The 72089-nt window shown below is 37.3% G+C and overlaps 1 protein-coding gene across 1 annotated transcript; it reads left to right on the top strand.

Annotated features, from left to right (window-relative positions):
- Window positions 1–3358: 3358 nt before the first annotated feature.
- CABCOCO1 (ciliary associated calcium binding coiled-coil 1) lies at window positions 3359–56476 on the top strand (the record flags this gene model as incomplete). Its single annotated transcript, XM_084290154.1, has 8 exons — window positions 3359–3415; window positions 10202–10314; window positions 13269–13438; window positions 16715–16859; window positions 22242–22314; window positions 52520–52642; window positions 53497–53637; window positions 56399–56476. 8 exons carry the CDS (start codon window positions 3359–3361, stop codon window positions 56474–56476), a joined length of 900 nt encoding a protein of 299 aa, XP_084146280.1.
- Window positions 56477–72089: the final 15613 nt, after the last annotated feature.

Raw genomic sequence — 72089 nt, forward strand, 5'->3', positions numbered from 1 at the left:
TGTTGCTGATACACCAAAGCAGGTATCCTCTCGTAGTTGCTACGGTAGTTACTTTAATTGGATATTGTCTGAGAAAGGGCAAAATTACCTTTTTGTTTTGGAAACAGGTTTCTCTGACAACCTAGGATTTATGTGCTTCTTTTTCTAGTATATAATCATGCCCTGGATTTTTTTTCTGAAGATATATGATATGTAAAACAGAAGAACATTACCTAGAGGGAATACTGTTCCCTGGATAGAATAACCGTGATGAATGTTATAAAGGAGTCGGGAGAGGATGATTAATTGCTATGCTAATGCACCTATGTACAATAATGCACAAGTTGTTATTAAGAGCCATGTAACACTAATGTACTGTTGCTTTCACAAATTATCCATTTGTTACTAAGGGAGTCAAACCCAAATACTGTGTGCAAGATCTTCATGCATGCCCATAGTTTTTTGATCCTTGTCTCACAGGGCAAGAAATCAAGCAATTTGTTGTCGTGAGGGTTGGCAGCAAGGGGAACTATATGTCCATCTGGTGTTGTTGTATCAAGCAAAGCTCCAATAGGAATTTCAATTTGCTTTTCATCCTGAATTTGCCTACATATAATTACCATGCTTGGTGATGCCTAACTAAAGGTGAATCAAAACCTGTTTGCAACTGAACATTTTCATAAGATCTCTATCAATAGGAGAACATGTGAATAGGCTTGGTAGTTTACAAGAACTTTGCATTTTAAAATAAGTCTACTGAAAATTCATTCCTGAATTCTGCTTAAACTACATCTTTTCCTGAAATCCAAGGACTTCTGCCAACATATAAAAAAAAAAAAAAGACAAACTGAATATCACCTTGGTTAATGAGAACTTTGGGGGACTTGGAATATTTTGGAGAGCTCTCTTGCAGTTGCTGTTTTTTTATTTTTATATTTATTTGTTTGCTTGTTTGTTTTTTCCCCAATCGCAGGTGGCCTACCACGGACAAGTCCCTGCAGCTGTGTGCAGTTGTGATCTCCTTTCCACTTCCTGTCATGGACTTCTCTGATGCATGCAAGTCTCCTCCCTCTCCAACAGAAGTGATAAAGCAAGGAAGAAAGTATTTCTAGGAAGACACCATGCTTCACAGCATCATTAGCCGTGACCTGATGAAAATTGGGAAGAGCAAACAGATCTTCATCGAGCCCCAGACAGGGTGAGTGTAAGTGGGCCACGTGGTTATCTTTAACAAGACAGAGGCTGTCCAGGTACTGCGAGCTGAAAAGGATTAGCCAAAAACAAAAGGAAGAGGAGGAAAACATACCCTCTGTGCTAAGTGATACTAGCCTTGGCAAAACAATCTCAGAAACCTGAACTCTGGTTCCTCCTCAGATCACTATAGAAGAGCACTTATTTTGTAATGCTTTATAAGACCAGACTTTCAAATATGGACTGTCTAAATTATACATGCTGGAACATTCTCAGAGACAGACCTTTTCACCTAACACAGCTACACAGAGAAGGCGATTTTCTTGTCTGACCTGGAGTATCTGTGACCATTAGCAATCAAAGTCACCCATGGTTGCCAATAGTAGGAAAGGACTAGACCAGACTTTTAAGACCACTACTTCTGTTGTACTTACAAGTCATGCTTTTGAAGGAAATGAAAATGAGCCTTCTTAAATACTCACATGTATATACAAATGTGGGTTTTGTAAACATGAAGGATCCAACAGAAATTAGAAGGAATGGTTTAATGGTGCTGTTGAATCTTTTTTGTGTCTTTTTTTTTTTTACCCCTCCCCCCCAATATTTTTGATATCTAACATTTGTGATACTATCTAAATATTTAAATTTTAAAGTAGGAAGTTTAGTAGCTCACTGCTGGAAATAATAGGGTGAGTTTCAAATCAGTTCTTAGCTTCAGTCAGCTTACTCAGTTCATGTTTTGCATAAGCAAGGATACAGTCCAGGGCTGGGTCTTTTAATACTAAATAAGAGAAACGGAGTGGGTTCCTCTTGAAGGCTTTGAGCCTTCATGTCTTTTACATGGAAAATGTTTATGGAAGTCAATAGGTATTTTCAGTACCAGAGGAATGCCGGGTTATGTCCAAAATCTACCTGTTACTGACTAGATTATCAGAATGAATGTATACAATGTTATATTGCATCCAAACATCACATTTAATTCCCCAGTTTTTACACCTTACTGCATGCAGTGCTTGCAGCTCTGAATAATGTTCTTATTTGGTTAGATTTATATACACAGTAAAAAGGGAAGTAACTGCAGCTGTACTGCTGTCAGCTACAGAGCACGGCACAAATTGTAGGAATTCACAGTGTGGGCTCCGCACAGAGCTAAGCAATTCTTTAAAATACCATGAATAATTCTAGAACACACTGCAGGATACAGCTCTCTGAACTGCATTCAAACAGATTTCTGACTCCTTTTGGAAGCGTGATTGGTGTACGTGTGTCAGCGTGGGTCAGGCTGTTTGAGAAGGAAGAGTTGCGTACACGTTGAATCTCAAACTGCATCAGAGTCACGGTGGGTAATGAATGGGCAGGTTCTAGTCTTGCATGACACAGGTACTGGGCTTGGTGTTTTACAGGGTGTGAGAAACCAATGATGACAACCTTCAGAAAGTGGCAAACTGCTCAGAAACAGTAGCAGACTTTGAAACAGCTGCAGAAATCCCATGAGGTCCTTTCTTTACGTGGGGCAGCGCAAAGAAATCGTTTTGTCATAGCAGCTCCCTCCGCACATCAATAAACTTTGCGAAGTAAGTTTGCTTTTTCTTTGTTCTTGTTACCGTTCACCCACCAAATGCTTGTGTTTTATTTGATCTTGCAGGTAAGTGCCATTACTCTGAATTGTTGCTGCTGCTATGAGTCTGCATGTCACGGCAAACCAACAGAGAAAATGCTTCAGCCTAGCTTTATTAGTCCTCCATGTCTAAAAAAGGAAAAACAATAGGACAAAGAGGAGAAATGAGGAAAATTTATGTATGCTAAGCATTTTTCCTCTGTAAATCCTAATGAAAAAAAAAAAATAGTTCAGTCCCTAAATAATTTCCTACTGTAGTCTGTAAATTATTCTGAAATAAGTCCAGATCCTTAGCTGGAGTAAATCTGCGTGCCTGCATCAGTCCAGCAGAGGCCCGCTGCTTTACACCTGACCCACAGCACCGCGTAGCGAGGTGTTCAGTTTGGACGCGGCACCTCCAGAGGCTGACCCGGTGTTAGGGCAGCCGCCAGGACAACACAACCCACCCCGCGCAGCGCCCGCGCCCCGCGGCGGGCCCTAAGATGGCGCCCGGCCGGGCGAGAGCAGGCGCTGGGGCCGCGCTGGGCCCGCCCCGTTCCCTGGGCGACGGCGACGCCGAGCCCGGGCACCATGGCGGAGGCGGCGGCGGAGGTAGAGGCGGCGGGGACAGGCAGCCCGCCCGGGCAGGTAGCACCCCGCCGCCCCGGGCCCTTCCCGTCGCCTTCCGTCAGCCCGCCGGGCAGCGTGCGAGGCGCTGAGGCGCTGAGGCGGGGCAGCTCCCGCCCGCCCTTTCCCTAGCGGTCCCCCCTCGCCTCGCCTCCTTCTCATTTCCTTCTCTGTTCTTGGCTCTTTTAATTGAAATTTATTTTTAAAGCCTTTATTAAGCTTCTGAGCGCTTAAAAAGAAAGGGTGGATGCTAAAAATCCTTTCTGAGGATCAAGGCAAAGCAGCGTGAGGGTTTATGCCTGCGTGACCTTTTCACAAAAGAGTGTGTAGAGAAAAGAAAGCCACAGGCCCAGTGGAGCAGCTTCCCTGCCAAAAACCCACATGGGGCTTTGAAAACCTACAGAGGGCTTCCAAAACTTGTGGGGGGCTTCAGAAATCCACAGATCTATCCTTCCTGGGGAAAGCCACCACCAGCCATCCCACATCCTCATCCTGGCCTAGCACAGCGGTGGCTCACCCCTCTTCTTCTGCAGCTTGTGTTGGGGTTTGTAATTGTTAAAAGGATGTGCTTTCATACCAACAGTGCATCCCAGTAGTTGCCCACTTGGCTTTTTCATGGTGTTAGAGATATCTGAATTTTTGGCTGTTAGTGCAAAGGGGCATGGTTTCCCTCCCATCTTGCTTCCAGCAACATCATAAGTTGTATTCCTCGCCCTTTGTTTCCTTATGTAGCCAGAGTGCTACCACAGATCCAAATCCACATCATTCTCCTCAATATTTGCTCCTTTTCATATCTTTGTCTGCATTATTATTATTTATTGTAGTTTTTGACTTTGTTGGTGGAGGTGTGATTTCTGACACAGGTACCTCACCTGGTATCAGGAGTCAAGAACACAAGCTATTCCTCCCAAGAACACAGGAGGTGTTGCTTCAGCTCAAAATTTCTCTCTCGAGTCTGTCTATAAAGCTGTAGTAACCTCGAGGTCATTTTCTCGAGGTGGAACTTCTATGTTGTCTCAGATGGCAGAGAAGTTACTGTGGCTGTTGCTGAAGTGATTAATTGCTTTCAGCCACTATAGGTTTGCATCTGTTGGCAAAAAACTACCATAACAATAACTGGTACAAAAAATAGGTTTACTTAAATAAATCCTCTTCTATGTAAAATGTATTAATACATGTTTTAATGCTTTATGAGATATATATATAAGCATTTTTCACAGTGTACTTCTTACTAGTGTTATTATTGGTAAATATTATGGTTGTTGGGAAGAGCATAACAAGGGGGTAATGCAGTCAGTCAGATCCTAGTGAAAGGCCACAAGGTGTGCTGTATGGGAAAGGACAGGCTGTCAGAATATATTGTACATCTACTTGAAATGTAGCACTGAAATTTTTGTCTTTATTACTTCATGGCTTTATAAAAGGATTCTTTATAGATTTTTTTTCATGTGTTTTCTGTTCCCTATATATTAAGTTTGTTTTATACATCATAGTTTACCTTAGTGATAATTCCTACTATCCCTTATGATTTAATTTTATTGCAAACCCTGTGGAATTGTGCTTTTTTAATTTTTTTTTTTTTAATATATATTTTTATTGTATAGTCTCCAGTTTTGGCTGAGGCTGGCATGTTCAATATATAAGCCACAGAGAACATGGTATTCTGCCACTATTTTTGTTTTATTGAGAAAATTCCTCTTGAATTAAAATACTTTTATAATGGCTCAGACTTGTAATTACTTTTAGCAGAAAGAATGTCACAAAACCTGAATCCTGTTCTTAGCAAGTCTTGCTGCTGCTTTATTTTTAAACTTTCTTTTTCTTTTTCTAAGTAGTATGCAGCAGTGAAAACGTGAGTAAAGTCTAAAGCCATTTGGTACATTTGGTCACCCATATGTCTTGACGCTTGGATTGTGTGTATTTTTTTAATAGATTTTGTTATTAAGAGGATACCATCAGCTTCTGTTGTTCATAATGGTCCTCTGAATGCTTTCCTCACATAAAGGTTTTATTTTTCTCATTTGGCATATCTGCATGTTTCGCTTTTGAATGTAATTGAAATTAGCGTGCTATTCTTGTGTATTTCCTTATGTGTTTAACAACAAAAGAAATACTGTGACTAAAAATAACAACTATTGATTTTAACTTCCTATTGTGGGAGCAGACAAGCGGGGCATTTTTTTTAATTTTTTTTTCCCGTTTCTGCCTTAACTATTTAGGTAGACAGCTTCAAGATTTTTTGCTTCTGCTGAAGTATTTGACAGCTTGATAACAAAATGCATATAATAATACAAATAACAGCCTGTGTTGCTATTTTTTTTCATTCCCATTTTGATTAAAGTTGTAACTGATATGCGACACTGTTTCAGGATACATCTGTACTGCTGTCAGCAGTATTGCTCAGAGCGAGGTAGCTGAGCCAGCTTTAAATGAACTAGTTCAGTACTGGAAACTATCTAGCTGTGGCAACAGAGTTTAGTCCAGTCTCATTTCCCTGATGGAGTGAGGAGGATCTCAGGTTCCTTACGCTTCAGGTATTTGCTATAATTTGAGAGAGCTGGCAACCCATTCCTTTGTGAATATACTTTTGAAAATCATGATTTTGCAAAAGCATGCTGTTGCATTTTCAAGCAAGTGCAAATAAGTGGCATCTTCAGTCGGAGCAGAGGCCTCAACCAAAAGGACAAGCTTATTTCCTTTCAGAAGCAGCAGTGCTAATTTCCATTTTTGTGTTTCAAGGTGTTGCCACTCTGGAAAGTCCCTCACTAAAACTGCAGATAGAGGGGCGTCTTTTCTAGTAATTTTTTGTTTGCTTTGTTTTGTTTTATAGTTCTTCCCCACCCCAAATGCAAAACTTTCTGCAGCTTGCTATTTATCACTCTTCTGTTATTATTTTCTGTTTCACAGTGATTTGTAAACATTGGCTGAAAGATTCAAGGAGAATCTTGTTCTTTTGTTTTAGAATATCTGATTTGGTATTTTGATTGAATGCTGTTGACAAGGGGTGCCCAAAGCATTTGGAGTGCCATACAGAACAGCCAGAAACATATTATGCATTCAGAACAGTTAAAAATTATTTGAAGGAAAATAAAACATAAAGGAACAAATAATTCCCTTGTAGTAGTCTGTTTTTAAATAGGTTAAGTCTATTGCTTTTCAGTGTATGTTGGTAGAGTGTTTTGTTTTTTTTCCCCACTGCACATGAGGATAGTATTACCAGAATTAAATCAATTTGGATTACCTCAGTCAGTTACAGTTGTTAACAGTAAGAGGAAAGATAAATTCTCTTACAGCAGTGAACATGCAAAAAACAACTTCCCTTTGATTTTTCAGTGGTGGTTAAAGACTACAATCGAAAGACAAAAGAGTATTTTACCAAAGGAATGATAAACTTTCAGTGGGGCTCTGCCCAAACAGAAATTTTCCACTAATGTGGGATCATGTAGGGGCCTCGTGGACTTTCAGTACCTTTCAAATTACAGAACCATTTATAATTTTAAAAATTAATGTTCCCAATTACGTGCTTTCTCTCCCATAGTTACTCATCAGTCATTTTGAACTGTATTCCTTGTTATCTAATACCTGCACTTACTGTGGACAGCAGTGCCACAAGTCTATCCTTATTAAAACAGTAAAAAAAAAATAAAATAAAAAATACTTGGGTGGAGGATGAACTTGCTGCTGGGAATAAAGTTACAGACAGGAGGTGATGAAATGCTGCTCTAAAGTAGGCTTTCACCTTGCCATGTAAGCTGTCGGATTTTGATGTGCAGATTATGGAGCTTTATCTGCAATACTGAATTGCAATAGCTTGAGTGTCTCGTAAGTTTAAACTTCAAACTTTAGTTGGTTGAAGAGTGTGTTTCTAATTCCACTGGATCTTTTAATGTGTTGAAAGAGATTATAGGAGACTGAGTGAAAAGCACATGGAGTTATTTTTAAATAAATTTTTATCTTACATAGCTTGTATATTGTTATAATACAACGCTATATACTAAGACCTCACCAATTTTTCCTAGAGGTCCTTCTTGCTATTTGTAATTCAGAGAATGAGATGAGCCTTAGCATCAGCATGCTAAGTGTGCTGGGCCTGGCAGTACTGGGTAGGTGAGGAAGCTTCGTGCTGTAGTAAGCCAGCTACATACTGTAGGCAGGAGATAATTACTTCATTGGTCAAGCTTTTTCTGACATGATGAATGCGGCCTAATACCTTTCAAGAAGTGGTGAGGAATTAGTTTGGATAGATTCTGGAAATGCAGGTATTTTTTTCCAGATTTTTCAACTTTTTGCCTACTAACTTGTTCCATAGAGCACAAGATGTAAGAAGCGGGAGGGGAGAAAAAAAAAAAAAAAAGGCTTTTGGTGCACCTGTACTTCTGCATGGGGCTCCCGCTGTGGTCTTGAATGGTGGAGTAGAGTGCAGGGATTGGGAAGGTTTTCCTCCTTGCTAAATCTTCCAGTCCCCTTGCCCCCTCTGTGCTACACCCGGCTTGTAACCACGGATGAGAAGCTGGAAGATAGCTTGATGAGAACAACAGTGCTACGCCTTGAACTTCCTTAAGGTTTTCTTTCTATATCAATGCCAATTTCTTCATCTGCTACTGATCAAGTCCATCAAGGTGATTCTTGGGAAATGTTCACATTGAGGCCAGTAAGGTGTTATCAAATGGCCAGTAATATGCCATTTATATAATGGTGCAAAAAGCCAGAGTAAAGTATCCCATGTATTGGATATTGTGAGAAAAAGGGATGAGTTGGTATTCGTTCAACTTCCAAAGCATCAATATCAGTTAAAGAATAACTGATACTATGAATTCAGCTCTCGCTACTTCTAAAAAATCAATTTTTTGATGTATTTGTAATACTGCTGGTCACTGCAGGAAAGCATTCCTATTTTTCCTAATTATTCAAGACTGTCTTTCACTAATTGTATAATGTTTCTTTGTTGAGCTACTCATTCATGTTTTCCTAGCTGGGGCATGCAGCTTCAATTATATCAATATTACTGACTGTAGGGGTATTGCTTCTTATGCTGCATGAAGTATTGCTAACGCAACCAAAAGCAGACTAATGACATGGTCCTAACTCTCTGAAGAAAGCCTTCAAGTGCTTCATTCCTGTTGCTCTGATAAGACAGCATATCTAAGGCTGACTTCTTCGCAGTTGAGAACAATAATTTTTAATACTAAAGTGCACGTGTGAAGGTACTCTGGCACTTAATTAGAGAGAGAAACTGGTCTGTCCACTAAATGTGATGTTTGTTGCTCTTATTCGTGTTTCATCAGTCTTCGATGCAATTCAGCTTGTCCCAGAGTTTTAAGTATATTTTGCAGTTTGGCAGCAGCAGGGGGAGTAGTGTAGCTTTATTTGGGGGCTCTCCTTGACCAGTGCTAGATTTAGTTGATGATTAATTAGCCCAGAACAATGCTGTTCAGTCTAAATTCATCTATGTTAGGAAATCTTCCTCCTTTTTCAAGCTGAGCTAGAAATGTTATTTCTAGCATTATTCTAGAAGTGAAGGCACTTCATCTTGTTGTGCCTCTATAAAACCCCATGAATGTAAAGATGTACTCGAAATGAGTGTTGGGTTTTACTCAGATTTCTAACCAACCTTCAGGTAGGGTACAAACCCTTACCTGCTCTTCTTTGAGCTTAATGATCCAGATAGATTTTCATTTGTGTAGCTGTCCACCTGTGTAGACTTCAGCAGCCCAGCTTGGGTACAAGGGTTTGGTGAAAATATATTTTACGTATCAGTTCCTTTTTAAAACTTTGTAAAATGCTTTTGGGTAGTTTCCCTTTTGTATAATATGCAGATCCCAGCAGCTCTCAGTTAAATTTGATAAAATGATGCTATACATAGTTTTGACCTTTGCTGGGATTGCGTCTGAACATAATTGGCTCATCTGAACTAACTACTGATAACCATTATCAGCGACACCTCATTTTGACAGCACAGAGATTGCCCAATAGATAGATGGCTAATGTAATTTTGAATAACTTTACAGATAATGATTTTATAATGTGCTTTGACACCTCAATTCATTGCCTAAATATTCTAAAGTAAACCAGTTATTTTTTCCAGTGTTATATATATTTCATAGGTTTTTCTTAATGGACACACTAAATAAAGTATCATCAAATGTTCTTACTTGTAAGATGATTGCATAGCTTTTCAAGCTCAGTTTGCTATTCCCCCATAACATGTACACCATTGCATTTCCTGAAAGGAACTGCCTTTTGTGTGTTATTGCAAATACACAGACCTTCCCTGAAACAGTCGTGTTGGATTCTTTTATATGTACCTTTGTGTTGCAGCAAACATGTTGAGCTTCCTTGGGTTAAGGGAGCAGTAAGTGGGGACAGTAAATTCCCAAAGGGCAGGGTGGAGATCAAATAGTGTGGTAGTGTGTATGTGTGCTCAGAATATCCTAAGCAGAAGCTGATTTAAAAATTTAGTTACTGTGCAATCTGGTATCATGTTAGTCAAATCTAGATTCATGGATTCTTTGCACCTTTATATTTCTATTGTTTTTACTTACAACTTGATTTAATCTTATCCTGCACACAATGTCACTATGTTCCCACGTGAATTTAAGATAGAAATACTATTTTCCATGTATCTGCCTAGTGAAAATGTGTTAGGGTATTGTGCTGCTGCCTGATAATTATAGCTGTGTTACATTTTGGCATTTGTTGAATTAATCTCTTGCCTGCTTCCTCAAAATCAAAATGTTATTTATATAAGTTACTGCCATAATTGAATCAACTTTTAAAAATTATATTCATATGTCTGTGTGTGTGTAGGAAGAAGACCAGGATCAGGATGCAGTAGGTGGACAGAAGATTATTAATCAGACGTTTCTTTCTCTTTCCCAAATTACTGCTTTGTCAGAACAAAATGTAGAAGGAGTTCAAAAGTGAGTAGCAGTGATAACAATGCTAGAACCAATATTATCATGAAATAAAGTTTATAGACAATTCAGTATTTTTTTTGTGATAGTTACCACATTAGACTTGAAATCATAAATGATTTAATTGAACAATTAATGTTTCATGAAAGTTCTGAAGAAAGCCATTGATCTCATATCTGCTTTATTTTAGTGTGTTGCCCATATCTTTTGATTTTTCTTCAACTCCTTCCCTCTCTCCCCTGGTAAATATTTCACAATGACGAGGTTTCTGGGTTTGCAGTCTTACTAAATATTCTGTAAATAAAATACTAAGATGTAAATAAGCACAGGCCAATGCTGAGCCTTTTCATAAGTCTCACTTGGTAACTCTTTTGCTCAAACATTTAGGACTCTTTACAGATCCATGAGTTACTGTAAAATCAGAAGGGTTTTAACAGTTCAGAAAGGGATGGAAAGCTTAAGAAGTAGATAGCTATTATGGTGCACTGGGGAAATAGGAGGCAGCCAAAGACTTCTGAAGTAAGCCCATGTTGTCTTCCCTTTAGCAGCACCCCCTCTCATTATTATTGCTTAGTAGGAGGTGAATTTAGGAGGCCAGGAGTTCAACCTGAAACTCTAGACTTATATTTTTAGAATGGGATTTTCAGAAGTGCCCAAATAATTTTGGAGCACTTTTCTCCACTGGTAGATTCTTAAAGAATTGAAAGTCAAAGGGCTGCTGTTCTTAACTGTTTTGGGGAGAGAGAAGAAGAAGAAAAAAAAAATAAGAAAAAAAAAGACGACAAAACTAACCCTCTTTCTGAATACGTAGAGTTTTTGAGAGATTAAAATATTATTCTTGAAATATTCTCTTCCTCTCATTTCTCTTTGTTTTGAGGAAAAAAAAACCTTCCTTACCTGATGGGATTTATTTTTCCTTTTTAAATTTGTTATTTAATGAAAACTGAAAAAAAAATATTTTTACCCTTTAAATAACAGTTTATATATTTTTTCATTTATTATTTTCTCGAGTGATAAGCCCCTTTCTTTAGAGAAGACTGAAGCATACAACCCAAAGGAGACTAAAATGTACTCGATGATGCAATTTATTGTGAAAATTTCTTGCTAAAATTAAAAAGGAAAGCATTGAAAGGTCATATGTTTTTTCTTAGTCTCAGCTGGTCACATGTATTTATATATATGTGCATATATATATACACACATACGCACGCACAAGTTAATCATAAAGTATATACTGCATCTGACTGAAGGGGATAGATGCAGGGTATTTTATATACTCCAAGCAGTTTACCACCAGCATTGAAATTTTGTTAGATTACCACAGAGCATCATTACTCTACACAAGAGCATTCTGAAGACCACAGCTCAGGATGGAAAATCAGAATAGATGATCTGGTTCAGTATGAAAATTTTGATGTCTCGCATTCCCATATATATTGGAGTTCTGTACTGCCATCCATCTCCTTAGGACTTGCGCACACCCCATAAAGGAAGAAATAGCAATCGATGTAACTAAGAAATCTAAATCACCCATAATTTCCTGATCATTTATAGATACTGTTGTCAGTGAGAAGTCTTGCAGAATATTGAAAAAATCGGTTCTGGCATTGTTAGTAGCATCACAGAAAATCTAAATCCCTGAGAAGCTCTGATTATGAAAACACAGAGTTGGCAGAAGCTTCAGAAAGAGAGGATATGGACTGTTTCAAACCTTGGAAAGTTCAGCTGGCCACATTCCACTTCTATTTCAGTACAGAGTTAAGTGTTTTTAACTGCCTTGCATGTGTACAGCCGTACAAATTTGTCATGCAGAACAAAGGAGTACATGTTTTAAACAAAACTGATTGGATTATATGCTTTACTTTGTTAGCTATTGAGGCTTTAATTAAAAAAAATGAAAAACAAAAAATTCATCTTACTTGGCAGTGTATCTCAACTGGCTTGATGAAAACCCTGAAAAACTAACAGTTGCCTCTGAGTAGGTCTGATATTAATGCTATTATTAGGAAGGAAAGAGAAACGGGAGGGGGGGAAAGGGGGGGAAGACTTCACTCTTGCAGGGGAGGAAAAACTGTGATCACAGCTGGCACCTGTGCAGTCAGGTATAGCTAAGAAACCAAGGATTGCTTTGATGTAAAACTTAACTACCTGAGACATGGTTAAGTTACACCTGAACTGCAAACTGAAGTCTTAGTCCTGATCCCCTATAAACTCTTCATGTGGAAAAATGCATACAATTATTATAAAAGACATAAATAATTCCATGTTTGGATAGAGTAGATGTAAATACGTCAGTAGCATCATAGTCTCCTGGAAGGAAATGTATTTTTCTATAATTATTACTTCTTCAAGTTAAAATAAGTGGAAAATTTTCCAGTGTGCCAGAAAAATAAGATGGGATTCTTCCTAGATGTTCTTACAATTATGAAAGGGGAATTTAAAATTCTAAATATGTTAGATATTTTTAGTAGTTTTATATTGTTTACCTGATTTTTCAGATGCAATTTTTCTTCAGAGTCTATGTGAAAAATAATCACTAATGGAAAGCAAGATCTTTTTTAATATTGTAAACATATCTCAAAAAAAATAGAGAGACTTGTCCCATTTCATCCAACAAACCCCTACCTGAACAAACACTTTGGGAATTTCTTTGGGAATTCTGCCTGCATTTCTCTTTGATTTTTGTAAATCTCTTTACTTCATTAATTATATCTTAACATTTAATTAGTGCCTGTTGAAACCTGTAGGTGCTTGCTTACTTTCCTCATTTGATTTTTTTCCTCTAACCATCAGTGTTCATATCTAGAAATTGATGTAGCTAAGTTTCTGGAATATGTGTACATATATAATATGTGTACACATGTATATGTGTAAAATACTAATACATGTACAATCACTAAATTAAACTTTGAAACCTCTATTTTTTAAATTTCACTATTTTACTCTGCTTTTTCTTTTAGAAAGCTGGAAGAATTTCTGAATTTTAAACAATTAAAGACATCTTTGAAGGAAGCTATTTTGCTAGATTATTATACTGCCGGATTTTGGTGGGCTAAAGAAAAGAACTTCAGTCTTGTGCAGCTCTCAGGATTCATGGATCTATTAAACTTTCTGTTGGAGAACCTCCGTGGTAAGTATAATTAAAAATTATAAAATAAAAATATCTGAAGTGGAAGGCAAGAATGCTTTCCAGTCATTTTAGTAAAGCGGTTTTTAATTGCAAGTGATTGTAAAATAATTTATTTTCCTCTTGAATGTTGTCATGCTATATCTTGTGCCTGATAATAATTCTCCCTGAAAGACGTTTGATTAGAGAGAACTGTAGTCTATTTAGGAGAATATCCCTCATTCTTTCTTTATACAGTATATGCTACAAAAGGACCAGGTCCTGAAAAGACCTCATCATTGGTATGGAAAAATAAATAATCATTACAGTAGAGCGAGAGCAAGGAACATCTAAATTCTGGTTTCAGCTCTCTGTGACTGAGTCACCATAGCCTTGGGCACATTTCTCTGATGTTTGAGATATTTGGTACATCCTGTAGAATTATACCAGGAGAATTACATTTATTTTGTCCTTGGAGGTTAGCTCTCAGGGAGCTTTCGCTATGGCAAATTCTGCATTTTGGGCACAAAATGTATTGGTTAATTAAAGACTGATGAGGGAAGTAAACTGGCATCGCTGCCAAAGTTGAAAAATAACAATGAAAGGACTTTAGCTGTGGTGGCTATGAGGAAATTTGCTAAAAAGCATGCATCTTGGGTCTGGCAGGAACAAAATAGCCAAAAAAAAAAATAATTGTAGCTGTATCCTCTCAAAACCCTCTTCAGAGATCACAATTCTTAACTTTACATTCACTTTGAAGGTGATTATGTTGAGAAGAGTCTATCCCAGAGGAAAAGTGAAAGGACACAGTTGTTCTATTCAAAGTAAAGATGAATATTTAAAATCAAATTCATAATAATTATTATACTCTTTCATTGTAGTTTAAATCAAGGTCCTTTCTGACTTGGAATTTTGACAGAATATGTACGTGCTTTATGGTCATTGGAATTCCAGTTGTCCTTCCTGTCTCCAATGAGAAAGTATCTTAACATATGCTAACTATATTAATATAACAATGGAGAAGAATGGAAACATGACACAAATTAGTTTTATGAGACTGTAATGCATGTGTACTAGACAGGCTGGTAGCACAACTGATTATTAAAGCTGACTGACATTTTTCAGGAATGTGATCTTAGTTGCATGAAGTCTGGCAAAGCTTTAACTCTTTCAGCTAAAATTTTCTGTGGCAGTGTCTGCCTTAGATTAATTTTAACATATAAAATTTCCAGTAGAACAGTTCAATGGACTTCAAGACAGAGGCTGTCAAAGAAATAAATGTTTTATTTTGAGCTTTTTTTTTTTTTTTTTAATAGCTCTAATACCCCTATGCTTTGAAGTAAAGACTTAAGGTTTGGCAACCAAGGGTTGTGAATTTGCTTTTTGCTGTCCTCTGAAAATTCATTCATATTTGGCTAAGACACATGGCTTCCAGGGAAAGAAAATGCAGTTTGTAATTGCAAGAGACTTCTTACATTTTTTTTCATTGCAAAGTTCCCCAAATAATCCATCTTACAAATTATGCTCTAGCCCAGGGCTAAGATTAATTTCCTTATAGTTACTTATATGAATTTCCTTATAGTTACTGTTCTCAGCTGATGCAAGTTCCAAGACCAAACATTTCAACTAACAATAAAATGTTAATGTCTTCTATATTAATGATCATTTCCTTTTCCTTCCCTACAATGTACCCAAGCAGCCTGGAGAAGCTGATTTGATCATAATAGCAACAATAGCATGGGACGGAAATAATGGATTTAGACAACGAGGGTAGTGGAAATTCATTTAAGGCTGGTAAAAGAGAGGAAAAGAGAGATTTAGAAACTCACGGCTTTTCTTGATTGGGTGGGTGAGGAGAAACAGTTTGAGAGCCAAGGGATCTTTGTTGCCTGTACAAATATTCCTTGCAGAAAAAGGGAAACGGGATAGGGACTGAAACCAGCTGAGGAGCCAGGGTGAACTACTTGTGTGATTTGGTCTACACTTTGAACATAAAGTGCTCCTTACCTCACAGATGCCGTGTGAGAGCCATTCTGAGACAGGCAGTTGAGCCTGAAACTCAGTTGTGCAAAGGAAAGAGAAAATTTGGACTAGCCAGAGAGAGGACCTGGGCCTGAATATTGTCACTTCTCGTGGTCTTGTTATCTTTACTTCCCCACTAACTGATATTTCTAGTTCTGTTATTCTTTCTCATTTCCCATGGCTTCTCTTCTATTTCCCCCCACGTTCTCTGTATTTCTTTATTTTTTTCCCATTATGGTTATTTATATTGTGCTGCCTCTGTTACTGAAAACTGAGGTGAAATTTTCTGGTTTTTGGTTGCTGTACAACTAAAGGGCAAAACTATAAAGACCAGAATCTTGGAAGTTTTTAAATTTGTTTTCTGTACAAAGAACCAAGAAGCAGATCAGTAGAGAATTAAAGCAATAAGAAAAATAAATCTATTTCAGCACTGGTGGATATTTCCCCATTTACTACTCTAGATTTTTAGACTTGAAAAGAACAAGCAAATTGTGTTGGTAACTTTTTTTTTTTTTTTTTTTTTTTTAACTCCACCGTGGTTTTAGTGATAGCACACAGTGTACACAAATCAGAAAGATGGATCCTTTCTTTTTAAATGCAATGTTTAGCAAGCATTGATATATTTTCAGATTTTTGTTAGGATTTTTTTAATCAAGTGTACAAAAGGAATTTAAATTTTAGTTCAAAACTGTGTTGGCATTTGGTTTTGCTTTCCAAGTTAAAACTGTAAAGTCATTATTTATTTTGGGGGTGTAAACGATTATGCAAGCAGAATATTAAACATATTCAAGTTTAATCAATTATGACTAAGTACTTTAAAATTGCTTGCCATTTTTAACATCTGTTCATGTATTTCTGATTTATATTGCAAGGGATATGGTCAGAAGAGCAGTCTACTTACAATACATAAGCAATAGTAAATTCATTTTAAGGATAATCATACTTTGCATCTAGCATTTACATGATATTCTGCCTGTGGTTATCTCTGCATACATAAAAGACCAACCTGTAGTGTCTTAAACATCCATTATTGTGGTCGTTGCATTACTTAGGGCTCATCAGTGATTTTATGATGGAATTTTAATGCGTGTTTTATTGATAAGAATAATGGCTACAGACAAAAGTGTTTGGCCACTGTTGCTTTTTCAGGTTCCATGTGACTCATAATATAACTGCTTAAGCTTCTAGAAGTCTTATAATTAAAATGCCCTAAAAAAGGGGGGGGAACCACCTCTATTATGTTTATATTTACTTTTTGTTCTTTGGAATTCATTGCAGACAAACATATGACCTTAGAAGAGAACATAAAGGAACTTGGAAAAGCAATGGCTGGAATAGGAGAAACTGATTCAGAAAGAAGTGGTGACATGGATGTCTTCAGCATTGAGCAAGCCAAAGAAATCGTTGATTACTTGAGTATAAGGTACTACCCTAGGATACATGATGTCTTATTCAAATAATTTAATGTGGTAGGAAATCTGCTGATAAAATAAGCTAAAATTATTTAATTGGGTATGTACTTACTATGCCAACATGCTACGTATACCAAACTTGAAAAAGTAAAAAGAAAAGAGAATACTCAAGCAGTGGTAAAGATCTGACCTCCAATGTCAAAGCCTGGAAAATTCAGAATTTAGATGGGAACTTTATCTTGACATAAGATTATTCTGAAAAGATTCTATCTGGGTTTTGGTTTGGGTGATTTAAAGGAAAGAGGAGAATGGTGTATACAGAATACTCTTGTTTTGCTTTTAAAGCTTTCTAATTCTATATTCAGTTGAACAAAATCCTAAGTCTCATTTGTAACTTTGAGTATTTGTGTGACCTTGTCAGCTGTAGTGGACTTCTTAAGTGGTTTAAAGTTCTGTACTTTACAGAATTAAGGCTATGGTAAATAAGTATGAGTAATAAAAATGTTGCATTTGTAAGTTAGCATAAGTTCAGCATCTGCATGACGAGGTTTCTTGACAGGTCTCAGCTTTTAAACAGACACGGAAAGATATAAACAGCAGTAATTCAGTTATGTATCTTGGAAAAAAAACGAAGTGTCAGTAGCTAATCACTCCTCTCCATATAAAGTCTTAGTAACATAATAGAGACCTTTCTTCATTGAAGTGCCATCGTTAGGACAGCAGCCTATACTCTTACACCGCTGCTTCCAGCACCTGATGGATGAATGATTCCTTAAGTTCTTGTATTGCCAGGATGAGCAAGATGGAAAATGGGAAAGGTGTGATTGTAATATATGTTTATGCGCTATACTATATCTTCAGCTATTGAGCCCATTTCATGACCTCAATGGTAGTGCTAGGGAGAGAGATTTTGTGGCAGATGGACATACAGATCAGTCATGGACTTACTATTTATGTAGAATTGTTGGGAATTTTCTGACTCTTCTTTTCCTAGCAGAATTTTAATGTGGCAAAGAGGTGTTTTTTTTATTATTATTATTATTATTATTAAAGAGCGTTTTTTGAACGCATTAAAGTTTTTATTGAAAAGAGACAAAAATACAAGGTTGGCTGACAGTCTCCTGGTTTAGGGCACTGATAGATTCTTAATGGGGGTTTAAGCCCATCACAGGTGATTTCTCTTACAGTTGAGTTATAAGATCTGGCTTTCTCCTGCTCTGTGTTTTGTTGTTGTTGATGATGACGATGTTGGTTCGGTTTGGTTCTGTTTCATGGAAAATAAAAAGAACTTCAGATTCTTCCCATATGAAATGAGAACATCTCTTTATATCTCAAATTTGTGTAGTCAATGCAAACCAGTGTCCTGCCAAGTACTCCCCTAAATTAAAAAGAAGCTTGGCATTTAAAATGTTTCATTCAACTTCTACTTCTCTTTTCCTGTCTGTGCCTTTTGTATATTTATTTGGAACAAATGTTTTTTTCGAAGTAGGATCTCTGTAGCTCTTGTGTGAACTATCCATTGAAAGAGATCTTGTCCATGAAGTAAGTCCTTCACAGTGTCAAGAATTTAATCCAAGAGATTAGATGCTCCATTCTATTACCACTGAAGTATTAACTCAGCAGGAACACAATCATGCCTCAGTACAGCAGTGGTATTCTGGCTGCCAGACGTGTAATTCTATTTTCATACCACTCAACTTACTAGAAGTACGTACTGTTACAAGGTCTTGGATATACACACGTACACATATATGCACATACGCTAAAATGTGCCATGTGTATCCACTTTATACAATGCATTATTTCATTCATGTGAATATTTTTTTTTCTAAATCAGAACTGAATCAGCACACTTTTTATATAGTTGTATTCCGAACTTTATGAACTCAGGAATAGGCTGACTGAGTTTTATTACAACTCAAATTTATGTATTAGTTCAACATTTTTTCTTGTTCTTCACCTTTTTTTTTTTTTGTTTAATTTTAAATGATAGACCTATAGCTTTATTTTTTTTTTCTATTCAAGATAGTATGACATGTTTTAGTTCAGATCACGTTTTTATAGGTGAGCTCTGAACCCATGGGATTCATAATGGAAATGGGGACAAATGCTCAACTACATTGGCACAAGCTGTATAACAACTATAATGATACCTTCAGGTCTGGTGGAAGGTGACAGTTATCGTCTTTTTATCCTGTCTCCTGCAGCAAACACATATCAACATATCTCTTGACATTTTCTTTCAGGAGGCAGTGGAGTTGGGAAAATATGTCATTGTTAATCACCTTTATATTTTCATATGACATCATAAGAGGTTTTATTCTGAAAAATCTTACTTGCATGAGGAAAATTATTTTTATGTAATTACTAAATACATTGGCACAGGCTCTTAATTGTTCACAACAAGCATTTTATATAATGCATGGTGAAAGAAAACTATACCAGTTTTAAAATAAGCACCGATGCTGTATAATCTACATGATTTGATTTAAAGAGCATTAAATGGAAGAATTCTTTCGTTGATATAGGATTAAGGGTGACAGGTCAAACAGAGTTCTGTTTGAAAAATAAAAATAAATTCAGAAATGCCATAAGTAATGACTTATATTTTTGGAAATACTGTAAATTATCTCTACATGGAACACGGTCTGTAAAGAATATCTTAACACATTTAGAAGGTCTAAGGGAAAGAACTAATTTTCAGCTTCTCTCAATCTGGCTCCTTTCCAAGGCATTGGAATAAAGAAAAGAAAGAAGTTTGAAATGTTAGGTTCTCTCAGTACAGTTTGAAAGATATGTATCTAATTCCTTGTAAGTTTGTGATGCTCATAAAATTTTTTTTTCAAATAATCCGTGTTAGAATATTACCAAAAATAGATCTGTGTGTGAGAGAGAGAGGACACATGTATTTTCATGAATTTGTCTGAGTCATCTCCACCTAAGTTCTGAAGTCTGTTTAAACATATTTCATAAACAAATTCCTATTTTTCCGCTGAAACATGGCAGGAATTCTTTGGTGAAACACTGCAGTAAATAGGTAATTAAGATGCTACAATATTTGCCATTTCATTTGTAGTACATATGTGCTTTGGGTGTGGGGGAAGGGAACTTACAGTTTATGGTAGCCAAATTTCTTATGCAAGTAATCAAATTTGTTTTTTAACAAATGGTAATTGGCTGAATTAAATGTAACTATAGAATAAAACTTTTATATGGCACTTACAGAGCCAAATGTTCAATATGGCTGCTATAATACTTCTCACAAAACTAGGAAATGCATCTGTACGTATGTGCAAAACTGTCTGCCGCCATTTGGGTACAAATGTATTTGGAAGAGTCACAGGTGTGTTTGACTAATCATGCTGCAAAATGTATTATTGTCATGTAAGAGAGGCTGGCAGTACTGCCTTTGTGTTCTCCTAATTCTCAGCTGCTCCCAAAGGTTAGAAGAATCTCTGCTGTATGTTAGCTGGCACTTCAGCACCACTTTCATGAGGACAAATTGTCCCTGGTCTGCAGTGTTTCGTGGAATCTCAGTGGTACTGCGGCAGTGGCCGGTGGTGCTGTGTAAGTGAAGGTGATTTGGAGAAGGATGTTCAGCTAAAATGGTGGGGACTGGACACAGACTCCCACTGTTGGTTTCCTCGTTAATTGTCATAGCCAAGATTGTATTTCAGACACCTACACCCCAGTGCATCGGCCTCTTGACCAGGATTCTGTGATAACTTTCTAAACTACTTGCATTATGATGAAAGTGCTGCAGAAGAGAAGTCTTACTCTAAAGTCCATATCTTTCTATTATGTACCATGCCTGTCATGATACTGACTTTGGTCTTCTTAAGGGAAAAAGAAAAATGGGAAAACTCAAAAATATTGTATATGAGCTCTGCTTGGGTTCCTAAGAAAGCATCATACTTGATATTCCAAGTAAAAACTTAAATTCATGTGTACTTCTGACCTAGCCAGGGTATTCCAGGCACTCTATTTAAGAGACACTTGGCAAAACAGGAAGAAGTTTCTCTAAAAGTAATCAAATAAAAACATAAGCTTAAAAATGTTGGCATACATCCTCTGACAGGGGACTGTCAGTGTCCATATGAGCTGTCTCCATACTGGCAGTTGCCTTACAGACCAAAGGATGTAGAAGCACACGTCTTAAGAGGTGGCTTTGAAGGCAACATGATTATTTTTTTAATCTCCTGGCTCAGTGGAAGGCTTAGATGTGTAAGTATAGCATTAGCATGACTTCCAGTACGTGGTAGCAGTGTCCGTAGCTTTAAGTAGGTAATTGCATACATTGTTCTAACAGTTACTTCCAGAGACCATAGAGAAATTCACGTTGGGAAGGATGTGTGGAGGCCATTTAGTCCAAACACTACTCAAAAGAGGCTTCGGTATTCTAGACGTAGTCGTTCAAATATTGAACAGAGAGGCACCACCATCCTTGTTCCTGGTTCTAGTAGTGTGGTGGGGGGAAAGGATAGGAACTGGTTACAGATGTTCCTTGCAAATATTGCCATATCTTTCATGGGTACGTCAGACAGGACTCTGATAAAGTTAGAATCATTCTTCGACCTGAACTTGCTATGAAATCACAGAACTGAGTTTTAAATCCTGTCAGAATGACATGACAGAAGCCAGAAGTTCTGTGTCATGATTTTAAGAGGAAAAAGTAATTGTAACAGATGAACTGTGACAAACCAAGCCTTTGATTAAACAAATATGATATCATTGATCATTAAGAAAGGAAACAATGAAAATTATTTAAAACATGAAATGGCAATCCACATATGTTTTAAGGGAAAATAAGTTTACTACTTTAAATTACTTTTGGTGTAATGCACAAAACTCCAGTGTGTCTATCTAGTTTTCTAGTTTTTCTTTAAGGAAATAGTGCGCTGATTTTGAAACATGACCTTGAGAGAATAAATGCTTCCATTCTTTATTGGTTTTGTGTTCCAACATCAAACTTGATCGCTGGAATAAGCAGCCCATCCCAAATCTGCTAGCTCATTTGGCTTTGTTTCCTTCTTGTCCACTACTGCTGATATTAAAGACATAAGTATCCTGGTGATACGCGTTTCAGGAATTACTTTTTTTCAGAGGAGAACTTAGTCTTCTTGGAGTTTGATTCCATAAGAACAAAGCAGTTTTATTCTTAATTATCATACTGGATTTTCTACAGCCATCTAATAGTACGTCCTGTAAATTAAATACTCCGTGTATCGTAGCTGAAGTTAAACAACCATCTGCTGAAGTTAAACAATCATTTCTCTCTAACATTCGGAGTATTACCCATCTGGAGAGTAACTCTCACTATAACAATTTTTTTTAAGTGTTACCTTTCTAGAGATCTACAGCTGTACTAGCGGTGTTTTTCTCTTATTTTTCAGCTTATTTAAACCCTATAAATTGTATGAACATCTCTTCCACAGTCCTAGAGAAAAACTGGTGATAAGTAATAAGGTAAGTCATTTATATAGATGGAACTCATTATGTAGAGTTATTTAATGAATGCACTATGGCATATGTTTTGTATTGCTCAAAGCAATTTTATGTCAACATTACTTCATTACTAAAGTGAAATGGCTGATTAAAGAATACAAGTTAGATGTTGCGATCCTCAAATTCAAAATTAATTTGGGATTTCAAAAAAGTGTAAATGCATTGGTTGGCTAAAATGTGTTAAATCAGGAATGCTTTTGTTTATGTGTTTATAAGTTGGTGCATGTCATTTGAATTAGCAATGCATGAGTCTGACTATTTTAACATCAGCAGTCAAAATCAGAAAAGTTTGTGTACCAAGCAAGAGTCTGACCACAGTGCTGATATTCATGTATGCACAGGTTTTTTTCCACTGTAGTCACCAACAGTTAATTATACTGATTTTAGAGAAACAAGCTAGCTAGAAATCCAGCAGTTTGAAGGTTGTCTTACAGTCAAGCTAATTCATTGTTACTAAACTTTGTATTCTGACTTATATGTGAAAAAATACATAGGAATGTGTGTAGACCCAGGAGGTGGCCTTTAATCAAACAGCCAGATTAAATTAGTCAAATATACTTTCCTTTTGTTTGGCGGTGCGTTTTGGAGATATATGTTACAATACATTGAAAAGAATTTACATTTCTAATTTAGGAGACAACTGGTTACTCTGAGAGGCACGGTAGTAGAATTTCTCTTATGGCATGTATCTTAGCTTATCAGCACACAGGGAAGTTAAAGTTATTAATGCATTGGAAAAAATCTTTTGCACATTAAGCTGGTGGTTTGGGTCTGTAAATGATGCGGTATAATTTCCTCCCATGTTGCTTTTAAATAACTGTGTTTTACGCAAGGAGGACTTTTCTTGCCATGGATGCAAATATTTGGAGATTGAGGTTGTTTGTAAGGTGGGTTAAAATTCCAGCTATGCTGGAATCAATGACAAAATTAATTACATAAGTCAAGCAGGACTTCAGCATCACACTGTTGTTGTGGTTTTCATATTAGCTAATGAGATCAGTGGTTGGCTAGCGCTTTCTAATTGGTAAAATTATTTTTAATGAGGCTTTAATTAAATAATTTCTTGTGTAAATTTGGTTAATATATCAGTTGCAGATTAGCTTAAAATAAATGTCTTTGTGTTTTCTTGAAACCTATTTCTGGATGTCTAAGATCAGCATAAAATGCTACAGTTTCACAGCCAAGGAGAAGCAGCTGCTCTGCATGGTTTGTATGCAAGACAGCACCACCTGTACCATCTACCTCCACTAGGGAATGGCAGAAACGTATTTCTGTGAATGACTTTGGTGTTAATCCATCAAAGGAACAAGTGCAATTTACAATAAAACTGTCATCAAAACCTTCATGATAATCTTTAGCTGCAACTCTGTTACAGACATTTCTTACCTATGCGCCAGTTTGGTTTAATTCATGTTTTGTAGTCCCATGGCAGAGACTCCAACCGCATTTGTCCAACCACAGTGTAATACCCGAGAAGATCAATATTTATATTTGTGCAGAGTTTATTTTGATAGGGTGTTATATTGTTCTTCAATAAGTTAAACACTTTGAAACTATACATACAAATTTATGGCATTCTCTGCATTTGCTTGATGTATAAAATGTGATGAGAGGTGAGCCCAGCACAGACACCAAGTTCCCAAGCTTACAGCTTTGTTACATTTAGAAATGCGTATCCATAAAGGAGAGCATTACCTGCTGTGTTTGCAGTCCCTTAGATGAACAGGTCAAACCTGACAGACTAAAGGGGCAGATGTAGTTCGATGTGTGTGCCTATGGCAGGAGCATGCCTGGAGTCACATGCCCTGCAGTGCATGTGCTCAGGGAGCAGAAGGGGGCCAGAGATCGTCTGGGAAATCTGTGCACTAAAAGTAGATGATAAATCTATGATGAAAGGCTGGCTGTTGTTTCACTGCGTAGATTACTGTCTTTAAAATAAATAACAAAAAATAAAGCCACTGTAGATACACCGTGGCCAACAACTTACTCCCAAGCACACTGTTGCTATTGTCTAAAAAGTTTTCTATTAGCTTCCTTGATGAAAGCTGTTCTTTTGGAATGAAAGGCTGTAAAATGTAATGGCCAGGTTTGCCCAAATAAGAAGAACCATGGCATTCTAAGAGCTTAATCACAGTATTATCTTATTTTGCAAATAAAGACTTTTGGACAAATCAATGAAATTATTTGCTTTAACTGAAATGGCTTGCTTTAGCTCACTGAGTAAATTTGTGCTTCACATATGCTGAAGGTATCACCTACTGAACAAAAGTCCAGTAGCCTCTTCTTTAGCAGAGATTCAGCTGCGACAAAAAAAAAGCAATAGTTAGTGCTGTATTGTATATCCTTTGAGAGAAGCCATGGTATGTGTTTTCCAGATAAAACTTATAGCAATGGATTATGCACCCATTGAATTTTATTTTTTCTCTAGCGAGGGCAATTATACAGTGTTCTCAATCAGATTTCCTTTTTGATCTTTCAGTGCATTTATTTCCAAATGACCCTGTCATTTCCTGTGTAAAATAAAATCAGACAAGAAAAGGGAAATGACTCAAAACTGAGTTAGATTATGCATACAATATCTGCATGCCACTTAACAAAATCTAAGTTACTTAAATATAGCACATAATTAGTGGAGCTTCACAATCTGATTAATATTCTGAGTTTGATGCAGCTAGCATGATAGAAACAACTTTGTAAAATATAGACAGTATTTAAGTCTTTAAAAAAAAAGGAACAAATGACTGGCTAATTTAAATATATTTTTGCATCAGCTAAAGCCTTTAAATCAAACTGCCTAAGGTGATCACATTGCCTAGGAAAAAAAAAAGGTTAATGCTGAAAGACACGAATGCTTGGTTATATGATAAAACACACACCATAAATCTAACCCAGTTTGGCAGTCTTTAAAATTTATAACTTACCTTTCCAGCTATCAAATCCTTTACTTCTCCTTCACTGCAGATCTACAAAGACCTATATATTACATATGTGCAAATACCTGTTAGAAAACACAATAGGTACAAGGAGTTACTGAGAAGTGTTAAGGTTGCCAAGTAAATTGATCGCTTTTTGTTTTGTTTTGTTTTTTGTTACTGTTCTGAGCACTTCTCAACATCTAGAAGAACTGCAGAAGAAGCAGGGCTTTGTCTGGACTGTGGCCATGAACTGAAATAAAATGCATGTAGGGCTCACATACCAGAGTTCTTCTAGAATGCTGTTGTTAAAGATACTGTTTTTACCTTTTGTCCATACTGGAGGTTTTGCCCTCTAGCTGTGGCTTAGTATACCTAGTACGCCTGCAAATTCAAAGAAAGCAAATGGGGTACATACCAAATCTTGATGGGCAGGGATTCAGTGGAGCAGTTCCTATTAACACATCAGATCTTATAAAAAAAGGTTTAATTTGTTAATACAGGAATCGTGTAGAAGTTTTTATTATTTTCTATTTCTATGGTCAGCTAATTTATTTTGCTTTGATAGGATGATATATTGCAGTACTTCTTTTTTTTTTTTTTCCCCAGATTTAAAAATTGTATCTTTTACTGTAGTTCACGTTTTCTGCTGTGCTGTGTTGTGTATTTTTGGATGAAATGAGGCTAAGGTCTTCTGGGATTATGTCTGCTTTGAAACATTTCCTAATAAAAATAATGTGGTTGGTAAGTCTAGTTTTATTCCTAGTTGCTTTAGCCAGCCTGATGGAGTAATCTGCTATTTTATGGCCCAGATGACTAGCTAAGTTTGACTTCTTGAAGTAATAGTGTACAATGCAATTTTCTTTAGAGATGTAATAGTGGGTCAGGTTGCAATAAAAATATCAACGATTAAGTTTAATGACAGTGCAGATTCAGTGTTATAGCAGGCACTAGGTATCATCCCCTACTTAGAGTTGCAGAAGAATTTCCATTAACGCTGTCTTTCCATGTTCTCCTTACTTTTTGAAACATTAAGCTTTCAGACTATGGCTGGTATTTATCCAAGTGTGAGTGGTTGTTTTTGTTTAGTCTTTTGTTGGTGGTGGTGGTTTGTTGCTTTAAGTATGAATAAAATCTCTTCTGTGTTTTGAATTTAAGAGAGTGCATAGGAAAAGTACACTATCTGAAAGCTAATAAGCCTTTCTTGATGGCAAAAGTCCTGAAGTCTGGGACTTCACTTTGATATGTAATCGTCATTAGGTGTTGCACACTTAGATTGGTTAATCAATCATTTTTAAAACAAATTTGCTCAAGGATTTCTTGAGAATTGCATTTCAAGAATGTATGAAACCAGAACATTTCTGTAAGCATATCAGTTCACACTGGAGAGACACATTCCCCAACTAATGGAGTGCATGTTTTTCAAAGCTTGAAGATTTCAAATATTTGTAATGCTTAAAAACCACTGAATTGATTTTCTGTAGCTTTGTTTTGTAAATATCACCATGGCAAAGACAAGACTGCTTTGAAGGAAATAAGAACATAGGACTGGAAGGGACCTCTTTAATTGTCAGGTCTAGTGCTGCCTTCTCATACGCAAGCATGTATAATCCTCTTCGGAAACTTGTTAAGCTCAAGCCTAAGAAGTTAACTTTTTTGTCTCTGCTATTCCAGTTAGAAAGCTGCCCTGGAGCCTGATTTCTGTAATGGTTATAAAACTTCTAATTTCCAGGCTAAGTGTATTCACAGCAAGCTTATGTGCACTTGTCCATGTGCCAATTTGTGCCAGTATTGACCTTTACTTCTTATTCCATTCCCAGTGTTTATTTTTCTAGCATATAAAGAGACAGAAATCTTATTGTCAGCCTTCATTTAGCTAAATTAGAAAAGCCCGTCTTCTCTAATCTCTGTTTTTATGATAGGCTTTTGATATATACATTCTTACACACAGAGTAGCCTTAAGTCATCCTGTTGGTCGTTTTTTGTAATTATTCCACTTTAAGTTAGTTTTGTTTGAACATAAGTGACTGAATGGCAGTGTTGTTGCTGAGATAAAAGCGAGGCCCTGTACAATGACATACTGCTTGCTTTTTCTCTTTGGGAATAATCTGCATGTTAGGTCCTAGAATCAGTCCACATTTCATACCTGTATCATGTAGCTGTCTTGTAGATCTGCTGTTCTGATTCTCCTTGCTTACTTTTTTTTTTTTTTTTCCCTGTTTGAGGTACTCTCAGCGCACTACAGATTTTTAAAAGTCGTGTCCCAACAGTGTCACCAAACAGTCTGTTAAATACAAGAGTGAATATTCTTCAAGGTCACTCAATCCCTTCTGTGTGATATTCTTGTCCTCTCATGCATTGATCATGTCTCTCACATTCCTTTTGTCTAGAAAATTGGTTATCTTATTAAGTAAACTATGAAATTAGTGTGGCATCACGTATCTTTGATAAACCAATGCTGTGTTATATGCCATTTTTCTTTAATTTCTATGTCCTTACTTATTCTTTCCTTCATAACTTGGTCCTCAAGCTTTTACTACTATGGAGATCAAAACTACGGCTTCAGGAGTAGCTTCATTATTTCACAATTATGAATGTTTAAAACTAGCAAACTGGTACTTGGGCTTTTGATGTCTGAAAGAAAATTTTTGATGTCCTCTACAGAAGTGTGTAGTCCCAAAGACCTGATTACTGAAGCAAGCAGCTGGAGAGCCAGTGCTTTTTGGTGACAAAAATAACTGAGATTTGGTCCTTTGATCTTGAAGTTTGCTATGGCTATAACTAGAGGGATCATGAAGGGCTTATGATTAGACTGAATGAGAAGTGGAGTCTATTGGGATTGTATGCATTATTACTAGAAATATTTTAAGCATATCTTGCACATTAGAAACGTCCTTTGGTTTACAAAGACTCTTTGCTATACTCAGTTACCCATAGTGGAGATATTCTGACCTGTAACAGCTGTGTTTCAATATAGGTCGCATGCTGGTGGTTTTCTACAGCTATTTTAACATGCCTGTGTTCAGGTAGCTGAACTGTGCTTCCCTAAAAGCCAGTGAGAGCTCTAGAGAGTTTGTGGAATTCATGGTGCTGAGTACTTCTGCAAATCTTGCTTTAGAGAATGATTGACAAAATGCTTCTTAAATTATTTGCTTAAGAAAAATCAAATACAAAACAAGCATGCCTTTTAACTCACTAACATGTACGAAGTCATGAAAGTAAAAATTCTGGCAGGAAAAATTCAGAATAGCTGAGATAGACTATGCATTCATTACACAGAGCACTATGCTTCTGACCCTGCCAACTTTAAAACAAGTGCCTCTTTTTAAACGCTTCCGAAATTTTATTTCAGTAGACCTATTCATATACAGAGTTAAACTGAGAAGTGACTGGGGTCACATTGTTCATCAGCCTGGAGGATGAAAAGCTGAGAGTGAAAAATAATAAAAATTTTGAAGCTCATCATCATTTGGTATTGTATTTGTTTATCCGACAAAGCATTTTGACTGTATTATGTTAAATAGGAGAGAGGAAAAAAAGGTTGTTGGTGTTGAAACATCTCTGGAACTGTGCAGGAATTTGAATATACACAGATGTGCTCTCTGGATTTGTTAATTACTTAAAAAGTGACTTGATTACTCAGTGTGTGTGTATGTTAACATACGTGGTTCTGATAATAGCAGCAATGGCTTATTTATTTGCTGGAATTCAGGCCAAGCAGGAATTGTAGGCTTTGACTTGAAGGATAGTCAGTATATTAAAGACAGCATTTCTCTGCTGTTCACCAGAGTATTGTAAGATCCAGAGGACTAATTGCTCTATCACAGGACTATAACACATTAAAAATATTTATAGATCAGAATTCTTATGTATTTAAATTTTAATGGAAGACAATGAGATTGGCAGAAATAAAGACTTGGGGAAATTTTAAAGTGATTAAGCAAAGTACCTGGGGGCAAGCTGTTAGGATATTAATTTTGTTTTACTTTTTTTAGTATTCCTGAACAGTTTACTCTGTCAATGCCCTTTGGGATTTCTTGTTGTTTTACTTGACCAGAGCATAACAAAAATAATTGGAACTGAGCAAAGTAATTCTGTTCCGCAGAAGATTCTGAGACTTTTTCGGTTTGATTTCGTTCCATTTTAAAACAAATAATAGCTTTTAACAGAATTGCTGTTCTTAGATGTCTCTGTTTAAACTCCCCCACTCCAAAGCAGTCTTCCTGAAGGCCTTTCAGAGTCCAAGCCCCAGGAAGCTCCATCCTGGGGCCGCACAGGGTAGTTGGCTCTGCTGGAACCAGATCTGCCTGATTCTGCATCTGTGATCTGGCCTCAGCTGTCTGTAAGGCACGTTGTAGGGGAGCCAGGAATCTAGAAAGCAGAACGCGAGGTCAGCCAGCGTGGCAAACTGTTGAAGGAGCTTTGTACATAAGCTGATGGGAAAGCAGATAGATAGGCTATTGGTGGCATGGTGGTAGAAATTTGCAAAATACACCCGAGTTTTGCAGTTAGTTTGAAATAATAAGGTTTGTAAGTAATCTGCCAATAAATAATTAAATAAATAATTATGTCCGCTACAGAACAATATTTTCTGTTAAACTTAGTCATATAATACAGCACTGATCAAGAAGTTATTCAAGAAAATACTGTTTGACATATTTTGAGAGTTGTTTTTTTTATTATTTTTTATTTTATTTTTTATTATTATTGCTGATTGCTAACAGGTACTATTTGGGGACAGGTACCATTTGCTGGTCCGGTGTGAAGACACTGGCGACTAGTTTGTTAGAGCAATTGACCTATTTCCACTATTTCCTTAATCATTTTTATTAATAAGCAGGTAGAGATCCATGAACTTACACTACAGTGCGGGACTATTTTTGCACCTCTACCTTTACCTGCAGGTTTTCATCATCTTGAGGATTAAATTGTATTCTTAAAACTATCTCTGGAATGGAAAAGTGATGTGGTATTTCAAGGGAATGTATCCACACGGGTGAATATTTATGTATCAAATTCATACATCTTGTGACCTTATGTTATGAATAAAATTTTGACCTTATTCATATAAATAAATAGCATGGCATTTCCTTACTGTGATGATTTATATTCAATATACATTTTTATAATTTTTTATCCTCTCAGTTGATATTATAAGAAGACTTATTCAAAGTCTGAATAAGAGAGTAGTTTTGCAGTCCTTTAAAGTTCTTTTTTTTTAATGCACCAGAAAGTTTGTATATTTTCTAATTTCAGCTTTAATTTTCTAACTTGTCATAAGATACAATATGAAGAATTTTTACTGAACTTTGAATCTGCTGTATGTGAATATTTAATTCATAAAATGTTATTTTGATTTCCTGTATATAAGTTAACTTCAGGAAAATAGAGTGTTACTAATTAGAAAGCTGAGTTTTATAGGATGTCTGTTTCATATGTGAGGTAACTTATATTGCTACTTAGGCTTACATTTAATAAACTTTAGCTAGGAAAATTGTTTAAATTTCAAAGAAAAGATAATAAATAAAAGGAGGGCATAGAATATTAATGTGAACTCGGTCTTTATTTTTTAAAGCATTCAAAGTTAAATAGTGGTGGTCTGTTAACAATCTAGGGCTATTTGGCAAGTCTTTAAACTTACTCAATAATCAAAACATAAAAGGACAATGGAAACTTTTTACAATAAAAGAAAAAGGAGTTGAGTACAAAAACCAAACAAATTATCCTCTGCTTTTTCTTGGTAAGGAGGTGAACTTTATAGGAAGGGCAGCAAACTCGGAGTTAGGGTTGCCTTTTCCTGTCTTTGTTATAAATTACATCTGTCTGTGAAGAATCCTCTCCAGTTACTTCGTGGTTACGGGGGAGTCGTGTGGGTGTATGGGGAATGGAGCTGAGAAAGACAGATCAGGGGGAGCCTTCTTTTAATTTTACTGGGTTTTGTTTCTTTGTTTTTCACTTAGGAAATGGCAGTTCTTCGCATTAATCTGCCTTGCTTACTAAACATACGGATGGATAGAATTCCCAAGATCCCAGCTGTGTAAATAGAATATTAACAAAACAACTGTTTTCTTCAACATTTTATTATTTGTTGCTTGTAACTTAGTAGGCTTTTGGAAGACTTCTGGCACCACTTAGGTTCACTCTAATCATTCAGAATGTTTTCATTAGGGTTTAAATGGGGAAGACATTTGGCAACGGGATGGACTCCATCCGAAGGATAATGCTTGATTCTTTAATGGGAGGCCAAATACACTGCAATCTTGTTATGAGTCACCAGAAATATGAGAGGAAGCTGCCAAACAGTACTTGAGGGAGAGCCATATACCTGGGCTAAGTGCCCTCCTCCTGTCCTTCTTTCCTTGTGCCTACTGAGCATCTGAATGGATGGTGCAGGCCTTGCAGTCTGAGCAGAGGTACCTGTGTGCAGCTGCTCAAATTGAAGAGGAAGGGGACATGACCAAGTTCCTGCATTGTTTCTTTTGTCATTTGTAACAGAATCAGGAGTCAAGTTGTAAGTGACAGAGCAGAGTGGGAAATTTTGGCCTTTCATTCCTCTTCTGCAGCGTGGGCAAGCTCCCACCCCTGGATTTTCACTGTCTCTTGTCCCGCCGTTTTGGGAGACGGGTTCTTAACTGTGACTTTTCTCAGCATTAAGTTAACCTCATGTTTTGTGAGTTCCCCTCCAACCCACAGCTTCGCTTATAGAAGCTAAGACATCATTATGTTCTTCCAGCTATTGCACTCAGTAAAACAGCATCGGACAGGTAGACAACACTCACTTCACGGGGTAGGTTTGAAAAGAGACAGCAGCTGGAGTCTTTAAAAGTGTTCTATGATTAAGACTATGAGCTGAAATATTTTATGGTTTGGCTTCACAGTGTGCTCTTGAAAAATGTGGTAGCCACGTAATCCTGAGTCTCCTCTTGACTGACTTGAAACAGCTGAGGAGGAACACTTAATTGTTTATTCCTGATCTTTGCTTTGTAAAGAGTAAGAGTGGGTAGCATCTCCGGCTGATCTTAAGATGCTAAGGTAGTATCTCTATGAATTTTATCTCTTTTTTTTAATTTTTCAAACTGATTTCATCCTCAAAATTTGTCTTGTCACAGACTGTAAAGCTTATACCAGAGCCTGCGTAGGTTCTGCGGAGTTACACTGCAGTCTATGCTCTGTCCAGGATAAAACCCAAACAAACATGGATGGACATTTTCAGCTGAAATACACTAACATTTTTACTCTCTGCGTTTTTCTAATATGTGGTCCTTGTCATCTTTTTGATCCTTCTACGGGAAGTTCCAACAATATTGTAAAAACATATTGCAGAAAATAATGTTCTCTGCTGTGAGAGCAGTAAAAATTTGCAGGTATTGCATCGTAACACACGTAATACTCTACTCTCCTGACGCTAGAATTCCCATACTTGGTAAAAGTTTTATTGTCTCTGTTCCACTCAAATAACAGTACACAAGGAACAATATCGTTTGTGTGGTTTCTCAGTAGTTTCTTTTGACTGTGTGTATCAAATGGGGCTTGTGAATACAGTCTAAGGCAATGGCACAGATCCGAACTGGTAGAGATGCATGTTTCATTTATTGTAGGGCTGACCAAGTATGGTCTCAGAGTTGTGAGAACACCCTGTGCTTGAGAAGTCTTAATTTTGGAGTGATCAAGGCTATGGGCAAGTTTCAGACACTAGCAGGCTGAAATGTATGTCTATATCCGTATATTCACTGACTGTTGTGTGTTGTGACCAGAGGTACATTGCAACCAGTCTCAATGTCTGTAGACTCTGTATTGCTCTTGTTTAATAAAATTGAGGAATGATAGGGTGTTCTTTAGAATTTATTATAGCCTGAATATCTGCCTAACATTCCCTCAGAGTTTTTCTTAGCATTCATTTTGTATTCATGACATCCGTTTATCATTTTCATCCCTGTCTGTTACACATTTAGGACACTTAATGATTTTCTTTTGTTCTAAAGAAGATACTTCACCAACTTTTTGTACTCTCCAGGATTTAAGATGAAATTAAAGATTTATGTTTGGAGAAATGTTAAATTACCCGTAATTATCATATTTCAAATGAAGTATTTGAAGGTTTTACCCTCACTTAAGCTTGTTGCTGGCGAATTTTTAGCATTACTGTTGTCCCTCTAGGACAACAGATTAAAAACAACTGATAGCTAGAGGCTGGGTTGCCGACTTTTCTTCTTTTTAAGTCCTACAAGTGGTGCACTGTGGTGTGCCCCGGTGGGATTTCTAAAAGCATTGTTACATTTCTGTCCATCATGAGAATGACCCAGTAAGTCTATTGGTAGGTGCAGGTGTGTTGGCATGTAACTCAGTACTGAACCATTCATTTCTGTTTAATAATCAAATGTTTGAGAAATCAAGAAATTGTCAGGATGGAAGTAGGGGGGCAAATGCTACTAATTTTGCCATGATGAAGATTTTATCTTTTGTCCATCCCTGTTGCACTTGCAAATGAATTACTGAATGGAAAAAGAATATCCTTCTGTTTGGAACCCTGGCACAGCAAAGCACAAGCACAATAGCAGAAGTTAAAGACAAGATTTCAGGCTCATCTTCATGCTTCCTAACTACTTCTGGTTTGACTTCAGTTCCTACTGTTGTTATTCATACTGCTTTTATTGCAGTGTATTCAATTGTCTCTTTTTGTTCTGATCAATCCTCAGTTAAATGGGTAAACAGTAAAATAAAAAGGGTCTATAATCAAATTACTATAAGTAATTGGTCAGCCCAAGCATTACTGGAACTTTGTAATGAGCGGAAAAACGGGGCTTTGGTATCAGTCGTAAAGGCCAAGCCTTTATATCTGACAGGAAAACACATTGCTACATAGGCACATTTTCTGTGAATTTAAATTACAAATTATTGTGTATAATCAAAATCAGAGCAACTGAAAAACCATACAGCATGGATAGACTTTATTAATTTTGGGTACAAATGACAGATGTTAGACAAGCTTAGAAGTCTGACAGACTAGGAGAATCTTAATATGTGACAAGTGCAAGATAAAATGAAAACTTGTCTTATGGATTATTTTTTTCCCTCTCATAGTAGAGGGAACATTACACAAACTAATAAGCAGGAAAGCATATGCATTAGAATAAAATGTAAAAGTCTGTGGTAAGGGAGCTTATTTAGGAAACAGGGAAGTTTAAAGACTGTACATTAAACAGCCAACAAGACATGGTGTGTTAAATGGGGGACTGTGGGTTGCTATGGGAATGGGAATGAGACTAAAGTTTTTCAGTGCAGGATTGCCAGTTTAATACAGCTCCCACTTTGCAGTCTATAACATGGATTGGTTCTGTTACAGTACTTGGTGGATAAATACCAATTACAAAGACAATTTGCATTCTTCCTTAGCACTTATCCGTTAATGGACTACTGAATTTAGATGCAGAAGTAATTGTTTAATCTGGTGTCAGTAACTCCAATGTATACATTAGTATAGCATTTGCTTTTTATTTTTGTTTTCCCTTTTCTCTTCTACCAAATGTATTTGGGGAAGAATGAGTGAAGAGTAAATAAAGGTAGCATGAATGTTAACAAACTAAACTCCGTGCTGTGAAATTCGGTCGTATAGAAAGGCCACTTCTGTAGATTTGTGCCACTTAAAGAATTCTGTGTGTCAAATCCAGGAAGGTCAGCATAGCAGGGAGAATAGTTTCTCAGTAAGAGTACACAGAATTTGCCCAGTGCTACAATAAACAGCAGTGGTGCAGTGAGGGTACTGCAGCTTCATTTTTACCTGGGGGTCAGATTAACTCTGTCAATTAGCTCCCTGTTAAGACCCAATTTACTTGGGCTGTATAGAGACTTCAGTGGGATGGTCATATTCTATTGAACTCTCTCTTCAGGGAACAGTAAGTTCTACTCAACAATGACATTTTGAATTTGAAAATTAAAGAAATTGTGGAGATGGAGACTTTTGGGCAAATTCATCATGGGATACCCATGAAAAGGTTTTTAACACCTATGCTTCTTTTACTGCTGTCAAGTGTAAATTCTGAGTATGCAATTAGGTTTTACAATCCAATTCATGTATCCTAATCCATGGCATGCCAAGTGATTCCAGAGAACCTGGTGGGACTGTATCCAAAATAGACACTGCATTACTATGGTATGTATTGGTACCAAAATTGGGCCTCAAACTGTAGGAGATTAAATGCTAAAATAGTCTTGCAAAAATGCAAACATTCCATATTTACAGTTGTGTAAAACACCGCTGTAGCTTTGTGATGTTTGTATGTATAAGTAAAATAAAAAGTGCTATATTAGTTTATCCCTATGGATGACTCCTGAATAAGAGTTCATATTCAAAATATTTTAACTAATTTTGCTCTGTAGTTTCAGTAGTAAATTAAGAAATGTACTTAGTTTTCAACAGTAAGAGAAGGTTGCTGCAGTATTTGTGCAATAAAACAGGAATTATATTTGTTAATATACTTCAGGAGCATTTACATTCTAATCACATAGGCAAAAGGAAATTTCAAGTAATGGCAAGTAAATTTAAATTACACAACAGCGAAGACTTTCATGCCTTTGAAAATATTTTAGCACTGGCTTTTTTCCCCCTCTTCCTTTGATTATCCTTGATCATAGCAGCAGAATTCTGTTGCTGTTGCCATAATTTCTGAAGCATAACTGTGCAAACATGAAATCTGTATATATAGGTACATTTGCCAACTTCTTTTAATTTTTTCATTTGCCTTCTACCTCCTGTATTGGGAGGGGCTGCTGATCAGTACACTGGCTGAAGGAAAATGCAGAATCATTGTAGGAGAGAACAGAGACGTGCAGGCTGCAGGCAACTTTTGCAGGAAAAAAAAAAAAAAAAGTAAGCTTTTGACTGTGGTTTCAGAGTAAAGAAAATTAGATTTCCATCTCATAAAACCTGCCTTCTGGACCTCTGGGATCCCTTGGTAAACTAGCCAGCATTTGTTGGCCATGTGCTTTCAAGAGTGTCACAAGCAGTGTGTAAGAGGGTATTTTTATGCTGCATACATGTAAACTTGCCAGCTTTGAACCCATTGAACATTATTCTGGATCTGGCCTTACCAGCTATGTATGTTTTGTAATCTGATTCATACAGCTTGGCTCCTGCAAGCTGGGTCGTGGCGAAAATAGAAAACTGCTATACAAGGTGCTTAATGGAAGGGAAGGTTTTCTCCAAGGAAGCATTTTCCTAGCCTTCTGCGGCTTGATGCCATCCTGTCATGAGTTTTCCACCTCTTTGCTTGCGTATTGTAAAACTGAGAAGGGGGAACGAAGTGCCAGTGTGACCAGAATAGAATGCCTGGATTTTTTTCTATTGCTGCATTTAACCTCTGTTCTTTTAATCATATGCACAGCAGGAGAAAGGGGATGTGCTTTAACAACTTGTCAAGTATTAAGCAGTGCAGATTGTTAGCTAGAAATCATGCTATCAGTTGGAAGTAAACAATAAGGCCACATATATTTAATTTTTAATAAATTTTGAGTTATGCTGTTCCTTTAATTACATTAATCAGGCAGGCTCCAACACTGCAAGCCTTAGGGCTTGAAGTGCAATTTCAATGCTTTGTAATAAATTTGCCGAACTTTGGAAATAGATGAAATGGCTTAATATTAAACATTTGCTTGATTTAAATTTTACTAACCCATGCACTTTATAATTCATATTTTTTTTTTCAGGGCAATGTAGTGCCACAGCAGAACAATCATAATAGTAATTGTGAGTAAGTGTTCCTTTTGCACACAGGTTTTGCTTATAAACTAGACGAATAAGGGGCCTGGAGTATTAAAGGAATGCTAAAGATCTACAGAGCCTTTCACTTCAAGGTCATTGGTTCAAGCACACTTCATTAAAGACAAAGTTAGCATCTGATTGCTGCTTCATAATATACATGAAATGAGTTTGTCAGTGACGAAAAGGAAAGGATACAACTGTTTTAATAACATGAAAAGAGGTGTAGGACTAATGCAGAGGTCCAAAAAGAGAGAAGGAATTGGGAGAAGCCCAATTCACCAGGCTGCCGTCTTCCCCTGTGCAAGTGCTTGTGGACTATATTTATTCTTTGGTCTGGAAAAGTCAGAAAGGTTATAGTCACCCAACTTGGTCTTATTTGATTTCATAAGCTTAATTGAGTTGAGCTAGGTTAATACAGGGTTGGGAAAGATCCAAGGAAAACTCAGGTCAAAAATGGCTTGATGATGGAGTAACCAACGAACCTGGCTTGATGCTGCTAGGGCACTGCACAACAGGCTCTTTGAAAGAAGATGTAAAATTGATATCCTGATCACATATCATTACCTCAAGCATAAAAATCACAAAACAGAAAACGGTGAGGCATGGTGTCCTCCTGACTACCTTCCAAGTGAGTAATTACAGCCTGCCAACGTTAATTCCTCAGTAAATTTAATCAAATGAGGTACCCTCTCGTTTGATCACTTGTATGGAGTTATTGTTCTTTAAGGCTTCTTTTAAAAAAGTGGTTGCTTTTCAGTAATGTGATCCCTTTATATGAAACCTCTACGGAGATTAGGCATGAGTAAAAGCAGGAATGTGTGTAACATGGCAGTGATTTTTATTAGCCATTTCATATTTACTTGTCAAAATGAGGTTACTTCTGCATTGCAAAAAGTGAATTATTTTTCACTTTTGCTCTGTGAACAATTGAGATTTTAAAGGGTACTGTTCCACAGCTGCCTTTTCTCTTCTTTTGGTGTTGTTGTTGTTTGTTTGTTTGTTTGTTTAGTTTGGAGTCTGGGCTGAAATTGGACACGGGATGGCTTTATGTGGATTTTAGTGAAATAAATTATTTCAACCATTATGAAAGAGCCCTGTGACTCCTTGTCCTTTCCATAGTGGCTTTAGTTACGAACATAGAGAAAAGACAAAATTTATGCATTTTACAGCGTTACATGGTAGTTATTTTACTAATAATCTCTTTTAGAATCATTTTACCAATAAGAAAGAGGAGAAATGGAGAAAAAAAACACAACTCTACTTCCTTAACAAGGGAGAGATGCAAAGGAGTTTGTCAATAACATACAGCATAATAACATAAGCAACTCTGTTTTGGGCTGGGTTGTTTCTTTTGCCATTTAGCCTTGTTTCTTAAAGCTTGTTACTTAAAAGCTTTTTACTTAAAGCTTTTGTTACTTAAAGCTTTTATTCCTTTAGAAGAGGTTTTAGTCAGTTTTTTAAATGGTTTTAATATATGTATACATTGAAAATACTTAGTCATGTTTTATTTTTAACATGGGCTTTTCTTTTTATTCTCAACACTTGTTTCTACTGGAGTAGAAAGCATTTTTTGAATCACTCTTACCTGTCTGAGCCACTGAATTAGTCTAATGTAGCAGTAGTTAATTTGTAGGTGGTTTCACTGAATTCTAATGGGGGAAGTGCCACAAGATTTGGTAATAGAATTTTATGAATGAAATTCTGTTATAAATAAGTAGATGAAACTCAATGAAAGGAGCTCTGGAACTTGCCTGAATTTTTGTTGCAGTAACCTTAGCCCATGTTTGTTTCTGTGGAAAAAAAAAGTGGAGTTCAAAGTATTTCAGTGAACAGGCTTACAAGCCTTTTTGAGTTAATATGGAAGAAGTTTGTTTATAAAAAATACATCGCAAGCTCTTGATATTCACACATTTCAAAAATATTCTTTCTTTTCATGAAAGACTCCTAAATTCACATCATAACTTTCCTTGGCAATAACAGTTTAAGAGATACTCAGGGTCAAAAAAAAAATAAAATAAGGAATCAGAGGTCAAAAATAATACATTTTTTGCGGTACTCCAGGGAGAAATCTACATAGTATATGACTGCTCTTTCTGAAATAAGTTATCGTAATTAATTCCTTACTTTGCACCTTGAGTTTTTCTCCTCCAAATTTGATTTTAAAACTCTTTTGATGTAGAAAACAATCAGGTTTTTGAAAATGTTTTCATTTCTATAATTACATGGCACAGGGCTTGAAGTAATTTTGAAAATACTCTTCTCTTGCAAGTTAACAGTAAGCTACAATATTTCGCTGGAGGATTTTTAGTGTTTGAAAGAAAAAAAAATGGATCCAGCAAAACTTCAACATTTCAAAATATTAGTGTATCAGCTTTATTGGAAAGAGCTGAAATTGTTCAAATGACCTCCGTAAAACAATTTGGACTACAATTCCCGGAATGCTCATGAAGCTGACATGCCTACATGTTCTTAAAAAGTCATAATCCATCATTCTGATGCTAGATCGATGGATTATGACTTTCTGATGTCAGATCTGTGAATTAAGGCTTTTTTGAGTACAGCCTGCTATCCAATTATTGCCCCTATTCATATATTATAAATCATTATTCTTTCACCAGGTAGTCAGCAGTTTCTATTTCCTAGCATTTCAGAGCCGCCTTTTTTTAGCCATTGTTGCACTCCCATTTAGCAATCAAAAATGGAGAGTGCTGACCTGAAAAATAAAGCTTCTATCACAGCAAATTGTTGGGGCAACAACATTCATTTCTAATTCTTGTAGTTTCTGTTGAAATACAGAGAATTAGAATAGATTGAAACAAATCTCATCCCCTTCCTGCACAAACAAGCAATGTAATAAATTAGCACAGAAGTTGTTGGTGTGTATTGACTTCATTTTTAAGCGTTCATGCCTGAGTTTCTCACAAAATGGTGCTTTTTTTCTGGTAAGTTGATTTTTTTTTTTGTATGAAGACAGATAGGCTTCTGATTTAAAGCTGAAATTTGCCAGCATGATACCTTAAGTGATTGTGTCTATTAGGCACTGTTAAACTGAAGTTCCTTTGAATGAATTATTTATAGAATAATAAACTTGCTTTTAATGCAATAGAGAATGTGATAAAAGTAGAAAATGCTTTACTGTAACCAGTTTAGGTGTGTCAAATCAAAATCTTAAAAAAAATAAAAAAAAAAATACAATTTTATTAAAAGATATTCAGAAAAAGACGAGCTATTTTAGGACCTATCATGCACCCAGAGAAAGTCATTAAATGAAATGTAATCATGCTGTGTTGGAGAGTTATCTCAAAAGATTTCTCCGGCTAAGGGAATTTAGGTCTAGCCCATATGTGGATGGAAAAAATCAATAGGATGATTTTGTTGTTTTTTATTTCATTTTGCTCTACTGATAGATCTTCATTAGGATGCAATTTTCGTGCTAGATGGCTGTGCATAAATATACCCAGTTGGTACATTGCTACCTGGATTGTTGTCAAAAAGGATGGGAATCAATGAAAGGGAGGGCGGTATAACGAAAGTGGTAGAATTAGTCTTTTAATAACTACTTGTTCTAGGCCTCTGTTTGTCACATGGGAGCTGTTGCAGCACTGTCTTGTGCCTCAGTTTCACCTGTATTTGAATGGTCACATGGGCTCTGAAATCTGTGGTGCAAGGTTGATTTCTGTGGCATTTTTCTGAAAAACAGATTCGCCTGTCTTTTATTACCCCTGTTTCTATCCAGCCTGGTTTGCAAGTCAAGGATGTTATCTGAAACTACATGAGAAAGTTCATGTAGTGTTGGGCATGCAGTAGGCCATCAAGTAGCTAGGGTAATGTTTTAATATTCTGTAGGTTAATTCTTCCTTAAAGTAGGACACCACCTTGGCATTCTTACCTTATTTCTTGTTATTTATTTCCTGAGCTCTGGACATTAATGACATCCTTGCTTTTACCTTCCTTGTCTTTTTCAAAATTTTCCCAGTAAGACCTCTATGGTGCTGTGGAGCGTAAGAAGGATCTGGTGGTTTGTTGGGAGAACACAGAGGTTGATATTCTATGACTGTTTCTGGAGAAAACATGATTTCAAGGGGCAAGTGCCAGCCCAGTGATGGAACCACAAAAGAGTTTCTTGTTTTAGATTGTTTCCAACACTATACAGCCTTAGAGCCCAGGTCTGCTGGTGGGAAGCCTAGCGCAGCTCCTTCTGTCTTCTGTGGAAGTAGGCTCCAACCCATTTTCAAATCTTCTGTCAAGTGCAGTTGCCCGCTAGGTGGAGACATAATATGTTGTACATTAGTGGATATACAGATGGTAATCAAATCCACCAGCTGCTGCCTGCTCTTCCTGGGCACCTTGCCAATTCACTGGCAGTATGTTGACTGGGAAGCAGACAGTGACACACTTTGATCGAAAAGCTTGTATGATGATTTTTTTTGTTGTAATATTATTGTTTTTCTAAAAAAATGATAAAAGAGATCAAGATGTGTATCTTGATCAAAGGGTACTGCTGTCTGCTTCCCCATCAGCAACTTCTAATTTATAGAAATCAGATTGTGTGGAAAGCAATCAGCAAAGGTTTGAGGTCTTTCTTGTTCTCACTGCCAGGAGATGCTGACAAGTGAGAAAATTAAAATCCAAGAAGGTGGGGAGAGAACTAGTAAAACACTGGTTGAAATCTAATTATTTTAAATCCACAATTTTAATAATTTTAGGGCTGTAAAATAACTGGTTAAATGGTTCAAATTGGCCATTGCTTGTGTTCTAACAGTACCATAGGGTCTTTGTCTGATGGAGGATGTTGCTTTGAGACTAATTTACTATTGAGACAAATACATCTGTAGAGCTAGTTGTTGTTAAGTAGAAGGGACCTGTCTGTGGTTTTAGGGCCAAGTTTTTAAGATATCTCCTATCAACTCTATTTCTTCCACGTGGAGCTGTGCATCCGGTATGATTTACTAGGGTGTATAAATGATACAATGAACATCTGCAAAGAACCCTTAAACCAGTCAGTGCTATAAATATGGAGATAGTGTGTGCAGAATCAGAGGACTCATACAGAAATTTTGTCTATTGTATTTAGCAAGTAGAATTTTCTCTCTTTTCAGGTTTTGGTATTGAATACACCTTTAAAAGCCTTTTTGTTTGTTTGTTTGTTTTTGTCTTGTTTTGTTTTCCTCCCCTAGCTTTTCTGAACTTAAACAACAAATAGCAGTTACAGTTACGTATGTTGATTGTGTCAACTGGAGAAAAACTGTATTTTGGGGCATAGTTAAATATTTCCAGCCAACATAAGACCACAAACCCAGTGGCAGTGGTGAGAGTTGCTTCACATTCTGCCAAATACTACAATCAAAATAAAGACTGATATGACAGGAGGCCATAGGATATATGATGCTTTGTCTAGATTGAGCAAGCGATTATCAGAGGGAAGCAGGCTGATGGAGATAAGGAGGTGAACAGGGTCTGTCTTTAGAGTGCCATCTTTGACATGACCACTAGAAGAAATAAATAAATCCCATTGACATCATTGCTTTATTTCTTTTTCCCCATCGCAAACTGACCATCACAGATATTGTCATTATCTCATCAGGCAAACTGTGTAGATTTGTGACTGCAGTTTCTTCACCTATTCTTGTAGAACAGACTTGATTGGAAGGACAAAACATAAGGGAGGAAAAGAAAGCATCCAGTGTACAGTTCAAAGTATTACCCTTCATATTCACTTGTGTGGCCTCTTGAAAACTCGTGCATTGTTTTTTCAATACCATAGTGATGTTTACAGGGAAAAAAAAATCTTCTTTACTATGTTAAACACAGCATAATTAACTATATTGCTAGCAAAGTATAATTGGTGTAATTATTTCCCTTGGTGTAATTTCCCTTATGGAACTGTAGGCAGTATTCCTAGTCAGTAGTGTTAATAGTTGTATCTTCTGCCTTAATGCTCAATAATGCTTGGGTGAGCCTTAAGCTTTTCAGAGTGTTTGGCATATAACTGATTCAGAAATGTTGAGATTTGGTAGTTGGAATGATATGAATGTTAGGTAGCATGTGAGTATGCCAGTAACAAATTTTTTGACTAATATTTGCTTAGAAATCCACATAGGTCGACAAACAGTGTTGGAAAACATTTAAATGCCACATTCTCTATAGGTGACTCAAGCATTTAGCTTCAGCTGAGTGTTAATTCAAAGTTCTAAGTACTTGCTCACAATCCTGGCTTGTGTTAAAATTCTGTATGATTGTGGAAATCCTTCTTGAACAAATCTCAGATTTATGTTGGTTTTGTTAATTTTGTTTGTGGAATCTTTCTAAAAGATAAAGTTAAGTTAGAGTGTACAAGGGATTAGTGAGTAGTTTTTTGTTTTTGTTTTTGTTTTTTTTTCTTCAGGAGAAATGATTGAGCAACATTGCTTGTTTCTTTTCATCCTTTGTTTAAACAAATTTTGAAATGTCCGCATTTCAGTATATGGTTTGCTATGAGTTTCCTAACAAGTCAAAGCAGAATGAGATTTATATGCTTTTTCCCCAGAAACCATTTCATGCCCCAACAGAAATGGAAATGACTCTTATTCTCAGAAGCCTTCCAAGTCAAGGTGGGAGGAGAAAGCCTGTAAGGAGACGTTACCTTCTCAAAAACAACCTCACGTCATCCCAGGTGTGGTTGGCTTTGGCAGTTAACCAAGGGGAAGCTTACTAGTTTTCAAATCACCCACCAAGCCAAGCCAGGCTGCAACAAAGCTTTGTTTAACTCTGGTGTGGAGCAGACTAACCCTGCCCCTAACCACAGCTGCATTTTGATTTAAGGTGAATGACAGTATTGTAAGATCGAGTTAAAACTAACCCCAACGTGTAAGCTGAGATCCAATGTAAACAGATTTATGAACATGTAGAGGAATAAGGAGCGCCTGTTTACAATGGGGTATGACAATTAAGTATTATATGAGGAAGTAATGGTTTGTTTTGACTAAAAGACTATGGCTAGAATACTTCAGATTCAAGTTAGGTAGAAACGCAGTTTTAACAGATATCTTTGTGTTTTTGTGTTTGTACTGATCAAATATTCTGGTGTTAAAACAGACTAGTTTCACGCAGAGGTGACTGAAAACTGCAACTCTTAAATTTGAGAGAAAAATTGGCTTACTTCTGCATGCCTAAATTGGAAAATGTATGCTAATAACTTAATTTGGATGATAAAAACATGAAAAATAAGTCCTTAAAATAGTGTTGAGTCAATTTTCTGATAAAGTAAATTTGTTTTCCCATTTGTGATTAAAATGACCTACAGTAAGATTTTTTTTTTTGAACTAGGTGTTAATTAAAAATATGGAAATGGATTTTAAAAACATTGCAGTTCACAGAGGAAGAATTGCCATAACTGATTTGTTCTCACAGCCATGCCTGTTGTGAGATGTTTTTAAGATGCCTAAGTTACTGGTTCTTTTTCCTGCATGATTGTTTCCAAAGCAAAATGTGATTCCAATAAAAACAGTAATTGAATTTACAGTCCACAGGACAAATTGTTGTTTTAACAGAAACTTACACACTCAGGCAAAGACTTTATGTTTTAGGTCTAATAAAAAAGAATACGAGCTCCACATTTTATGTGACCGTATGTTCTGAAAAGTTTTCTAATCTAGCTTTTTTTTTTTTTTTAATAAATAAATCTATACTGTAGTTTTTAAATTATATGAGCAATTTTTCCCCCCTGTTAGCTCAGAATCAATATTGTTTAGGTAAATTTTTTTTAATGCAACCTCTTAAATGTTAGAGCAGCTTTTTCTGTGCCAGCAGCTTAGGGTGAATCAATACAGACAAGCCTGTTCCCAGCTGATGCACCTGAGGTCTGCGAGGAGGTCGCAGAGAGTGGGCTCCTTTGGTGGTGGGCAGAGCGTGGGGCAGTTGTGTGAGGGACCTGTCCAGGTCCAGTCTTGTGTGGAGAAAATGCCATTTCCAGAGGAAATGGATGGCAAAGTAAGTCTGTCCAAGAGAGGCAATGGATAAAGGCAGGAGGTGGGACCTCTGTCTAACTTGAGGCTGTGACTCCAAATGACTATCAACAGAAAATATTCTTCTGCTGTCAGGCTTTCTCAGCAGGAGCTCCCACTTGCTTCTTGAACCCTTTTTGTTTCAGAAGTATCTTTTAATTTTTTTCCCCTAGTTTTCTGGTGATCTTCATTGTGTCTTTCTTTCATGTACATTGTACTCATATTTAGATAAAGCCTGACAACGTGCTTACTGAACCGAGGTAAATCCAGGGGGGTAGCACAGCTCCTGAGACACAGGCCTGCTCTCACAAGTGTGTTACAGTGTGAGATGTGCCAGAGAAAGACATACGTGCTGGAGGTAGGCACGTCTCCATTAGCATGTTTTGGCCTTCTTGGGGCTGACCTAAAGCACTGTGCAACAGTTAGAGTTGGTGAGATGTTGCTGTATGGAGGGAGTAACACCAGGAAAAAGCAGCCCAGGGTAAGGCCAACAGATGCCTGTTGTATGTGCTGTATGTGCTCAGGGCTGCAGGAGGAGTGGGTGGTGCTGTCGGTCCCCGCTGAGTTCCTACAGATGTCCTTTTAACAGGAAAGGGAATATTTCGTATTGCCCAGCTCCAGGCAAACAGGGATGCCTGAGTGAGGAGCCCAGCTTTCCTGGATTCCCTGTATTGCTGATGGGAGAGGTAACAGGCTGTGCTTGCTGTGGTTCAGGGCAGGTATATTAAGCAATTATTATGTTCTTAATTTATCTTAGTGGCTCTGACTTTCCCTCAGGAGATGCGGTCTTCTTAGTGCTGACTATGGGGGGTTGATAAAGCCCCTAAAGCAGGTGTGATGAATACCATCCCTCTAAGCATTTTAATTCTTCTAACCCATTTTGTTGCCAAAGACATATGCTCTGTTGCAAATCTGTTTTCTGAAACTGCAGCAAGTCTTTATAAAATGTATAAAATCTCCTTCCAGAAAGAGATATCGAAATGCACCTGGCCAGATACATTTATATTTTTATCATAACATTTTCAGCATTCTTGTCAGATCTTTCCTGATCAAATGATTTGGAAGAAGAGATGTACAACAAGAAACTGTAAAGCCTGATAAGGTGAATGCCACCTAAATATTAGATTGCCTATTGTGCATTAGGTTCAACAGAAATACTTCTATGTTTTTCTCATGTGATCACATGGCTAGAAAAAATCAAAGCAAACAAACAAAAACAACTTATTTTTTTTCCAGTATTTGTAGATTCAGCTAGGTGTTTTCTGTGGGAAAGGCTCTTGATTATTATTATTATTATTATTAAGGCTTTAGATCTCTGTTGAATAAAACTGCAGAGCCACAATGGGAGCTGGCTGCAGTTTGCTTGTTGAGTGCCCTTGAAGTGGAAGGGAGGGGGCTGGTACTTTGAAGAGTTCTGACATACTAACGTTGCACTTTCAGGGACTAAAAAAAAATTCCTCACACCTTCTCAAAATCTGTATGCATTGCTTTGAAAACGGTATTGTTAACTTCAAGCATTTAAAATATTGAGCAAGACCTCAAAAAAAGTCATGAGACTTGCTTAAAAATAATTGTTCTTTGGTTCCTTTTGCTTGCAGTCTAGTTTTTGAGCTTTCAAGATTTATGTTTTCCATCTTTCCTCTGCAACCATAAGAGCTAGACACTAAATTTATTTTTAAATGAAAGCTGAGATTCTCTTGTAATCCCATGACTCTAGGAGACTTGGCAATGCTAAACACAATGTGAATTTAGAGTGACCATTCCAAGCTGAATCATTTAGTGATGTGCCCTCAGCATGAAAGCCAACTGGGTGTTTTGGTGTTGTTTTCTGTTTTTCTTTTTCCTTTTTTTTTTTTTTTAATGTCTCTTATTTTGTCTTTCTAAAAAATCTGTGAATTGCCAACAATAATTGGAAGATTGGTAAAAGCAGAAGTAGATACATGACTGCAACCCAGTAAAATCAGGATTTTATTTTATTTTTTCAGGGATGTTAGGATATTCTTACAGAATCTAGGTATTAAGGACATTCTGCAGTAAGGTGTCTCCAGAGAGGAGAGCTTTGGTTGTTTTTGTAGAAGCACCCTTTTCTGCTCAATCAAGCATTAAAATTGGCAGTGGTTGTTAGAGAAGCAAGAAAATCCTGGTTGCTTCTCTCATGCAGTTACTGAAGAGGATATGTAAAAGCTTTAACTCTGAGGAAAAATATTTATAACTGTGACAGTGTATTTCCGTACAGTAATTTATGGGCAAAATGTAGGAAAGGAGGAACACAAGCTATAAATAATATTCCGTATGTAAACATAATGGCAGCAGCAAATTCTTTTTATTTAAAAATTAATATTGATGTTCATTAATATAAATTACCACATTTCAGATGACTCTGATGTCCTTGAGGCCAGATGTCACCGACTGATTTACAGCTTCCTGGGGGGGAGGAGGAGATCCTGTTTTGTCAATGTAGGCACCAAATTGCTTCAGATAGCTATTTTGGACTAGATTAATTGCTGATGTATTGTCAGCAAAGTGGATTCATATCTCAGCTCAGAAATATGGAAAACTGTCTTTAAAATGTATTAACTTGAATTCTGAAATGCAGGAAAAATTGTGTAAAGCATACCTTTGACTTACTGAACTCTTGTCTCATTTAAGGAATAGTGGTTTGAAGACTGTTGCCCAGGAACATGCACACAGACTTTCCATGTACATCATTGGCAACTGAGGAACATACTTAAGAGGCCAAGTTTAATCCCTCATTGATCTTATTTCTACTTAAAATATGAATACAAATGTGTGTAGTGAAGGCGTTCAGAAGCAAGCTCTGCCATCTTAGTCACACTGTACAGATCATGTATCTGGATTAAATTTCCGAGTGCCTCATAACATCCTTCAGTCCTCTGGATCTTGTGCATAGCATTGCTGCGAAATAGGATAGGAAATGCATTTGAAAAGCTATCAGCAGCCTCCCAGAAACCTCACCTGTGAGAACACTGTGGGCGATGCTTTAGAAGGCAGGTAAAGTGGATTTGTTGTGTTTGCATATGCTGGTAGGCTAAGGAGGGGAAGAAAAAAGCTGGTTTGAATCAGGGTGAGGCAGCGCATCTCCGCGCATTAGTTTTTCATTCCAACTCAACCCCATCAACCCCATGAAATATAGGCACCTAACACAACACAGCTTGTAAATGCCTTTTATTCCAACAACTGAAATACAGAAGATTGGTAGATGTGCAGCTGGACATGCTTAGCATGAATGACAAAATAATGTCAATCCTATATTAAAGATTTGGGTTCATAACAAATTTCACATATGATCATATGTAAGAGAGAAGTCTGTGCAGGACTCCGGTAGCACAAGGCCCCACAGCATGCAGTTAGAAACTACACAGATGATACAAATATGGAAAATAACACACAACACTTTTTTAAAAATGCATCCGTCATTATAAAAAATCAAATCCATATCCCACCGAAGGACATTGAAAAGCTTTGAAAGATGTTACTAGGCTTTAGAAATGGTCCATGCTGAACTTGGGATATTTTTTCTAATCCTTATAAATAATTATTTTCCTATGTTTGGTAAGATTAGCTACGGAGAATTTGTGTTAAGACTCTGCGGACAGGAGTACAGAATTTCAGATAATATTAAGCTGAAAAGGTGGTTTAAAAATGTTTCTGTGATACAAAAGCCTTACATCAAAGAAGCAAATACACCACCACCCCCCTCTCATTTCTCATTTAAGAAATAAATAAGCATACACTGTAAATTCTAATTTTCAGCAAGTGTGTAAGCAAATCCTAACTGACCTTGACCTCAGCTTTGCTAATTTTCAAACTCTGACATTTATTCCCTGAGTAGATTGGTTCCCTTCATACCATGTACATAAATACTGCAAACCTTTCCAATGACTTGAATTAGAGTGTAAGTAAATAGCTGGTTTTAATCTACATAATATTTTGAGAGCAGACGTTCTGCGCTATGACTATTAAGATATACCCAGCAGCCATTTGTATAATACTAAAACCTCTTACATATATTATTAAATGTAATGCTATCAGCCAGGGCTTGTTTTATGCCACAGAAACTTAAATAATAAAATACGGTGTGGATAAAATCTGCAATAATAGAAACTTAAGCAAAATTAATTCAAGTAACAGATAACATCTGGGGGAAAATGTAACGTTATATTGGTAAGTTATGCAAAGCTAATTTTATAATAACTACCACATCTGTGGAACTCATTTATTAGAACACTTTACCAATCTTCTTTCCTGCCGTTATTCTGTTTTAGAAATTTTCCTGTATACTGTTTTATTGTCTTTGCTCTGCCTACATTGGTAAAAAGGTAATTTGCTAGCTCTCAACAAAAAGAAAAGCATGTGGGTTTACGTACAGAACAGCATGACCCTTTTTATACTTTACCTGGTTTTATGCAAACTTCTACTAGAAAGAATCCTGGGAAAAAAATGGTGGCACGTGGCTGGAAATTTAGAGCGATGTTTCAACACTGGCTGCAGCCCTCAGCTGTGACTGCTGGGACCTGATGCAGCTGGGGTGGGAAAGTAAAGGTGATGCCAAATGATGCTTCCCACATGATCCTCAGCTGAACGCTGGAGCAGCCTCTAGCCTGCGCTAACTTGTCCGAGTTCAAGGGGCCTTTTGGCACCCCACTGCACCTAGGAATTAGTAAGAAAATTATATTTGACTTCTGCTCCTTCTGGTCTCTCTCAGAGCATCCCTTTATCTGCAGCTGACACTGATATGTTCTCTGTATTTATGCCACTGCCTTTATTTGTGTTTGAGTTCTCATGGACCCATTGGATCGCAATGAGCATGAAAATATTGCCAATTAATTTTAAGGCATTATCGTCTTGCCAAACTGTTCCTCATGTTTTGGTAGTTACATTGATTCAAAAGGACACTTTGAGTAATACATCTTTGTCAGAGTGAATGATGCTCAGATAATGACAAATCCTCAGGATTTTTTTTTAAAGTATATATATTTTTTTAATGTAGGTCAGTGGAAGTAATTTGCCATAAATTTACTCAGGTTTCAGAAACTAGCAACATTTTTTAAAGCTAACTGTAGCTGTATAAAACTTACTGTGTCTCCTCTGTTTTTAAATAGATTTTACTACGGAGCCATTGGTGCTATTAAACATGAGGCTTTGTTCAAAGGAAATACAAAGACTTAATTGTTTTGTATTTTTTTTTCTCTCTTTAAAAAGGAAAGTATTGCATCAGAAGGATTCATTTAAATACGTTTGTTGGCTTCAGGCTCTCGCCACAATTCATTCGTTCTAATTTTCCCCTGGACTTGTTAAGGAGACGATGTATAGGAAGGAGCAATGCAGAATGGCATTTTTAGGTCACTATATTTTGGCTGTAAAATGTAGTACTGCTCACAAACTTACAAACTTAGTACTAAACAAAATATTTTATATTTTACATTGCAGTTTCAGAGACTTTTAAAAAACTTTTGGCTGAATGTTGAGACTGTTACGGCTCATTAAAGAGACTAGTTCTGCTGTAATTTAGTTATTTCTTAATGATCCAAGGGTTATTATTAGACATGGAACAGATGAGTAAAGAATAGCTCTCTTTAAAGGGACGCAGTGAAGTAAAAATATTATTCTAAAACAGAATCTCTGAAAATCTTATCCAAGCTACAAAAATGTATTTGATTAGTTAGGAATTGATTTTAAAACCCCATCTAGTTTTTTTTTGTTTGTTTGTTTGTTTGTTTGTTTTTTACATTATTATTATTTCTTAATTGAAACCAAGTGAATAAATGGAATAATGATTTGATCTAAATAAACTTGAATACTTAAATAAATAACTAAAAGCAGCCATTTTAAGGAAGCAGAAACTATTTGTGAATTCTCATCCAACTTAGCAAATATTTTTCATTGAGAAAATACAGGGTGAGAAATCAGATAAAATTGAAATATTTGCTAAATCAAAAGGACTCTAATTTTAAAAAGCATTAGAATTTGAAAACAAATCTTCTGGTGTAGTTTAGAAAGAACAGCATTTAGGTCACCATTCTGATGAAAAAATAAACTATTTCATTTGTCAATATTTAGACACTAGCAGAGGGCTGCAAAATTTGAGCCACAAGTGTTACTGGAAATGCTTCTTGGTCTCTATAAAAGCTGCTTTTCTCCTCACTTAAATTCTGGAAATCTTTTTGTCAGCCTTTTGGGTTGTTATACACTTGAGATGATACTATCTACCTTTTTTGGGTAGCTCACGTATGACAGAATCCAAACATAACTTCTGAAATACTTTTAGAACTACAAAAGAGATTTTTAATGCAGTAAAATGAATCGGTCTATCTGTTTTTTTTTTTTTTTTTTTTTTTTTTTTTTTTTTTTGTCATCACTTTTGCAAACTTACAGAAGCTTTCATGGTTTTCTGCATGTTTAGTTGTAGCAGGTAAGTGTAAGTAAGCCAAATATCAACCTCGCTGCGCTTTCCAAGGTGTGAGGAAATTTAATTTATGGGAGCTGCAATTACCCCATTGTGAATTAATGCAGTTGACTTTCACCATCCAAGCAAAATCTTGTTTTTTAATAGCTGACTCAGAACTGGAACATCTGCCTGCTATTCTCAGTGGGCACTTCCTTTTTGTAGAGGTCCAAAACATATCGTTATTATGCCCTGTTCCTTGCTAGTTTAAAAATTACTTTTGTCACCTTATTTGGTATGTCACTGATTAAAAACAAACAAACAAACAAAAAAACTCAAACAACAAAACAAAACAAAAACTTGACCCTTTGGAGGACTCAGGGCAGCCTTCTGCATCACTTGCAAAAGAGCCTGAGTAGTGAGGATGAAGTGCTGCATCCCCAGCTAGTGCTGGGGCAAAACTGCCATTTCGTGGTCTAAACATCACTGGAGCAGCAGCTCACATGCCAGCTGGATACCAGTGAAGTTCCTATGATTGCAGGAAAAAGAAATGGGAGCAAGTTGGTCTAGCAACAAAAATTGATTAATTCTTATGGTAAAGTCACATCTTTAAATCTTTTTCTTAGGGCCTTATTTTATGCAGTGTAACAACAGTCTTACTCCTGCTCACTCCTGAGATTGAATGCCCCAGAAGTCAACAGGGTCATTTGATCCCAAAATGCAACAAGATCCTTGTTTAGAAGTGACAAATTTGCATTGTGAAGACTGCATGTTACCTAAGCACTGTGTTTTCTAAACTTAATTATCCGTATGAGTAAGAAGCTGTAGTGTTATGAAATTATGAAAATCATCTGTTCTTTCCAAGTGTTATAAATGGGATCCCTTGAGATGCAACTAGAAATTAAAGCTGATCTATAATCATTTTCAGTATGCTTTCCAGTTCTGAGCACCTGGATAGTAACCAAAAAAAAAAAAGTATTGTTTTTGCTGTTTGCTAAGAATTTCAATTCTGTTTAAAGAAAAAAAAATGCATTAAAGCTGTGAGCAATAATTAAACATGAATTCCTTTTTTTTAATTTTTCTTACATATATACGTATATACTGCCAGTATGTGATTGAACTTGCCCCACCTGCAGTTACCCCCTTCCCTCCTTTACTGGAAGAAGATATGCGTTCGGAGAGCTGTGAATCACTGATTGTATTGCCAATATTTGTAGAGATGGAATCTAAGGTATGGAGTTTTGTTCCTTTTTTTTTTTTTCCTTTTTTTTTTCTCAGCTATTTTTCTATGAGTCTCTTACCTCATTTAGTCCTTTTGGTGTCCAGTCACTAATGACATTTATTTTCTCCAGAATGCATTCACTTCTAAAATGAATGCTTGAATGTAGTTGCTTTCATTGCATTAACCAGTCAGCAGAGGAGGACGTTAATTTGAGTCCGCATGTCTGGGCTCTTGCCCCATGCAACTTCATAACCTCAGCATCTGCTTGGCCTGGGCAGTGAAGGTGTGATGCTGATAGTCTGTCAGCAGAAGTTCTTAAATGCTGGCTTTGTGTATTGTGGTGGGGGGGGTCTGGAGAACAAGTCTTACGAGGAGCAGCTGAAGGAGCTGGGATTGTTCAGCCTGGAGAAGAGGAGGCTCAGGGGCCACCTTATCACACTCTACAGTCACAATAAAGAAGGCTGTAGCAAGGTGGGCTTGGTCTATTCTCCCACGTGCCTGCTGACAGGATGAGGGGGAATGGGCTAAAGTTGCACCAGGGGAGGTTTAGGTTGGATGTTAGGAAGAACTTCTTTACCGAGAAGGTTGTTAGGCATTGGGATGGGCTGCCCAGGCAAGTGGTTGAGCCATCCCTAGAGGTCTTTAAAAGACGTTTAGATGTAGAGTTCAGTGATATGGTTTAGTGGAGGACTGGTTAGAGTTAGGTCAGAGGTTGGACTAGGTGATTTTGGTGGTCTCTTCCAACCTAGGTGATTCTGTGATGCTGTGGTTGTTGGGTGTCTTCGGGCTGACACTGTTGGTCCTGTAGAGAACAAGAGAAAGCTCTAACTTACATATTTCTTATTATGGTTGGTTGCTGCTAGGGATCTGATCAAGAAGGTCACCTGGAAGAACCCTGTCCAGAGGCAGAGTCCCTTGAATCAGGTGCTGTGGCTGCTTTCACTGTTGAAGATCAGAAGTCTGCAGTGGGTGGAATCCCAAATGAAATCATTGGCAACCTTGAGGTACTATTGCTAGAAAGCTATTCGCTAATTCTATGGTTAATTAGCTAGCTCAGCTTTAATGAATATAAACTGTATTCATGCTAAAGCTGGCAAAAAGCACGTCCATATGCTGTAAGAATGTGAATTAGCCTCTATAAATAGCTCATAGTTTAGTCAGCCTACGTGTGACAAGATAAAAAATATTCAGTAATATAACAACATATATCTTCAGCATTACTATGTGTTAGAAACATGGGCCAAATCCTGCTCTCAGTGATGTCAGTGGCAAAATTCCTCTTTGGGGGTTCAGGACCAGCTGCTAGGATGAAGCATGTGCAATATGTGCTTAATATAAATTGTTAGACACATCTTTGTTACACATCCTCCGATCCGTATCAGGAATAACACACTCATACCAATTCTAGACCTTGGTTGGTAGGTGCTTAAGGGTAGAAGAGCTGCCTTAATGGAACAGATCAGGTTTCAGTGTGTGGTCTGCAGACTCTGAAGAGCCTGTGTGTTATTTCTTAAGGGTTCATGAAAGGTAGTAAGCTATTGTCAGTGGGCTTAAATTTGTAGTGGGGTGATCTCCTTCTCCATAGGGTGGTCTGTAAATTGAAACATGTGGAAAGCCAGCAGAGTAGACCGTTGTTATTTTGTAAACTGCTCCCTCAAGCGTATGAAGTTATTGGTAGTAAACCAGCTAGAACTCAGTTCAACAATGGAAATACTATGTGGTCGTATCTCAGCGATCAGGTGGCATTAAGCACTTTAAGCTTTGTGTCATTACAGTTTTTGATCCAGCATATAGGATATGGTTGACTGAGCAGAAGTTTATTAAATATATAGTATTATCTGAAAATAGTGTGATATTGATAAATTGCTTTGCATGGATTATGTATGAATGGGAAATATCAATTGGAATAATGATACCATCGTTAGATCTACCTACTTCATTTCATATTCCCTTTCAGCATGCCTTTGGCAATGGAAGAGAACCTAGCCTATGTTCTCTTACTCCTTTCTATCCCTACAGAACAAAGGAATGCATGATTTTCACTTGACCTTGATTTCATTAGCGTCAGTACTAAGAGCTTTTCTTCTTTACAAAACCTGCTGAGATGAAAGAAATGCATTTTTTCCTCTTTCAGAACTCTAGTTATATACCTAGAAAAAAAAAATCCTTTTTGTTTTTGAAAGTTGTTCAACAGTTCATCTTTTTCACCTGATATTTAAGTTGGGGTAGTCCCACCATGAGATTTTTTTAGCTGCTACATAATCAAACTCATGGCATTGTGTTGTTATGAAAGAACTGTGATTTTGCAATCTGCATTTTGTCTGCAGTGGACAGCTTTTGCTCTTGTTGGGTCTAGAAAATAACTTTCAGTCTGAAATCATAGTGCTGATGCTCAGTGATGGTATCAGCAGCCAGAGTAAGCATGGTGGCAACTGATTTCCACTGAATGTAGAATTGGAGACAGAGAGCTTAAAAAAACTGGAGAAAAAAAGGCATCTGGGGTGGCTAGGAGAGGATTAGCCTGGAGGGTCAGTGTTCCACAGGAAAGCCTCTAAGTATACTTACAGTTTATAGGAGCATAGGGATAGGAACATATTTGTTGGTACTTGAAGGTGGATTTAATATGATGAAGGCAATATCCAAAGGCACAAAGTTGAGATAGAAATCCCAGCTTTTTGATGCTGACCCATTGTATGGAGAACTTTGGAAAAAAATTCTCCATAGAGCAGATGTTGAGGCTATCTAATGACAGGAAGTTTGCAGGATAGCAGCAGTAGGGATTTCCAGGACGTGCAAAACAAAATGTTCCTAACATGGCGAGTTACTGCAAGTTTTTATGGGCCACATCCAATCACTTTATCAAAATTATATGAAGTCTATTCAGAATGTATCTCTAAGTTTTGGGTCAATTTTGATAGTCTGTGAAGGACCTTTTATCCCTTTCTAATTGTTTCAACAAAACATCACAATTCTTGGAAGGACTGCATCATTGCACGCCTTCTGTTCCTCATGTATCTTGGCAGTGGTGTATGCCGACACGGAAAAATACACGTAAACTCCCCATAAAACCCCAATATATGTGCTCTTTGTCCCAGTGATCCCACATTTCTATATGCTATCAAATTAAGAACTGCTACACTTTATCACTGCTGCAGATTTCACTAAGATATGTCAGAACCTTTGTACTTTCCCCCACGAATATTACACTGCAAATTAAGTGTTCAGTATGTACAACAGTCTGGATTTCCAGAATATGATACACATTCATAATTGTGTTTGTAATTAAGAAAGACAAGCAACATCACAGAAATATGTTTTTTTTTATTGTTCATTTTCAGTAATGCTTTCTAATTCCAGCCATTTCAATAAAATGTATTACACTAGAGAACAAACATCTGCAGCAAAGGAAAACAGTGGAAACAATCAAATCCCAACGCAATTTTTCTGATTTGGTGTTTATTGGTAAAGGCTGTCTGAGAATACAGGCAAATTAGCCTATCTCCCAAGACAAGGTTATATGAGAAATGGCTGTCCCAGATCACTTCCCGTTCATGGCAGACATACCATACATCGGGATTGCGCACAGTAATACGATAAAGTGTTATCACGTAAGTACAGGCTGAAACACCGTTATGTCTGCAAAACAGGAAGGTGTGTAGGATAATGTCTGTCTTACTGCACCACACTGTGTCAAAACCACAAAGACAATGTGCAGCCTAAGATAGCTCCAGCATAACCACTTTTTTCTTCTGATTTTCTTTACAGGCAGAGATAAATGAAAAGCTGCAAATACAAGAAGAAGCTTATACTTTGAGAACCGAAAAATTAAAAAGTCCTAAATAACCAGATAAGAAAGGTGATGTTGAATTTTACGGAAACTGGGGGGTGGGGGGTGATACACAGAGAAGACTGGCTCTCTGCCAGAGCATAATTATTTTTGTATAAAGGAAAATGGTTCACTTAACTTTTACCTAGAAATAGTTCGTCCGAGTTCCTCAAATTCACTGTGTTCTGCCAGGATTGTTGTTTAGTTTAGACTTAAGTGGGAGACTGTAAACAGAAGGATATGTAATACAAGCATGTTGAAGTTCAGTTTATTTCTGAATATAAATCTCAGTTAAAAAAAAAAAAAAAACAACTCTCTAGTTTTATTATTTCTTTCTTCCAGTTGTGAAATGCTTAAAAGTTTCTGCTTTTTCAGGATATTTTGCTGGAAGGAGAATACACAGAAAGAAAATGTAATTTTGAGGCATTGCAGATACAATAAGGAGAGAATTTAATTAACATGTAATTATACACTTTTTTCTGTAGTTATTCATTAATAACATGTATGTTATTTCATTTTAATTTTTTTCTAAGCTTTTAAACTAGTTTCATATATTACACTTCTTTATTTCCACCATACTAAAACTGCATAAAAGAAGAGTATGTACTTTTACAGTCTTCCCAGAAAGAATTCCTTTTGATTTCCGTGGATTTTTTTCTGGAATATGTGTAACGTTTCATCTGAAAATGCATTTCCTATTCCTCTGTATGCTAACATCATTCCATATTTTGTCAGACATTATAGAAATGTTGTAAACACAAGAGGAATCTTAACTATACAATAATTGACATCAGAAGAACTGGTTTAACGTCTATGTTTCAAAATAGTAAACTATACTAATTGCTATGTTACAGAACTCTGTGCCCTAGAAAGCATGGTAAAAACAAGTCATGCTTTCAAGCGTAAGGGCTGGATTGCGTGCTTAAGGGAATATTTACGAAACAGAATACTTTATTTGTTACAATTTTGTATTTGTTTCTCGTTAAGTAAAATGTTAGGCTTTGTTTCACTTCACCCACATTTTTATGGTGAGAACGAAGAACGTTCGCAAGCCTGACTCATCCAGGCAAAAATGGCAATAACCTGAAATAGTTTGCCTGAAAGGTCTTGTTTGTCACTGCCTGCCTCGCATGGGCGTGCTCCCTGGTTGTGCTTAGAGCTGAGAGCACAGCCAGAAGGGGGCATTGCCTGCACGTTGTTCATCAGAAAGAGCTCCCAGAATTAAAAGACAATATTCAGTAGCTGCGTTTGAGTGCCAATAGCCTGGAAGTACTCTTTAAAGTACATGTCAGATGTGTGGGCACTGGACTCTCTGTAAAGCAGTTGTGTGAGATGTTAAGTGGGCAGAATATTTTAGTTGGTCTCACCTGTTGAGAAAAATTCTTCCCGTTACATGATCAGAAGTAAGCTCTATAGCAATTCACTAAAAGTTTTCTTCATTTTTCTATCCAACATGGGCCAACAAGTTAATAAGAGCTTCCTTTCAGCTATAAAATCTAACTATTCCAATTTGAACGGTGAGGTAACTCATGAGGAATTATTGGTTTATCCTAAAAAAAAATCCTTTAAAATCTCTAAGATCCATGGTTATGTTCTGCAATGTTTTATTGCTTTGAAATATGACTCTTTTTTTTTGGTCGTGAAAAATTTCTAAAATCAAAAGGACCTTTATTTTGATACATAAATTAATTTCCAAGAGCATTATGCTAATGTCACAAGTTTCCCTGATTTTGAACTCAAAGGTGCGAACATAACTTCTGAAAAGAACTGTCTGTATGGAAGGGGAGGAGTGTTTCTTAAAATTTTTGCTGAAAACGTTATTGTCAATTTAGCACTTCAGTCAAATCTGATGACTACAACATTCTTGCTATATGACAAAGCAGAAAAGGTATAATGATGATTTATGTTAGGACCAATGCTAAACAAAGGCTTTTGCCCATATCTTCCTCCCTCTCCCATATTTTGTAGAACTTCTGGGAAATTTTGAAGTGCTTTGAAGATGGGAAGTTGTATATGAACATCAAGTATTACTGCAATGATTTGTTAGCAGTCGCTCCTAGTACATATGCATAACAGCTGAGGTACTGCAGAAATTCCACGTGGAGTTCAAATCCCACAAACCGTACTTGTAGCTCTCTTCCTGCTGACTAATAGTATTTGTAGCTATCTTCCTGCTGAAATAATGCTACCAATAAAAACAGCCCCAGGGATTATTATTTTTTTTATTATTATTTTTGAAATGGGAGGGGGGATAGTTAAGGAGACTAAGGTGAAGGCGGGAAGATGAGCAAAAGGTGGACATGACATCTCTCCAAGCAGTCAGAGTACATGCTCTGACACAGCATATGAACATCAACTCGAAGAATCCTTTCATGTCTTCAGAATGGTAATATGAAATGCAAAACGTCATGCTTTGGATGGATGGGTAGGAACAAAATGTTCAGATGCAATATGGTGCATTAAGAACAGTCTCCAGCCTGTATTCCTGGCTTTTCCGATGGATTAAATCAGGCTTGCTGTTTTTAAAGTCTCCCGTGTCATGTTGAGTTACTGCTATAGTTGTCTCTAAAAATAATTATACTGTCATTTCTGGGACCTACAGTTGAGGCTTTTGAGGCTTTGGCATAATAATCTTTGATTTTTTGTTTCACTACTGATGTGACATAGTTCTTTAAAATATACATACTTAACGTCGTTCTTAACGGGTTCCACCCTACAAAGCTTTCAATTTAAATCAGGCAGATGTAGAAAAGAAGAAAGATGTTACATTCTGCCTTGTCTCCCAAATAAGCAAGGATTTTCTAGGGGGAAAGGGATAGAAGAAACACTGTAGTTTTTCCTCTGTAAGGTATAATATTGATGCTTTTTAGCATCTGCATGGTAAAATCCTGGTCTCCTCTAGGATTTTATAATGAGGTAGTGAACAACTAGTAATTATCCTCTAGCAAACGAAAAGCTTTTCAAGCAATGCTTTTCCTGCGTTACACTGACAGAGGATGGAAGTTTAGAAAAGATGGAAAGCAGCACTTTCCTGCATTACATTGACGGAGAATGAAAGTTTATAAAAGATGGAAAACAGCTTTCCTAATAAGAAGCTGGCTGGAAAAGATGGAAAAGGGGGCAAAAAGAGAAAAGTTTTTTTTTTTTTTTTTAACCTGTTCCACAGTGTTTTGCCATGACCTTTTCTTCTCAAGCCTTGCTTCTCTCCTTCTGCACCAATACTTAATTTGAATTTGAAAATTACCACATTGTTTCCTTCCTAAAATTATAACTGACATTCCTAGAAAATTTGCTTTCCCAGAAAAGCACTGTGCGTGGGCTTTGTATTCAGCTTTCCACAAGTGAGAAAAAGACATTTTCTTCAATAATCTACCCTGCCAACGTGACCACAAAATGTGTGCAAAGTCAGCATTTGTCCATTTAAATCAGATTTTTAAATGCACATGATTCAGTTAACCACCAGTACGCATGCATCCAGGTGCAGGTATTGTACTTATTTGTAAGGATTTATTTTGTGAGTAGTGTATTGTTTTCATTGATGGGCTTTGGTTTGCAGTTCATACTAACTGTGTAACAAGAAACATATTTGTATTACACACACTTGTTGGTTGTGGTGTTTTTTGTTTTGTTTATTTGTTTGTTGTTGTTTTTTCCAGTAGTATATTTTAAACTTTTTCAGTCCTTATTTCTGCCTTTTCATCCTGTAAGGTGCTTGGGCTCCTCTGTTAAGGGATTCCTGTGAGATCTGTCTTGTTCTGGTGAGATTTTCACAAGCCACTGCAGAGAAGGGTGTTCTGATGCTACTTCTGCTGTACAGAGCCTCCCTAGCATAGGCTTGATCCCAGGTTGTAACCCAGAAGTAAGTAGAAGACAGCTGCTCAAAAGAGAGGATACTATTATGGGCTGTACCCTCTCATCTTCAGCTAGCCCCTGTTTATGGCAGAGTGTGGATATGACAGATGAACTTCAGCACGGGTTACGTTCATATCAAGGGTCATAAAGAATTCATAGCTAGTGCGTGTAGCTTTCCTGTGGTGTGGAAGGGATGTTTACACTCTTACTAGCACTAGTAAGAGCGATGTGTCATCCTGAAGCAAAAGATACTGCAGGTAACCGGGCAATTCACCCCCTTTCCTCTCCCTCGTATTCATTTTAGGATGGTGTTATACCTGCCCCTGCCACAATGTGTGTGGTTCTGCTGTACACTGGTGTAGGGAGGAGTTGTGCCCAAGGTGAGATCACCTCTATTTCTCTGCCACTGTTGACGAGGAAGTGACAGCAGTGACAAAACACTCAGGCTGCGTTGCTTGCCATGAGCAACTCAAAACTCATGCATGTAACTCTTCAACCCATTTTCTTGTGGCACTTCAAGTGTGCAGAGCAAGCGACAAACTCCAGCAGTTGTGGATTTAGATTACACGTTCGTGCCAAAAAAGAGAAAGAAAGAAAAAAATCAAAGGATAGTTGCAGTGACTCATGTAATTGAGAGTCCCATTCAGATGCAGAGCATTAAAGAGAACTTTGGAATTAGTAATACTGCAGAAAGAACAGAATGTAAAATATTTCCCGGACAGAAACAGCCTGGCTTTTTACATAGTAGAATTAGTGGCCCACTGCTTTAAAGCTTTCACTGACAAAGCAAAGACTGCATTAAATATGAGGTTTGTGTTCACACAGAACTCTACGCTCTCACTGTTGGCTAGGCATGCCAGTGGTTGTACTTGTTTTGCACATTTAAGCAGCTGATTGAAAGAATGAAATAGGGAAAGGTCAGTCACTGTAAGTGCCCTGGTACAGTGGAATAGGGGGAGTAAGAAGGGAGACCTATGGCCTGACAGAAGGAGATTGTTCAAAGGCTATGAGAAAGAATGGTCCATAAAAGTTACTTGCCTAAAATGAGGATAGTAATTCTCCATTCCTGGAGGAAAGGCTGTTGGAGTTGTATTGATTTGGGATGCTGATGTGGATGGTGATTCAGGTTGGGAGATTCTGCAAGTGCTTTGAAGGATCTTCTGGATGAGCCAGTTCCTCCAGTGGCTGCAAAGAAGGCCTCAGGATTTTGCCTCCCTCCACTGAGGTTAGTCCCTGTGAATATTTCAAATTTTTAACCGGGCTCTTTTTTACCCTTTCTGAAGATGTCTCATACAACTTTTTCTTAAAATCTGCATCTTGTCTCTTTTAAACTCCAGCCAACGCAATTTCTTGTCTAAACAGTCTGTTTTTATGATTGCATTAATTAGAAGTATAAGAAATGTCATGTCTGGACAGAGCAGGATCCAAATCTCCCAGCGTTCTTCCTTTGGCATTGTTTATGAGACATGTTTAGGGAAAAGTATAGGAACAGGATACCCTTCAGACTGAGGGATCCTTGGCATAGCCTTCTATTGTTCAGTGGTTTAGAAACTTGTGGAGCCCAAGTATGCTCCCAGACCAAACAGTGGTTTGAAATTAAGTGATATTTTCTCCATAAACATGCCTAGGCCTTTTTTGAACTCTGGCTACCATACTATTCCATAGCAGCAAGTTCCACGCTTTAATTTGGTATTGATTAACACAAGCTTAAGTGGATGTAAGGGGTTTGAGATTGCTTGTCCCAGAGTCTGTCAAGTTCCTCAGTTTTATCAGTCACTTCTTTGTTTTCAGGTAGTACAGGCAGTGAGCCACGAATTTGCTGACTTTTCATGTACACAAGGAGCAGCCAAGATCCAGGTAAGAGAAAGCGTATGTTGCGCTCTGCTAGGCTGAACCTAAATTTCTGCCACCGGTCCTGTTACTTGTCATTTTTTCCTTGTGCCATACCTAACTTAATTATAATCTTCCTGAGCAGAGATGTATCATTCAGTTTTTATCTGTGTGTCAGCAGACATACACGTGCCCGCCCGCCTGAACAGAAAAATACTGACAAAGAGGGGAAAAATGCCCATGTTTGGTCTGTCAGGCAGACACTGGATACTTTGCTATTGTAATCATCAGAGTACTAAGTTTATTTGGAGCATATAAGTCGTGAATTACCATGCAGCTCCAAGAGGAAAACTTTGCCCTTTGATTGTTTTCCAAAGAAATGTTCTCAATTTCTTTTCTGCCAAATTCATATTACAGATCATACTAACAAATTTTCCCAAGCCTTATTGACCTCCTCCCTTCTTCACAGTAGTAACAGAAATTTCACTCATCACTGAGAGATGTTGAAGATTGCTAAATTTTGCTGATTTAGGAGCTGAGTGAATGAGACAAGCAGACAAAAATGTAGATACTGCATTGCAGAAGGCAGTTAGCTCCATTAATAAGAAAAATAGAACTTGTGATATTTCTGCTATTTCGCAGTACATTAGTAAATTGCCTGCTAACAAGCTAAGCAGTGGGTCTAAAGCACTCCCTCATGTCAAAGCCAGAAGTGTGCATACTGTACTGGGGAGTATTGATTTAGGGAGGACTTTTTTTTTTTTTTTTTTTTTTACTTCCCTTCCACCTGTAAATCTGTGCTTGCTTTTGCCAAAGTAAGACAATGTAACAGCGATGCTTAGTACATAGCATTGAACTAGGTCTTTGATTTTGATTGGAGCCGAGTTCTCGATGTTCTCTCCTCCTAAATCATTTGTAGGCAGCTGGGTGAGCCTGCCAAGCCTTTAGTCTGAGTAAGGACTTTTGGTTTGTTTGTATTTCTCAATGAGCAAGGTGAGACAAAGCAAGCTCTTTACTGTACTTCCGTACTATTCACATTTACAGTCATCTGCAATTGCCACGTGACAAATATGCCACTTATACAATTTTTATTGAAGTTTTTCTACCAGGTGATTTTTGGATAAAAGCAAGGTTCCGATTTTGTGTTACTTTTGCTCTGAGATCATTTCAGCTTTTCTTTTCTTTTTTTTTTTTTTTGAGATGTCACATTTCAACTTAACAAATTGCCAGTTCATGCAGCTCAGATGCCCCAGAAGTCATTTCCAATGATGTACTGTAAAAGCAGGACTGATACAGATCTCTTGACTACATTTCAAAGACTTACCTTTGGATTACAGGGTTGCAGATGAGACTTTAATTCTGTAGAATTCAGTGGAGAGATGCTCATTTGCCACCAAAGGCTTTTTTTTTCCTACTTCATTTTTTTTTTTTTTGTGAGTAGTAAGGATGTGGGGTCTGATATTCTGTAGAAGTAGTTGAATAAATTATTCAATTGAATTCAATAACTCTCCATGCCAATATTTCTGTGAAATAATTCTTGTGCAGGGCTGCATGATGGTATGTCTTTGTTATATATGACACCTTTGTATATTGTCTCCCAAATATAAATCAGGGGGATCATCTTTTACAACCTTAATCTCCAGGCTTACTCCCTGCTCAGGTGAAACGCTTCTTGATCTCAACTGGCATATTTACCTTGGTGTGACTCAAGTGTAACAGAGGCGTGCTTGGGCTGCTTGAGGCTGTCAGGCTGGGACCAGCGTTGGCGGGGTGGAGGTAAGCTCAGGAACCAGGAGAACCGGGCTGAGCCCCTGCTCATCTCCACTGCACTATTGAGAAATGTTGTGATTTAGATGGATGCACATTATTCCCCAGCTTTGTGTCAACAATCAAATAGGAGCTTTTGGATTTATTAGTTCCCAGTCCTACACCTATCTTAAATCATTATCATATAATAAGAACTCTATATGGTGCATTGTCAATAAAACCTAATATTGGGAAGATTACTGATCATCTAGTGCAAATGGAGAGCACTGTAAATGATTTAGAGAATATGTGTCAAACGTTAACGCTATCTAATACCTTCTAAAGTAAGTTGATAGTCATAAATCTAAGATAAACGAACTGTAAAACCACTTAAGAAGAAATAATACTTGTTTAATCAGGCTTCCAGTGAAAAGACTAGGTAGAAGAGAAATTCACAAGGAATTATTAAATCTTTTCTAATTCAGTACACTTTTGATAGGGAATACAAACCCACATTTGATAAGCAATTTTGATTACCTAAAGCTATCCTTGTAATAGTGCTAAATTATGACCCCACGGAGGGGGGGGGGGGGGGGGGGGGGGGGGAAGGGAAGACTAAAGGGCATCTCTTTTATGGCTTACTGAGCTCTCATTTTTCCAGATTCAGCACTGTGTATATCAGATGGAGATATAAAGGGTATTCATTGGAATTACTGTGCTGTTGGATCATGGGTGGTGTGTTGGGTTAGTTTCTGTTGATTTGGCTGTTCCTGTTCACTGATAACAGAAGCGGTACGTTCATTTAATGCTTTCCCCTGAGAGGAACAAGACATTTATTGGGAAAAGACTGCTTAAAATGATAGTGGAACAAACTCTGTGTTGTCGCATAGCTGAGTGGTAACTTACATAAGCTTAGTCTGTTGATTTCAGAGTATTTTCTACACTTGGATTCTGGAGAAAATTGTTTCACTTTCTATTTTTTTTCTTCAGATCCATTTGAAAGGTGAGTAAGTGTAGGTAGTGGAAAAAATAGGTTATGATTTTCATTACCAATGTTCTGATACTTCAGTTCTTACATGGAAAAAACTTCCATTTTCTTCAGTAGTTTTTTAAGTCCACTTGTTAATTCTTGTTCATCCTTTTGGCTTTATGATTGCTCAGAGCTCAGCATCACTGCCAGCATTTATTAGACCTTGACACAGAGCTTTTCTTGAAGCAACTGTAAAAGTATATTTAGCCATGGAGAAATCTTTCCAAAGAGAAGTGTGCTGTGACTCATGTGACTCTGCTGTTGCTCTGTTGACCTGAGCAGACTTACTCATCGTTTACATAGTGGCACATAGTGGCAGACAAGATTAGATTCTGGCTTGATGCCCTTTTTTTTTTTTTTTCCTTAAAGATAAAATGGATATCCAACTTCTTTTCCCCTATTATGAAAAAATAAGGACACATATGTTGCTTTGATTGGAATTAGTGAATGAAATGCAAATGCATCTGATCTATTTATAACTCATATTGCAAAAATAACCAGGGGATGATATGGCTGTGGCCAAACTGTATTACTTAGTACCTGTTTTATTCTTGCTCCCTCTCAGACAGGAAAACCTACGTGTGAGCCATTTCTATGCACTGGCTGTAATCACATCAAGTTGTACAGCAGTGTTTGAAATGGTTGTTTTCATAATAGGGATGAAACCTTGGTAGCAAATTTCCGTTAGCTGTGAATTTTTGAGATACTGAAGTCTAGCTGAAAGAAAGCTTGTTGATTTACTTTCTGCTTTCTCTTCAGCTGGTATAAAGCTAGAGTCATTTTACTAAAATAGCAGCTAAACTGAGCATACGTTAAAGAAAGATCATTTCAGAAATCTGTCAGCCTTGAGAACATTTCTCTTCCATTTCCTGAGAATACCAAGGAATAATTGGTTTTGCTACTCTGAGGCAGATCAGCTGTAGCGTGTATAAGTTTTATGTGTGTTGTGTGTGGTGTATTAGTTAGTAGTTTAAAAAACCAACAAACAAACACACATGCACACACACACACACACAAAAAAAAAAAAGAAAACAGAAGCAACAGCTGGGCTGATTTTTACCTGCTGTTTGGTTGTTACAGGAACTGCAGTGTCTGGCCTGCCAGCAGAGAGCAGGGAAAAATTCACACGTGACCAAGACTTCCTCTGAGAACTGGAAGCTGAAGCCTTCATCGCATAAAGTGGTTTGTGAAAAGGACAATTGCTTGAAAATGATCAAATTTTATTTTGATGTCAGTGCTTTTTAAGATCTATGTTTTGGGTTGTTGGATTTTTAAACACTGAAGGGTCACAGAAAGATGGTGATAACAGATAACTAGTAGCACGTACTATGTTATGGAAGTTAATTTGTCAACAGTCTGGGAGATGTGGATGGCTCATACTGATTGGAAGTGGAAGGCCACTGGGATTTGATTTTATTTGATTTGCATTGTAGGACCTGAATGGGCAGCTGAATGAGCAAAGAGGACTGGAGGGTGCATCCTTGGCTTATGTCAGCTGCAAAAACTCTGTTCAGGGGGCCCTAGCAAGGCTGTGCTTGAGGACCTGCCCCCCTCCTCATCCAAGCTACATATGGGAGACACCCTCAGTGCTTACTTATAAGCAGGTAAATCACACGTGCACACACATTCCTCTGTTATAATTAAATTAAAATCTTACTAATTTGGAGGCATACCTATCACGTTCTCTTCTAGGAAGAAACTATTATTTCTTCTTTTATTCTTTTCTGCTTGAATCCCAAGCTATCAAGGGCTTTCAAAGGAAAAGGAGTTTTTCTTTAGAAAAAAAAGACTATTCAAATTATTCATGATTTATATCAAGAAGGGACCTTTCCTCTTTCAACTAGTAAAAAAGGGGGAGTTTGATCTTCCTCAAAATCATTTGAGAACCTTGTAGATTTCTTTCCAGAGCTAAAACTTTCTTACAAAGCTTTGGATATTCAGCAGAATAATGACTATTACATAATTGAAGCTCAATACAATACCATGGGGCTAATAAATGGTCTCCTGGTTCTATAGAAAATGTAACAAATCATAATAGCACTTATTGGGACTAGGCCAGGCACAAATGACAAAGCTGCTTTTGAAAGCGAGTTCTGGCCAGAAATATTCTTGGACCAAGATCATTTTCTTGACTGTCAGGGGTACATTTACTCCCTTTAATTTTCAGCCTAGATTTTATGTTGATCCTGAAACACTGAATAAAATCAAGCCCGTCAGTGCTGCTACTGCAGCTGTTACAGATGTAAATGCAAAGAAGGCTATTTAAGACAAGTCTGTTTCCCTGAATATGTTATTTTGAAATTATGCAGATTATACAAAAAATGGCTTGATATGTCCTTATTGTGCCTTTTTAAAGGAAGAAAAGGATGCTACACTATTAAGTGGTTTATTAAAGTTTCCGATCACAGCTCTTTTACTTAGAAAATAACTGTTCTATTGTGTGCTGTGAAGCTGCCTGTAAATAATTGGCAAAGGGGTATACTGCTTTGTGTTTTCCATAGAGAAAATATCAAATTCAATTGATTAATCAAAAGGGGCATTCTTTGATGGAAGGAAACCTTTACAAACTTTATTAAAAATATTGAATGAACCATGAGCAAAGTTCATAATCTAAGCTTCTGCTCTACTTTCTCAGGTGTGCTAGCTTCTGTGTAAACTTTCAAAAATTCTCATAAAGCAGGACATGAGATGTATTTAAAAACAAAACAAAACAATGCCCAACAACAACAACAAAACAGAGCAGTGTACTCCAAAACCTCTGTCTTGGTTTGTCTCTGCTATATCACTGTGGCTTCACTGTTTTTCCAGGAGTCACTCTATTTCCACTGGGGAGACAGGTATAATAATCAAGGTTTGGACCTTTTTTCAGTGAGTAATGCAGAAGCATACTCATATCATCTGTCTTTTCATGGAGAGCTTTTCTCTTATTCTGAAGGAAGAAATGAGATTGCTTTCATTAAAGACAAGCTACGTATGATCTGCAGGCTGAGCAAATGTCTCCTCTCTTTTTCAGGACGACAGCGACCATGTGGACAAATGCAAGATGGCTGGTGAGAATGAAGACAAGTGAAACGGAAACTCCCAGACCTGAGGGGAAAACAGAGCTCAAACAGGTGAGATTACCATATCTCTGTCTTGTAATCAACACTGAAATCATGGTCTGTATATGAAAGATTACATGTAAAGCCATTGTGCCATTCAAGGTCAAATGCAATTGGAAGTTAGCAAATAAGAGGTTTGTATTTAGCAGCAGGAAAAAGGTATTGGAATGTGTCCATGTACCAATATGTTCCATCATTGGAACGTATTTTGATCAGAGATAAAAAATAGAGGGACAGAATAACTGAAGCTATATAGGTAAAGTGTGAATAAGAGAAACTGCAAACACTGACTGATCATAGTACAGTAACCTGACGTCATTTTTGATTAGATCACAAGGTAGAGAAAGTTCAGACTAAGCATTGATACAGCAGAGTGAGAGAAAGGTGTCTTCTGTAGCCACAAGGGCTCAAGTATCCAAACTTGCATCAGACCCTGGGCGAGCAGTTATTCCAGGAATCTATCTAGGACACACACAACAAAAATGTGGATATTTGATGGGCATCCTCTGCACTTTTTTTTTTTTTTTTTTTTTTTTTTTTTTTTTTTTTTTGTGGTGCCTTTCTATATTGTCCCCTCCTTGTCCTTACTCCAAGCAGGGATGGCAGCACAGAGCTGATGGCTATGCCTCAGTCAGCACACAGCCCGAATCTCACAGAGGGATTTTCACAACTGTATTAATAAGGAGGTGAAGCAGGCAATGTGTAGATTGCATCCTGTTGTGACATCTAGCTGGATGGTGGCATGGAGAGCGGAGTAGGACAGAGGTGTCTGAGGGAACCCAGCAGAGGCTGTCAGAGACCTTTGTTCTGGAGGGAGCAATTTGTAATTTCTTTAGAGTAGCATCCCTGACCTGATGGGGAAACAAAAAACAAAACCCCCAAAACTGAGAGCTTTCAGACTACCACTCTTGCCTGAAAGGGGCGTATGGGTGTCTGTCAGAAAAGCCTCCGTCTCCAGTTGATTCCTTCTTTGTTCTGGAAATAAAGACTGTCCTTGCGAGCAGAGAGATTTGCAGTGAAGATCCTCGTCAGTCCCAGCTAGAGTTAACACAGAAGCTCCAAAACTGATTTGTTGTTCAGGTCAAAAGAGATCATATTATTTAAAAAAACATCCTTCCTACATGCTGTCCCATCCTATGCAGTACCACTCTTCAAAGGGTTTATTCTAAATAATCCATTCTGATAAGTCAACCCATTAAAGAAAAGACAATTAAAACAAAACAAGTCTTTCATAGAATGACAGATAAATGTTGTGACAGATTAATACAAATTTTAAAACATTATCCTCCGAGCGGGAAAAGCTTCTAAATTCAAATTCAAAACAAAACAGGGAGAAAAAAAAAAAAAAAAAAAAAAAGGCAGAGAAAATCTCTGACAGTGCATTGCAGAGAATCATTTATTAGGTCTCTGTAAGTGATCATTTACATGAAACTTGCATTTAATCTAGTATTCAGCTCTTCCCTTTTATCTTCTGGCTGCATGTGTTTGTGGAGAACAGTGGTCCCTCATCCTGTCTCATCTCCCTTCCTGTACTGAACTGCTTTTGTTCACTTGGTACATATGTGGAGAGGGACATAAAGAAGAGAAGGGGATTTTGAATATTCCAGTTTCATTTCTCTCTGATTCTGGCTTAGACCAAAAGCAGAAATTGTCAATTTCTGTTTTAAAGGTGAGCAGAATCTTTCAAAAACGTATAAATTCTCAGTTGTCTTCTTGTCAGTAGAGCCCTTTAGGGTCAAATCACAGGAGAAGAGCCTACAAGACACAGGATTACCTAGGGTAAACAGAAATATTATCTTCTTTACACTGTGCAGATATAACTTTTGGATGTTAGCAATGGCATGTGGGCTAAATACAGACATTATTTACATGTGCTGCTATTGCTAAAGCACCTAAGCCAGGTACTTCAGAATTAGCCCCACGTAGCTGAATGTGTAGTAATCACCGAAGTCATTGCACTGTAAGCTCAGCTCAATATCCTGAATTTCTGCTTAAAACTGTTACACGCCTGGATTGAGATGTAAAGCCATCTCCTCGACCTGCTCTTAGGAGTGTCTTGCTCGGGGAAGTTGACATGACTTGAAATTCTCTCCCCTCTCACAAGAACGTGGCTTACGGCTTCTCCAGGCCACACTGACACCTCTTGACAAATGTGGGTTGCTGGCAGAGGTATAATACTAGCTTTGGAGATCTCCAAAAATCTGAGTGCTTCTCTCCTCATGTATCCCCCTGTGGTGTGTGCCCAGCTGCCCTGCTAGTCTCCACCACTGATTTCTGTGAGTGACAAGCAAAGGCATTTCAAATTGAAAGGAGGTATTTAAATACTGTCAGGAACAACAGATAAAATGACCTCAAACAATCCCACATAAAGTCCTTTGTTATTTTCAAAGCGCTTTCCCAGCTTGACACCTTTGCTTTTTCATATCCAATATAAAATTCAAAATGTTTTATTCCAATGCAATCCATGAATATAAAATATAAATGTATCAAACCTCACACTGCCTTTCTTGTGCTACTGCTTTGAAAAGGGACCTGAAGTAAACTCAGCATAAAGATCAAGAAAATTATTGAGAAAATTCCACTTCTCAAACTTCTGTTCCCCTTTGTCTTGTTCTCATTTAGAACAACTTTTCTCAAGCAAGCGTTCATACAGCAGTAAGGAGCGGTGCGGATCCAGAAGGCTCTGTGGACTGCAGCTGAGGACCGCCTGGGGGTAAGCTGACTGAGCTGTTTCAAGTATCACTAGCACTGGGGACCTACACAGACAAACTGTCTTTCCAATACCCTCCCAAAAGCCCCATCTCTCTGATACCTGCACTGCTCCTCCCCATGGCTGTGGCTGCTTTCCTTTACATATCTTGTTGCAATACAGCAGTTCTTGCCAACCTCTTGCCAAAGCCAGAGATTGCTCTTACACAGCCTCCCAAGGGGCATAACCTTTTCCACTTGCCTTTACACATTCTAGGCTTTGCATTGCTCCAATATGACCCTCAAAACCAATTCCTCCTTTCTTTTTGCTATTGCCATTGCTTTGCATTATTTGTGTTGTTGCTGGAGAACTTATGTCCGCGTTATGCTGCCCTCCTCTCTGGTGAATGTGGCATCCCGCTGCCACTCGCTGTTTTACAAGGTTTCTTCTGCCCTGCTCAGTACGTAGGTGAGCACGAGAAACAGCACAATGATCTTCATGCTGTGCACAGCTCAGCACAAGTTGATGCTGTTTGTCAGGAGCAGGAAGGAGAGCTGGACTGAAGAAAAGCAGTCCCATTTCTCAGAAAAGCCTCTCAGTTTTAAGTTTGGAAAAATAGAAAGGTGCCAGTAAAGCAGGCAGGGGCTGGCAACGCCTCCTGACACCGTTTTTCTAGGATGCAGAAGGTCAGTAGAAATGGCCTGTTGTGGTACGATGCCTGAAAGGCTGATATCTAATTTCTGCTTTCTTTTCTGCTAATTGCTGTGATTAAATGACTTTGAAATTACCTCAGAGTAACTGAGTGCAGGTTTGGGGCCTTTGTGTACACAGAAATTGAAGTAAATCAGTTTAGAGATGTTTGGAATAGGCAGAGCTGGCAGCATGCAGCAGAGCACATAGCTGGGTGAATTTGCATCTTATTTAGTACGTCAAAAAAAAGTTTTAAGCTGTGACTTGGAGAAGTCAAGCCAGGAACAATAAGCTTGTCTAGAGAATTCTGGTATTAGAAACTGAAGGATATGGAACCCTGTCCAAGGTAAATATTGACGTGACTCAAGATGAACTAGTAAAACATTTAATGAAGCTGAAAATAAGGCATCTGGGATAGATGTTTATTGTTAAAAATGAAACATTTAGTAAAAGTAGCATAGTGATGATGGAGGTTATTCATAGGGAAGCCAAGCTGGAGAAACAGCATCTTCTGAAAGAAACTGACTCAGGTTATTTGTGAAACATGGAAAAAATTAGAATTGTAACAGAGCTAAAAATGTAAGTGAATAGCAGATGGTCATTATGGACATTCAGAGTGGATTTTGGAGAATGAATCATACCCAGGGACAAATTACTCAGGTGTCCAGAATAACTCTATTGACTTTGACGGA

This window comes from Netta rufina (assembly GCF_964035555.1).
Source record: "Netta rufina genome assembly, chromosome: 7".
Taxonomy (NCBI): domain Eukaryota; kingdom Metazoa; phylum Chordata; class Aves; order Anseriformes; family Anatidae; genus Netta; species Netta rufina.